Source organism: Malania oleifera, chromosome 8, assembly GCF_029873635.1.
Source record: "Malania oleifera isolate guangnan ecotype guangnan chromosome 8, ASM2987363v1, whole genome shotgun sequence".
Lineage (NCBI taxonomy): Eukaryota > Viridiplantae > Streptophyta > Magnoliopsida > Santalales > Ximeniaceae > Malania > Malania oleifera.
In genome coordinates this window covers 102,846,140-102,918,228 of record NC_080424.1, presented here as the reverse complement: position 1 = coordinate 102,918,228, position 72,089 = coordinate 102,846,140, and the positions used below count along the sequence as shown (strand labels likewise).

The window sequence follows — 72,089 nt, the reverse complement described above, 5'->3', positions numbered from 1 at the left end:
CTCCTTTTCATCAATTCCTTAAAAAAAATAAAAAATAAAAAAAACCACAAGAGGCCAAACTAAGCCTTCATCACTTTTTGAGGACATTACCATCATCTTCTTCTTCTTCTCTTTCTAGTAGCCATGAATTGGTTAGGATAAAGTGCATTCAATATCCAAATTATAGAATCTACTAGCAATTATGTCGTTCTCTTGTCTTCTTGCTTCAAATCAAAGACTGCAAATGAACAAATTGCTAGTAATCAGAAGGAAGAAATTATTCCTGCATGGCTTGCTTCATCTCATCCTTCTCTCCTATTATTTAATCCACTAAATTTATTAGTTCCCTTCAATTTTAATTCAGTCAAATACAACTTTCGGAAAATATTACTCCAAAAAATACACCCAATCATCAAATTCATAGGGAGAAATATATATCATCATATATATTACAGAAAAGCATCTCCCATCAACGCACACCCCAACTCCCAAAGGCCAAAATCCAACTCATCCAGAACACAGGTCACCACCCAACCCATGCCTGAATTCATCATGCCACCACTGGCAGTGCCACCCTCGGCTTCTGCCACAACCCACCACCCACCAACTAGAACACTGGCCGGAGTCCACGACACAGGACCCTCATCAACGACGGAAACAACGAAATTCATCTCTTTTCTCTAATCAACGCTGGAAACAATATGTGGGTTGTAGATTGGCTGGAAAATATGGGGTTTAGGGCTCTTGCTGCTCGCCGGAAATAATGAAAAGGTGGATTTTGGGTGTGGATTGTTGATTAATGGCCAGAAAATATAGGGTTAGGGATCTCGTTGCTTGCTGGAATGATGGAAAGGCAGATTTTCGGTGTGGGTTATAAATTGGCCAGAAAATATGGAGTCCCGCTGTTCACCAGGAATGATGAGAAGGTAGATTTTGAGTGTGGGTTGTAGATTGGCCAGAAAATATGGACTTTAGGGCTCTTGCTGTTCGCCGGAAATGATGAAAAAGAGGATTTTGGGTGTTAATGGCTGAAAAATATGAGGTTGGGGGTCTTACTGCTAGCTGGAATGATGGAAAGCAGATTTTGGGTGTGGGTTATAAATTGGCTGGAAAATATGGAGTTTAAGGAGTCTCGCTGTTCACGGGGAATGATGAGAAGGTAGATTTTGAGCGTGGGTTGTAGATTGACCAGAAAATATGGACTTTAGGGCTCTCACTGTTTGCTGGAAACAATAGAAAGATGGATTTAATTTGGAGTGGGTGCTGTGCTGATGGGAGATGTGTTTTGTGGGAAGATAAGAAGCAGTGGCATGGTTGGATGGCTTGTGTGTCCGTGGCTGATAGGAGCATGCAGGAAATTCTATAGCGTGCCGTGTGCAGAGGAAAGCTGCTGTACACACACACACACAAACATATATATATATATCACCAACCATTAATCAATGCAACTATATAGACACACACTACAACTGTTTATCACCAACGACCATCAACACAATTGACCAACAATTCTCAATCTATTTATGCAAAACCTTCAAGAACTGATCACACTCCCATTTCTCAATAACTTTCTTCAATTCACCTTTAATCCTATGTATCATGCAGAAATTAAACAAATTTACTTAGAAAATTCACAGGATGCAGCAATGGAATCTAATTTTTTATGTTGAGTGATAAGTGACGCTGCAAAGTGCAAATGGTATACTAGCAGTCCAATTTCTAATTTTTCATATCAAATACTGTGCTTGCTTGCAAAATATCATGTTCAGAATCAAAATGTCACACTATACATAAAAATCTTTAGGAAAAAACCCAAAATCTCGAGGATAGAACCACTTTCTTGCGAGTCTAGAAGTTATAGGAAGGTTTGGTAGTTTTCCAAACTCGCGCTACTAGCACATGGGGCACATGCACTGCCATTGAGTCCTCCAACAATGAAATTTATGCCAGTGGTAGATCAAGAGGTGATGAGTCCAGTGATGATGGAGGGAGGCAGTGTGAAAAAATAATGCCCAGCAAGTTGGGGATTTTGGAAGGGCCACGGTTGGGAAATCTTTCTCAGGTATGTGGAGCCACTCTTATTACTCATTGTCAAAGGGCGAAGAATTCTGGGGATTGGGGGTAACAAAAAATCTCTATTTCCAGTGGCAGGGGTGGTGGCATTGTGAAAATCTACCAGCAAAGTGATGAGGGAAAATCGGTGGCACCACTATATTTTTGGCCAGAAGTTGCAGGATTATGAATACTGTTGGCAATGAGCAGAATAATTGTAGACTCAAATAGGGAAAGGTGAGGGGAGAGAGGTAAAGAAGATAAAAATTGAGAAATAAGTTGCTCTAAGGATTGTTATATCAAAAAAGAGAGCGAGGAAGAATAAGAATAAGAATAAAAGGTTGAGAGCAAAAACTAGATAATGAAAATGGAAGAATGGAGATTATGGTTGAGATCTAATACCAAATGACGCACAACAGCAATAAGAAGTATAGCCAAGAGAGAAATTTGAAAGGAAATATAGGAGAGGAGAGGGGAAGAAGAAGAGAGAAGGAAAAGTGGATGGAGATACGATGGGGGGTAATCACAAGTTCACTTTTAATTCAAAATTCATCAAAAACTTACTTCCACGTTACTTCCACACCCTACACATAAGAAAACCTAAATTATAGGAAATTACACCTAAACCCTTAAAGATGCATGAAATTACAAACAAGCCCCCTAAAACACACATATATCACAAACAAGCCCCATATACACATAAGCTTACCACAAATAATAAACCAAAAAAATCTGGGTGCAGTACCCGACGCACCCGTCCAAACACCCACATCCCATTCTACATCAAATTACCTCTAATGGGTCAATCCAAAGGAATACAGAAAACATGAAAGAAAACATAAAAGAGCAAGAAAAAATGTCCAGCTACTCTAATGTGACTATATTCTAGGTTAAGACTGAAGTTTTTTTTGGACCCCCGGGGGGGGGGGGGGGGAGTCTGCATCAGGAAGCATGGAGTTTGAGCTTGGGATTTTCCATTGTGCTGATTTTAATAAAATTCAATCCAATTTGCAGTACATTTTCACCCAAATCCAAACAATTTTGAATCTCCAAGATTCAAAATGCAAAGCAAGTGAATTTAAGAGTGTCTAATGCGAAGGACCAAGCTAGAAATAGAATGCAGCAGTAGTGCATTGAAGTTACTAATAACTCTGCCTTGAGGAACTTTAATTACAATCAAGCTAATATTTCAATTTGATGATTGCAGCCCAACCTCATGGTGACATCAGAAGTGAATGGATTTAACCTTGATGAATGAAGGAAATTTTACATATTAACTGCAAGCGATGCAATAAACGTACTATACTTGTGAGTAATTACTCATTGACAAATTGAAATTCAATAGCTCAACAAACAACACAGTGTCACTCATAATCTGTAAAAGACACAACTCATTTTGTTTCCTAGCAAAATCTTCAAATTTCTAAAAAGATGGAAGGGCCAGGGTGGGGATCGCTGATGATAAGTCAAGCTTCCAGCACAAGAGACTAAGACCCAATTACCTTGCAAGATATCCACGACTAATAATGTTTCATTGTCACATTCCACTGCCATATTGCATGCATAGTGTGTTGCATCATGAGTTCATAACACATGACTCGCTTTTATTAAAAAATGCATTGAATGGATATGTGTCAAGATCCTAGACAATGCGGCAATAAAGGGTGGAAATATATAATAATAGCAATGACTAATTAGGTTACATTTATAAATTTTTTTAAGATAACAACATTTATAAAATTGTTAAGTCTCCTTCCAATGATTCAGTCCTTTTAAGAAATCTCTGATTCCCCGACCATACCCTTAAATCCTTGGTTACCAATTGTCCAACAGTGTGTGTGTGTGTGCACATGCGCACTTGTGAACTTGCTAATCAAGATTCAATATGGTTTGCCTGAATTGCCTTCAAACTAGTCATTTTTCTGCTGAGTATTTTTGGTAAACTAAAAACATTGTACCTTCACAGTGAGAAAATATGATCACAGCCGTGCACTTGCACGGAGAAGATAACACAGTTAGCGGGGATAAATTGCATACCAGAATGCGGCCATTTCACTGTTGAGCACTTGCTTGTGCAGCGTTTCATAGAAAATTCTCAATGGGTCCCTCTGATAATCAAGAACACGTGATCGATAACTACTTCTGCATTCTCAAATTAAACCAAGATAGGGTAATATAATGAAGAGCATAAAAAAGAACAAAGCATGGCGTACTTCCTCTGGAGGGTCTCGCTTGTGACCAGGCAAATCATACACCTTCCTCTCCCTCTTCTTCTTCGTCTCCTCCAAGTCTTCCTTCTTTTTTTTCTTCTTCTGCAGCTGCTGCTGCACCCGCAAACACGCCCACAGAAATCAAAACCAACACACAGCCATTAATCCACAACGCCGTGCTTATTTCTAAAAAAATCGTAACAAATCCAAACTGCTCATCAATCATCATTTGAAGGCCTAGAGCAGAGCCCAACGCAACAATCGGACTTAATTCACTTCACATCACTCCGCCTAAATTAATTTGCTAAAAAAATAAAATTAAATACTCGTTTTTCTTTCCTGAATTTTCTCGACAACCAAATTAAAGAAGAGAAAAAAAACAACAACAACAAGAAGATAAATTAGACAACCTCATCGGCCTTGTTGATGTTCTTTTTAGCAAGGGGCTTATCAAGATCATAGTCGTCGTCGTCATTGCAATCATCCTGTTTTTCTTCCTTCTTCACCTTAGCTTGCTTAAAGCGAGACTTGGGGGCAGCATTGGCAGGTGCCTTCTTGCGATCTTCTTGGTCTTCGACGACCTTCTCTTTCTTGACGGGCTTAGCATCCTTCTTCTCCTTGCGGCCCTCGACGAGAATAGAACCGAGGCTTTGGTTTTAGTCTTCGTCTTCGTCTTCTTCTTTGAAATCCTCCTCCTCCTCCTTCTTCACTGCCTTTGCATCTTCCGAAGGCATCTTTCCCGCGGGTAAGGGAACGGAGAAGAGAATCGGTGAGGATCAGAAGAAAAATGGTGAGGATGAAACTAAAGCCCTCATTCTGGCTTGGGTTCGGGGTTTTGCCCATCAGGCTTGAGAACTTCAAAATTTGGGAAGAGGGAACCAGCGCTCCGTTTTAACGGATATGCTAACGGGGAGTGAGAGTTGTGAGTGCGAACTACGAAGTGTGGAAAATTGAAATTCAACAATGGCCTCGGGGTTTTGGGCCCAAGGCCCATCAGGCAGCGCTGGCATGACAAACGGGCCGCCGCCTGATCCTTTGGCCTATTTGTTCTCTCGGAGGCCCATTCAATTGGAAGTACTAGTGTTTTGCAGCTTAGTAGATTTGCAAGAAATTCATGTAGTATTTAAGAATATTGATTTTGAAATTTAGATTTAGATTTATGTGAATTTTGGAAAAAATTTAATATATAATTTTATATTGTATTTTATCCAAATTCTTATAAATTCAAACCTAGGACTCTAATTTTATACTCTAAATATGTAGGATCAATATAATTTTATGTTATACTTTGTCTAAATTTGCACAAATTAAAATTTAAAATCTGAAATTTATATTATCAAATGTAAAATTAGACTATTAATTCGTCTCTTTTTCAAAGGTTCCAAGATGTAGGATTTATATTGAATCACCATTTAGCAGGGCTACTAGGACTTGGCTCTCTTTCATGGGCGAGACATCAAGTACATGCATCTTTACCAATTAACCAATTTCTAAAGGCTAGAGTGTGTCCTACAGAAATACCACTTCCTCGTGAATTTATTTTAAATCAAAATCTTTTGACTCAACTTTCTCCTATTTTTTCTAAGGGAACAATCCCATTTTTTACCTTGAATTGGTCCAAATATGCAGAAATTCTTGCTTTCGTGGAGGATTAGATCCAATAAGCTTGAAACTTCCGACATAGAAATCATTGAAATATAACAATGGACTCATGGGTATTACAACGAAGGCCCATCAAGTCATATTGGCAAGATAATTGAACCACACTTTACCTTCTCGAATTCTAACCAAAGATCACCTATGTTTGGGGTTGCAAATGAGTTAAGTTGCTCATGACCTACTCAGTACTCATGTAACGACTCAAGAATAATGTTATTTAAATAATAAAGAGAGAGAGAAATGAAAACAGTGACAAAAGGAGGCAGTTGACTTCATCGACGACATCGCACTTTGAAAAAATACCCAATAAATTTATCAAGGTCTTGTCGACGAATACAGGGGATTTGTCAACGAGGGTACAGCAGGACCTCGTCGACGAGGGCAAGCTTCGTCAATGAGAAAATACCGAGAGGGGTTTTAGGTCGTCTGAAATTCGTGGATGAGGAAGTAAGATTTGTTGACGAAATTACTTAAGGACTCGTCGACGAAGATGACGTGGCTCGTCAACGAAGGCCAAGTATAAATAATGTTTAACTCAGATTTTCACGCAAAAATTTCAATCGAAACCCTCTCTCTCTCTCCTCTACAGTTCCCCCTCCATCTCTCTTTGATTCGGCCCCGTCAGCCACCAGATCGACGATCTAAGGCCACCACAATGCTCCTGGCAGAGTTCTCTTCAAGTCTGCCGGAGCGGATCGTCGGTGAAACGAAGTTGGAACTCATCCCAAATCCAGGGTAAGGTCTTTTATTCAAAATTTGACTTTCCAATAGTTGTAGGAAATGTTGTGGACGTAGAAATAGTAATGTTTTGTTCTGAGATATTTGATTTTCAGGGTGTTAAGTGGAGAACCTTGCGGATGTAGGACCTACTACAGTAGAGGGGGGTTTTTAGCAACAAAAAAAAAAAAAAAAAGGTAAGGGAAATATGCTATGTTAGGTAGTTCTAAAATGATTTCTAATATGAAATGTATATTTTTACTAGTTTATTATTCACAGCAGGACATTATACAGATTATTAATTATGAACATTATGTATTAAATCATTGTGTGGCTTGAGAATATAAATATAGTACAGAAGCATGTTTTACAGTATTTTTAGGGTATATTTTATAGAATATACAGCCAGTGGATATGTTTTATAGTAATTACAGAATATCATGATTATATAGTTTTCAATATCATGATTATACAGTTTTCAGTACCATGACTTACAGATTACAGTTCAGTTCAGAAATACAATTGACACAGTTTTAGTTTATTTCATTGTCATGGTTAATACAGTTATTTTAAAATCATGGAAAATCAAATAGTTATATATAGAGATGTATTATATAGTATCAGACCCTGTTGGACCATACAATTTACAGAGCACGGTACCGTAGCTATAGATATTTCAGTTCAGAGTGCAACCACATATTTAGATAATACGTGATAGTAGGTCAATTGTGCCCAGACGTGAACAAACTCCCCATCGGATATGGGTTGAGGAGTGGCCAATCTGACTGAGGGAGTATAATGGTTTACCCTGGTCGGCCAGCCAGGGTAGATCCTGTCTACAGGTCGCACAACCCTATCATGAGGGGTTAAATCATGGCACACAGTTATCCACGGGGAAGTTTTTAGTTATTATTATGTATATACAGATTTACCGAGACAGAAAATATACTTATCTATATTAAAAGTATTTTGAGTAGAAACCTAAAATACAAATATGTTAAGCAACATGGAAATGGTGATGGTTTCTATTACTTGTACTGTATTTACAATTTCAGTTATACATGATTATATAGCAACATATTTTCATAATATTGTAACTCATTTGTCACACACTAGCAATAGCATATTTCGTCTTACTGAGCGTTGGTTCATCCCATTACTTTAACATTTTTTTCAAGGGATCCAGTTAGGCGAGCAGACTAGGCTCGCAGATAGATGGGCCTTAGTGTTGCCCTGACAATAGAGTGAGTATTTTTGTATAGCCCTACCTAGCCAGTTGAGGGTTATTTGGGGAAACAGTCATATTTGTACATTTTGAGAAACGTTCTAGCACTCTGGTATTGTATATAATTACATATGATTATGTTTATTTGATTTCTACTTCTCGCTGCTTAGGTTGATGGTTGGGTTTAATTCAGTTGGTATCAGGGCATTATAAATTTCATAGTATATATATATAAAAAAAAAAACCTCCAGTTAAATAACAGGTCGTTACAACTCAACTCAATAATGATTTGCTTGAACTTTTTAATTAAGTTAAATAAGTCAAGCTTGAGTTCAAATTTTGAGTTTGTCAACTAAATGATTCAAACTCAAGTTGTCACACTCGACTTGCTAGATTTGTGAATTGTCTTGTTTAGCAGCTTATTGAGCTAATTTGTAAGTCTAATCATTTACAAGCTCGTTTATTAGTTCATTAGTAGTTCATGAACTAACTCAATATTAATTTTATTAAATACTGATTTTAACTTTAAAATATATTTTTTTCTTCACTTATCTTTATTAATTATCATATAATTTAATTTATTTAGTGACTTGACTTGTTTATTAATGTGAAACAAACTTTAGTAAAGTCAAGCTCAAGCCAGATTCATGTCATATTTGATTCAAGTTCAAATAGAAAACTGTAAGTTTGAGCCAAGTTCGAGCTTTCTTCCAAATAAACAAGGGTTTGACTTGTTTGTAGCCCTACCCACGTCTTTCTCAAACTAAAACTATTAGAGTGTTTGATATTTTTCAAGACACTACAAAAAATGCCCCTTTTAGTGATGAATATATTAGTGACGCATCAAAAACCGTCAGTAATAATGCACTATTAGTGACAAAACAAAAATTCGTTACTAATACATAAGTTATTAGTGACGAAATTTACATATGCCACTAATAATGCATTATTAGTGATGGTTTTTGTATTGCGTCACGAATAAGTTCGTCACTAAACTTACATTTTCCCGCTCTAATCATGGCGCCAATATATTAGTAACAATTTTTCAATTATTAGTAACGAAAATCATGGGTAATAATCTACTTTTAGTAACGATTTTGAAACTATCTGCAAAATATATTAGTGATGGATTAAATTCCATCACTACTGTTTATTTTAAGAGATGGATCTATTCTGTCACGATTAGCTAACGTTTTTTTGAATAAAATTTTTATATGAAAATTGCATTAGTGATGGTTTTTAAACCGTCACTAAAAAGCTTCCCAAATATTCCATTCTTCCCCTCCCTCAAAATCCCGTGAGCATGTCCCAAACCCTATTTCATCTCGTACTACAACTTCCTCTCTTTTTGCTCGCTACCGCTCACCATTGCTCGTCGTCATTGCCGCTCCCCTTCACTATCGCTCACCTTCACTGCCACTTGTCGTCACTGTTGCTCATGCTCGCTGCGGCTTGTCGCCACTACCGCTCACCTTCGCTGAATTCCATACATTGTTTAGTATTGATTATGATTTTTTCCAGGTTTGAATGAATTTTATATTTTCCGTTTATCACCATGCATAAACATGAAACACACACACACACACACACATATATATATATAAAACATATATGTATATATAAATTTTCATTTAAGAGTAGAAAACAACTTAAAGAAAAAGCTGAATTCTTTTCCATCGAACCAACTAAATCCAGATCAGGGATGTTATATTAATATTATGAGATTTAGATGAATCTTGAATCATATCTCTTGATTGGAAATTATCGGAGAATTTTGATAATTGGTACATCATATAATTATAGGTTTAGGTCTTGTTTAGTAAAATGTTAGAATATAGTATGTTAAAATACGATCTTACTAATAAGGAATTTTCGATGTATATGTAGAGCCCCGAACCCGGTGGGCCCGAAGTGCTATTCTCCAAACATATATATTTGATACCATAATAATAACGACCCGAACCCAAAGTGGGGTATCGGGTACACCTATCCATAACTCAATTTAAAACATGCAACGGAAAATATATTAAACCTTAAAAACTATACCAGAGTTCTAAACTTTCTCATTTACATAAGTATCTCCCCAAAAACAATAATACAGCCCAAGGTATTTAAAAACATATCTATATACATAACAATGTCTCACAAGTACTTACTCTAAACTATAGTATCTAAGCCCCCTCTCCCGAAGCTCGCTAAGCTCGACTCCTTGGATTTCCTGAAATGTTAAAATTATTGGGATGAGACACTTCTCAATAAGATGGAATAGATTATTATCAGTGTGTGGCTAACATGAGTTTTAGTTTAAACAAAATAGAACCATTAATTTAACTTTTAATGAAATAGCATTTGAAATCTGTATTCACACCTATATATTTGAAAATACATACTTTTCTTCTCAAAAGATACTTCGGCTCAATAAATAGCCCTTTTACATAAATCTACGTATATGCATAGAAGAACCTCCCTAACTGGACAATCATATAACATCATGTATAAACCCTCATGATCGAGTTGTGCGTCCAAAGACTAGACTTAGCCATGATTGGCCTACCACCAGGCTGAGTCAACATGCTCGTCTGTAAGTCCGATTTGTCTACCTAGCCTGGTCCGGACTCCAAGGGGTAACACAACCCTTCTCTAACCAAATCGACTATCCAATTACCAACACTCTCAGAATAGTGTGGCTGCACTGACATATCTCATTTGTAGCTACGGTACCGAGCTTCCTTTACATATCTGGTCCATCAGGGCTTCTTAACCATATAATGCAAATTATATAATAAAAACAGTTAAAAGATCTCATTTTCTCAACATATAAAACATATTAGTATTTCCCCATATCGGTATAAAACTGTCATATCATCACTCGATATCAAACCATCATTTCATAATTCATCATTTCACATACCAGTATAAAACTATCATATCATAACTCGGTATCAAACCACCATTTCATAATTTCACAATATTCTCAACATTTTCTGAGATCAGTATAAAACCATAACTTTTATATCATACCATACCATAAAAACCAATAGGTTTAATTATGCAATAATAATCATTCTCATGCCACACGATTTGAGTGATATATCATAATATACGTTACCAGGGGAAAATATATTTTGCTAAAAATAAGGGTATAATCATCTCTAGGGTTTACCTTAACTCAAAATACATGTTTATAGGAAAAAGAGATTATTACCCTACTCACTTTAGTTTTTCCCAAATACGTATATAATAAGCAAAACCATCATTTTCATACCCTGATTCATTTAGAAAATCATATACAGTATTCCTGTAATCACATACTTCATTTTAATCGGTTAAATTTTCAAAATTAACTGACATAATCTATTCCCCTTATCTGTTCCTGAAAATCTTCCTACAAAGTTCTCTAAAATATTCCTGCCTTTTATGATATTATATTGCACCCGCAATGTAACGACCTACTTAATTTCCATATTATTATTATTATTATTATTATTTTACTATTACATATAACATGCTCTGGTACCATTATGGGAGTAAACTCAATCATTAGCCTAAGCAGCGAGAAGCAGAAATCACATAGACATAACCATATGAAAATATATATACAATACCAATACTAGAGTACTAACATGTTTCCCCAAAATATACACAGATATCTGTTTCCCAAAATACCCTCAACTATATTGGGATATACAAAAATCCTCCACAATACTCACTTCACTGACAGGGCACTATTGAAGTCTCTCTATCTGCGAGCTTGGTCTGCTCGCCTACCTCGATCACCTAAATAATGATTCAACACTGGGTGAGTCAACGCTCAGTAAGACGAAATATGTTATTACTAGTGTGTGGCAAATGAGCTACAGTATTATGAAATTTTTTTTTCGTATAATCATGTATAACTGGATATGTAAGTACAGTACAAGTAATAAAATACACCATCCTTTCCATGTTGCTTAACATAACAGTATTGTAGGTTACTATTCAAAATACTTCTAGTGTACATAAGTATGTTCCCTGTTTCTGTAAATCTGTACATACGTAATAGTAACTGAAAACTTTCCCTATGGATAACTATGTGTCATGATTTAACCCCTCATGACAGGGTTGTGCGGCCCATAGGCGGGATCTACACTGGCTGGCCGACTAGGGTAAATCACTATACTCCATCAGTCTAATCTGCCCACCTCAACCCATATCTGATGGGGAGCCTGTCCACGTCAAGGGCCTAGGTGATCGACCTACTACCACATATTATCTAAATAAGTGGTTGCACTCATAACATAACATAATATCTGTAGCAACGGTACCGTGCTCTGTAACTACATAGTCCAACAGGGTCTGATACTATATAATATATTTCTATATACAGCTATCTGATTTACCATGATTCTGAAATAACCGTAATTACCATGATACTAAATAAACTGTAACTGTAATCCATATGTCATAGTACTGAGAACTGTATATTCATAACACTGAGAACTGCATAATCATAATACTGAAATTCGTATAATTATGGTACTAAGATTCCTATAATCATGATACTATAATTCGTATAATCATGGTACTGAAATTCATTAAATCATGATACTGAAATTCATAAAACATATCTCCGTACTATACTTATATTCTCAAGCCACACCATACTTTAATACATAATATTCATAATTTAATAAACTGTATAATATTTTAAAAATACCCAGCATAGCGTATTTTCCTTACCTGACTACTGGAAAGCCCCTATGGTATATTGGCCTAACACCCGTAGGGCCTCCTATATAACACCTTGAAAACAACATTTGCTAGAATAGAATATCAGTATTTCTTGGCTTACATCATCTCCTATAATTGTCAGAATGCCAAAAATGAGCTAAAAGACCTCACCCTAAATTTGGGATAAAATCCAACTTCGTTTTACCAACGATCCGCTCTAGCAAACTTGCAGAGAACTTTACCAGGAGCGTCGTGGTGGCTTCAGATTGTCGATTCGGCAACCAACGGGGCCAGAATCGAAGAGAGAAGAGGGAGCAGCCGTAGGAGAGAGAGAGAGAGAGAGAAGAAGAAGAAGAAAAACGGCACTGAAATTATGTGAAAAATGGGTTTTAGCACTATTTATACTGCAGGATTCGTCAACGAGCCACGTCACTTCATCGACGAGTCCTTTATTAAATTCGTCGACGAACCTTACCCTTCGTCGACGAGATTCAGAGTAGCCCAAATCCTGCACTTGGTATTTTCTCATCGACGAAATCTTGCCTTCATCGACGAGGTCCTGAAGACATTCGTCGACGAAACCCTGTATTCGTTGATGAATTTCCTTATGCACTCGTCGAGGAACCCCTGTATTCATCGACGAGTCCTGGCAATTCCTTGAAATTATTATTATTATTATTATCTCCAAAATGCGGTGTCGTCGATAAAGTCTACTGCCTCCTTCCGTTCCTATTTCCATTTTTCTCCCTCTTTATTATTAAAATAATATTATTCTTCGGGTCACTACATTCTCCCCTCCTTTTAAAATTTCGTCCTCGAAATTTACTGTCAGTATTCCCTTCTATCATCTCATAAGGCAAAATGGTCTACTTATTTTATTACCTGCCCTCACTTATGGCGGAGGAATACCGTGGTTACATGGGTAGTTCTGGGAGATTACAACCATAAAAGAAAATTTCCCCCAAAACCAAAATATTACTTAACATATACTCTATATTATAATTACACTAGACTCAATAAAATAAAATTACCATCTTAGTATATACATCAATACTATGATTCATCAAATAAATAGGGATATTTCTGTCTGATTTCATCTTCAAGCTCCCATGAGGCTTCTTCAATCGTGTGGTTTCTCCATAGAACTTTTACTAGTGGTATCTTCTTATTGCGCAATTCTTGTTCTTTCCTATCTAGGATCTGTACTGGAGCTTCTTCATACGCTAAAGCCTCACTGACTTCCAGTTTTGCATGGCTGATGATATAGGAAGGATCTAGAACGTATTTCCTTAACATAGAACATGAAATATGTCATGAACTCGAAATAAAGATGGCGGTAAAGCTAGCCGATAGGCTACTGACCCAATCTTCTCAAGTATCTCAAAAGGGCCAATAAACCTAGGGCCAATAAACCTAGGGCTCAACTTACCCTTCTTCCCAAATCTCAAGATCCCCATCAGTGGAGTTATTCTCAGATACATGATCACCTACTTCAAATTGCAGTTCTCAGCGGTGAGTATCTGCGTAGCTTTTCTGCCGACTCTGCGCTGCACTGATCCTATCACGAATAAGTCAGACATTATCACATGCTTGTTGAATTATCTCTGGACTCAAAACTCGCCTTTCACCTACTTTATCCCAGAAAAGAGGAGATCTACATCTCCTACCATATAATGCCTCGTAGGGTGCAATGTCGATACTAGTTTGATAACTGTTATTATAAGCAAATTCAACTAGCAGCAAAAACTGAATCCAGCTACCTCCAAAGTCTAACACACAGGCACGAAGCATATCTTCTAATACCTGGATTGTTCTCTCAGTCTGACCATCGGTCTGAGAGTGGAAAGTTGTGCTGAATGTTAGGTGAGTCCCTAGTGCCTCCTGTAAACTCCTCCAGAACTGTGATGTAAAACATGGATCACAATCTGAGACTATGGATAGTGGCACTCCATGGGGTCGAACAATCTCCTGTATGTAAATCTCTGCTAACCTGTTCATAGGGTAGCTAATCTTTATAGGTAGGAAGTGTGTTGTCTTCGTCAATCTATCAACCACCACCCAAATAGCATTTTGACCATGCAACGCTGGTGGCAGCCCAGTAACAAAATCCATAGATACATGGTCCCACTTCCACTCAGGAATGAATAATGGCTGCAACTGACCAGCCGGTCTCTGGTGCTCAGCCTTACCCTGCTGGCACGTCAAACACTGCTGCACAAACACTGCTATTTCTCTCTTCATGCCACTCCACCAGAAATAATATCGTAGATCCCTATACATTTTCATACTGGCAGGATGAACAGTGTATAGATATCTGTGTGCCTCCTCTAAAATCGCCCTCCTGATACTATCATCTGCAGGCACACACAATCTGGCACGAAATCTCAGAGCCCCATCATTAGAAATGCTGAACTCCTCTCCCTGACCATCCTGTACTCTGGCAACCACCTCCACTAACTCTGGATCATTTCTCCAAGCAACTTTAATCTTTTCATATAATATGGTTTGTACAACCAAACTGGCAATAAGCGCCTGGGGATCATCCTCCACTAATTCCACACCGAGTCTCTCTAAGTCCATTAGAATCGGATGCTGAACTACTATTGCTGCTAGCTGTGCTGTGTCTCCTGATTTACGGCTCATTGCATCGACTACCACATTTGCTTTACCTGGGTGGTAACTGATGGTACAATCCTAATCCTTGATAAGTTCCAACCACCTCCTTTGCCGCATATTCGACTCTTTCTATGTAAAGAAGTACTTTAGGCTCTTATGATCAGAGAATATCTCACACCTCTCTCCATAAGGTAATGTCTCTAGATCTTCAGTGCATGTACAACCACAGCCAATTCTAGATCGTGAGTAAGGTAGTTCTTTTCATATTCTTTCAACTGCCTGGACACATATGCCACCACCCTACCATGCTACATCAACACACAACCGAGCCCTTTCGAAGACGCGTCACTGTAGATAACATAACCATCACCTCCTGATGAAATCGTCAATACTGGTGCAGTGACGAGCCGCTGCTTTAATTCCTGGAAGCTTTACTCGCATTCTTTATCCCACACAAATCTAGCATTTTTCCTAGTCAACAGCGTGAGAGGACCTGACAAAGCTGAAAACCCCTCAACAAAACGATGGTAATAACTTGCCATTCCTAAGAAACTCCTGACTTCCTGCACATTCCTTGGCCTGGCCCAACTCACCACTGCATCAATCTTGCTAGGATCCACTGTTATATCGTCTCCCGAGATCACATAGCCTAAAAATGCCACCTTCTCAAGTCAGAACTCACACTTGCTAAACTTAGCATAAAGCTTCTCCTCTCTGAGTGTCTACAGCACCTGCCTCAAATGCACCTCATGATCCTCAAAACTCCTTGAGTACACCAGTATATCATCAATGAAAACTACCACAAACTGATCTAGATACTGGTGGAAAACTCTGTTCATCAAGTCCATGAACACGATTGGGGCATTCCTCAAACCAAACGGCATAACGAGAAATTCATAGTGCCCATACCTGGTCCTGAAGGCTGTCTTCGCGACGTCCTCCGCTTTTACTCTCACTTGATGATACCCGGATTTGAGGTCAATCTTGGAATATACCTGTGTACCTTGGAGCTAATCAAACAAATCGTCTATACGGGGTAGAGGATATTTATTCTTAATAGTAACTTTATTTATCTCCTTGTAATCAATGCACATCCTCATGGACCCATCTTTCTTCTTTACGAACAACACTGGAGCTCCCCATGGCGATACACTGGGTCGTATAAACCCCTTGTTCAATAAGTCTTGCAACTGCTCCTTTAATTTTCCCAATTCGACTAGAGCCATACAATACGGGACCTTAGAGATCAGTGTAGTCCCTGGAGGTAAATCTATAGGAAAATCTACCTCGCGCACAGAAGGCAACCCTTGTAGCTCCTCTGGAAAAACATCTAGAAATTCTCGTACTACTAGAGTGCTGTCAATTTTCAATTCATTTTTGGATACTTCTTTCACAAATGCTATAAACCCCTGATCTCCATCCAAGAGTAATCTGTTCGCCTACACGACGGATACTAACTGCGTTGGAGCACGTACCCATGAACCAACGAATCTGAATTCCTGCTCTCTAGGAGGTCTGAAAATTACTTCTTTCTAGACACAATCGATGCTGGCATGATTGATAGCCAACCAATCCATACCCAGTATTATATCGAACCCACACATGTCAAACACAATAAGATCTGCTGGCAGTACTTTCCCCTGAATTTCTATCGGATAACCCCTAAGTACCCTCGGACATCTGATCACTGATCCTGATGGTGTAGCTACCAACAACGCTATATCTAATGACTGGGTCTCACTCTTAGATAATTTAACATAAGATGCAAAAATGAAAGAATGAGTAGCACCCGAGTAAAAAAAAACAGTAACTAGGTATGATAGAATAGTAAATGTACCTGTCACCACATCCTTAGCAGCCTCTGCATCACTTGGTGTTAAAGTGTATACTCGTGTTGGGGCCACATTCCTCTGCTGGCCACCATGAGGCGCCTGGTATCCTCCCCGAGCTTCCTGATGTCCTCCCTGATATGGTCTGGGAGCTGGGACCTGGTCCTGCTGACCTGGGCATTCACGTATCACGTGGCCGGGTCTCCCACAACGATAACATACACCTCTGCTTACCCGGCACTCTCCCAAATGATGTCTCCCGCATGTCTAACACACTGGGTACGTCGGTGCACCTTGGTTCCCACGAGGTCCTGCCATCTGCCTCTGGTCTCCCCTATCGCGACCTCCTCTCCATGGATCCCTATTGGTGCTAGTATGAAAACCCTGAGGCGCAGACCTCAGAATCTGAGCTGCTACACCCCTCTGAATGCCACTTTTAATAATCGCAGCTCTATCTACAACCTCTATGAATGTCTGAGCCTTAAAACCAATTACCTGCTAAAACAGATTCTGCCTCGGTCCCTCTTCAAACTTCCTCACGTTTTTCTCTTCATCAGGTGCCAGATGTGGAGCAAAACGTGACAACTCGACAAACCGAGCCGCGTATTGGGATACAATCATCTGCTCTCGTACCAAATGCAGAAACTCTGCTGCCTTCTCACTCCGAATGATAGTCGGGAAGTACCACTCAAAGAACAGATCCTTGAATCAGTCCCACGTCACTGGAATTGGAACCGGCCTCTGCTCCTCTATCAAACGCACTGCTCTCCACCAGCGCTTCGCCTCCCCTGTCAACTTGAATGTGGCAAATTCTACCTTCTGCTCATCCGTACTGGGAAGCACCGCCAATGTTTCTTTAGTATTCTTGACCCAATTCTTAGCTATAATCGGGTCATCACCTCTAGTAAAGGATGGGGACTTCATGCGCGTAAACTGCTCAATCGAACAGCCACGCTCCCTAGAGCTCCTGGCCATCTCAGCCATCACCTGCTGAGTGACGCTACGCAGTATGACATCTGTATCTCCTCCACCTATGTTGGAAGGTCCTGGCCTATCCTCCCCAGCATTCATGCCACTGCTTCAAAAAATCCATCCCAAAAATAAGAAACACACTTAAGCACTTTATCTCCTATACGGACCTATCCTATACCAACTCAAAATTAATTACTATTGGCCTTACAAGGCTTAAAAACTTGTTATCTTGTTTTGATGCTAACAAACAAATGAAATTTAATGTATTTAAGTGAGTAATGATATTTCAGGGTTCATATATGTGAAAGTAAGGTCAAAGTGCTCACAATGATCAAATGAAGCTTAAATGAGCCAAGACATGAATTACTTGTTGAAGAACATGAGGATATGAATAAGTTGTTGAAAGCCAAGGCATATTAAAGTCAAAAGATCCAAAGAAAGGCAAAGTAAGAAAGCTTAAAGAATATGGAAGCTTAAAGAAAAGATGGATTCAATCCAAGGACAAATCATGAAGACTCAAGAACTTAGAATGTTAATATTTTAGAAGTCTCATGTAAGTGCTTTAATGTTTAAAATATCGTTCGAAATATTTTGAAGCTCTTAGGTTAACTTCTTAGACCTAGATACTTTTTAAAATACTTGAATAATATTTTTATAAGGTCAAAAATTATTTTAAAAAAGTTAGAATCATTTTTGGAATAAAGAGCACCAAAAAGAGTTTTTCCCAAATGCTGTCAGTTTTTATACAGTCGCATTGAGGTGAATTTTTCCTCTATCAAAGACTCCTTATTTTAAAGAGTGGTAAACATGAAAGTTGTAGGGTTTTCTCTTAACTTTATTTTGACACCAATAAAATCTAATTTAAAGTTATAAAAAAAAATTATGGCCAAAACACTGAAGCGGGGTCACTGCTGTCAGACATTTAAACACGTTCAACGGGCAGATTTTTAAAATTCTAATGTTTTAAATTATAGTCGTTTGAACCTTAAATATTCTAATAAATAGGGAAACTCTTTAAGGAAACTTTTGCAAGTTTGAAAGTCTATAAATACATGGTTTTGCAAAACAAAAAAAAATTCAAAGAATTGAAAAATCTGTTTTGAGGAACTGAAAGTACTCTTGTTCTTCCTAAGTTCTCTTGCTCACTCATTGAAAAATTCTTTTGCTGAGAATTTTGAAGTGCTGATCCTTTTTCCTTTGAATTCCTACTGCTAATCCTCTTCTAAGAAGGATATTAGTGAATTCTACACTTGAGCTTCATTCTATTTCCTATTGATATTTTACATTAAAGTATATAGTACTAAAATTGTACTAACTTGCTCTTTGAGAGAGTATACTTGTACGCAGATTTTATCTTGTGTTTCTTATAGTTCATTGACGTTCCAAGGTGTTTGGATCGTTGGCTAAGTAAGGGGATATTGCTTAGAGAGGCGAACTCTAGCCTATGTAAGGAGTGACCGAACGAGGGAATATCGTTTGGAGAAGGCGGGCTCTAGCCTTAACCAAGGAATGTTGTAATCGGTTTTGTTCCACCCATCAATGGAACAGGTTTAGTGAATCCTTTGGTGGTTTGCCAAAGGCGAGGACGTAGGCTGGGTATAAGCCGAACCTCGTAAAAATCTCTGTCTCACTCTCTCTTTCCCTATTCTTTATTTTCAGTTCATATACAACTACGTGGATGATTTAAATATCTAAATTATACATACTACGCATATTTGGAAATCAAGTAAACTTAAAGTCCAATTTTGATTTGGGTTGCGGAAACCGAAAGGAAGTACGTTGGTTACACCATATCTTGCAGAAACCATACGGGAGTACGTTACTTGGTTAACACCCCAAAGATAAATTTACCAAGAGTTTATTTGAATTCTAAATATTTGGAAAGAGTGATTGGATTTATTTATACAGGGTTTTACTTCAGCAAGCATAAGTTATAATTCATAATCACAGGGCTTATTTAAACAAACAAACTATCTCAAGATCTTATATTACCAAAGTGTTGAATACTTTATATCTTGATTTGATTGTTTGTTGTTTAACTTGTACTTGGCAAATAAATTGATTGTTTGGTTTGAAGATTATGTTTAATTGATTGGATAAAAGAACTAAGTTCTTGATTGATTAAAGAATTAAAAAAAAAAACAAGTCAAGAATTGGTTAAAAGAAATAAAAGAAGTTTAAAAATATTTCCAAATGAATTAAAAGAAATTTTTAGAATCCAATTTACCCCTCCTCTTGGGAAGCTATTCCTAATTTCAATTACCTTCTCTAACCTTAACTCAATATCCAGTTCTGTCACCTAGACACACGACCCGACAATAGTTTACTATGGTTTTCCTGAAATCGTCACCCAGGAAACACACAGAAACCATCACGATAATCCTGTACCCAGACATATAACAAACCTCAAATCATTTTCCTATACTTTGGTATTGCTTCTACTGCACTCTAAAGTCTATAGAACCTAGCAACCTAGGCTCTGATACCAAACTGTAACGACCTACTTAATTTCCATATTATTATTACTCTTTTTTTATTATGACATATAACATGCTCTAATACCATTCTGGGAGTAAACCTAATCATTAGCCTAAGCAGCGAGAAGCAGAAATCACATAGACATAACCATATGAAAATATATATACAATACCAATACCAGAGTACTAACATGTTTCCCCAAAATATACATATATCTGTTTCCCAAAATACCCTCAACTATACTAGGATATACAAAAATCCTCCACAATACTCACTTCAGTGACAGGGCACTACTGAAGCCCCTCTATCTGCGAGCATGGTCTGCTCGCCTACCTGGATCACTTGAAAAATGATTCAACACTGGGATGAGCCAACGCTCAGTAAGATGAAATATGTTATTACTAGTGTGTGGCAAATGAGCTACAGTATTATGAAAATCTATTTTCGTATAATCATGTATAATTGGATACGTAAGTACAGTACAAGTAATAAAATACACCACCCTTTCCATGTTGCTTAACATAACAGTATTGTAGGTTACTATTCAAAATACTTCTAGTGTACATAAGTATGTTCCCTGTTTCTATAATCTGTACATACGTAATAGTAACTAAAAACTTTCCCTGTGGATAACTGTGTGTCATGATTTAACCCCTCATGACAGGGTTGTGCGGCCCATAGGTGAGATCTACATTGGCTAGCCGACTAGGGTAAATCACTATACTCCATCGGTCTGATCTGCCCACCTCAACCCATATCTGATGGGGAGCCTGTCCACGTCAAGGGCCTAGGTGATCGACCTACTACCACGTATTATCTAAATAGGTGGTTGCACTTAAAACATAACATAATATCTGTAGCAATGATACCGTGCTCTGTAACTGCATAGTCTAATAAGGTCTAATACTATATAATATATTTCTATATACAACTATCTGATTTACCATGGATCTGAAATAACCGTAATTACCATGATACTGAATAAACTGTAACTGTAATCCATATGTCATAGTACTAAGAACTGTATATTCATAACACTGAGAACTGCATACTTATAATACTGAAATTCGTATAATCATGGTACTGAGATTCGTATAATCATGGTACTATAATTCGTATAATCATGGTACTGAAATTCATTAAATCATGATACTAAAATTTGTAAAACATATCTCCGTCCTATACTCATATTTTCAAGTCACACCATACTTTAATACATAATATTCATAATTTAATAAACTGTATAATATTTTAAAAATACCTAGCATAGCATATTTCCCTTACTTGACTACTGGAAACCTCCTATGGTATACTGGCCTAACACCCGTAGGGCCTCCTACATAACATCCTGAAAACAACATTTACTAGAATAGAATATCAGTATTTCTTGGCTTACATCATTTCCTATAACTGTCAGAAGGCCAAAAATGGGCTAAAAGGCCTTATCCTAAATTTGGGATGAAATCCAACTTCGTTTCACCAACGATCCGCTCCGACAGACTTGTAGAGAACTTCGCCAAGAGCGTCATGGTGGCTTCAGATCGTCAATCCAGTGACTAACGGGGTTATAATTGAAGAGAGAAGAGAGAGGGGTCATAGGAGAGAGAGAGAGAGAGAGAAGAAAAATGGCGCTGAAATTATGTGAAAATTGAGTTTTAGCACTATTTATACTGCAAGATTCGTCGACGAGGCACGTCACTTCGTCTACAAATCCTTTAGTAAATTCATCGACGAACCTTACCCTTCATCGACGAAATTCAGAGTAGCCCAAATCTTGCGCTCGGTATTTTCTCGTTGACGAAATCTTGCCTTCGTCGACGAAGTCTACTGCCTCCTTCTGTTCCTGTTTCTATTTTCTCCCCTCTTTATTATTAAAATAATATTATTCTTCGGGTCACTACACGCAACATGTCATCCTTCTTACTAAACTTAGAGATAATCCAACTACTGTTATGGTTGCGCACCTCAACCTTAGCAAACCAAGCCTTAACAAGAGCATTTAGAGCTGCTTTGACGTGTTTGGGTCAAACACGAATTCATGGATTCATGGTTGTTTCAAAGATACAATATATTAAATTAAGTGGATGTGTCTACGAATTGTTGGAGCAACAAAATTAATTTACATAAATCAATAAAATGAAATTCTCGAAGATTTTTTTTTTAACCAAATGAATCTAAAAAAAATTTCTTCAATCATTAATTGGAAATGTGAATTAAAATTCTTAACTAGATGCAAAAAAAAAAAAAAAAAAAAACGAAGTGACAAATTAGGTTATATTTCACGCTTACAAAACAAAGGAACCGAAGTCTACTCATTATTCTCCTTTGGTTAACAGACTTGCTAATTTGTTTAAAGGCTGGCTTGGGCACACATTGTCATATGCAGGGAAGCTGGAACTCATTAATTATGTCATTTAAGGGGTGGAATGTTTTTGTTTTTGGCTTGCAATTTTCCCAATTCCAAAGAATGTCCTGGATCAAATTGTGAAGCTGTGTAGGGTGTTCCTTTGGAGTGGGAGAAAAAAACCATTGGTGTTTTGGAGGGAGTATGCCGTGGGTTGGTTGTCTTTGACCTAAATGCTTGGAATATGACTCTCCTTACAAAAACTTTGTGGAATACACATGCAAAGGACTCCCTTTGGGCAAAGTGGATTCACCAAACTTACTTGACAGATTTTGATATATGGGGAGCAACTTCTAAACATGGTGACTCCCCCCTTTCCAAGAAGTAGATAGATATTAAAATTCAAATTTTACATTATTGTGGAAGTATAGCAGCAGCCAATTATTTGCTTAATGAGTGGGATCTGAATCTAAACAGATCCCACACTTGCTATGATTTTTGGAGAAGTAGGGGTAATAAAGTTCCCTGGATCAAACAGGTATGGAAAAGTGGGTGCACTCCCAAGCATGCTTTCATTTTATGGCTGGGTTTAAAAGGGAAATTATGTACAAATGACAAGTTGATTGGAGGGGATGTAGACCATCACTGTGTGTTTTGTAAAGATAAGATTGAGACTATTGACAACCTCTTCTTTTAGACGTAGGTTTTTTACTCTTATATGAGGTCGTATTAGAGGTTGGCTTGGGTTGAACAGAGCCATGTCCACATTGAAAGCTGCGGTAAAATGGCTACACAAAGAGGCTAGGGGCATTGGAATCCAAAATCTATGGGAAAGAGGATAGGTCTAGCAACTACTATGTATTTCCTGTGGCACTTTAGGAATAGAAGGAAATTGATATTTGTCTTGTGGATTTGATCAAGGTGATCCAAAGGCACACCTATAGAGTTGTGTTTGACAGATTTGTCTTACACTCTATTGACTAGGGGTTTTTCTTTGAGTCTACTTTGACCCTCTTGAGTTTGAAATTTTGGCCTTATTTCATATATTTAATTGTTTGTCTTGGCCGGTTTTGGCCCTTGGGTATGTCTAGGTTGTCATGTAGCTTGCTTGAATTTTGATTGTATTTGTGATGAGGTTCATGTCCCCGTTTCCTAGGTATGATTAGAATATTTTGTACATACAATTTTGATCAATACATTTACCCTTATGATCAAAGAGAGAGAGGGAGAAAATTTCATTATTGTGTTACTAAATTCGATAATGTGTCAAAACTTACACTTGTAGTTTACAAAAATAAAACTATACGCCCGACCTTAAACTAAACAAAACTTCATAGTCACAAGAAAACAAAAAAAACAAAAGGGCCAAAAAAAAAAAAAAAAATAGAGTAAACAATCACCCCTCGGGAGACAAAGAATAAAAAAATAGATTGTCAGCATAATCAGAACCAAAAAAAAAAAAAAAAACTCAGATGCACACGTCTTCATGCGCGGCGGTTTTTCGACCTCATCCTCAGGAAGTCGATCCTTCTTCTTCTAGCTTGGGCAGCAAGAGCCCTCCTGAATGCGGGGTTGGCCGCGCTTCAATTTCATAAGGCCCTGTGAAAAAGAAAAGAAAAGGAAATTAACAAGAAAAACAGAGACCCTGAAACAGAGAGGCAGAGACCTGCCCCACCTCATAAAAGTTATATAAAGAAAAACAGTGGTGATTGAATATTGATTTCTGAGGACCAAAAAGTGGGGGAAATATAAAATTGAATACCTGTTCTTTTCCTTTTCGTTCCGGAACGAAGCCTCTCATCTGGCTCACATTATCTGCCTTCTGTTCCACAAGAAATAATAAGAGGAAAATCAATAACTCGTGTGACACAAACAGAGTCTCTGTTCTGGGTCAATTTTCCTTTTTTTTTTTATTATTTATTCGATAAAAGAGGGATATACTCTCTGATGATCAAGAAGAAAAAACCAAGAAATTGACATACCCTTTTGAGTGAGACTCTTATCTTGGAGTGACTAGGATGGTGTTCAGACTCTTTGGGGGGCAACAAGAGCGGCGAATCAGGGCTGGTACACGTGGACTCGGCGGCCGTCGACGGAGACGATAAAGTGTTGCCACCGGCACGTAAGGCGGATCTCGGCTTCTTGCCGCCCCACGAGAAGGGTACGGCGTCGTCAGATTCCAAGATTAGGCGAGGGAGTTCCAGCAGTATGCCGGCGACTTCCTTCTCGCTGTCGTCGAAGAATTGGGAATGATCGCAACAGGGAGAGCGTGTCTTCCCCATTCTCCCGAGGAGGCGCCGGCCGCGGTGGAGAGAGAGAGAGGCAGAGAGTGGGAGAAGGAGAGTGAGAATGGCGGTGAAGAGATTATGCGCTGTGTGTTGACCATTTACCGCGGCGGTAAAAGACCTTCAACAGTCCCTTGGATTTTTTTTTTACCCCTTGCTTGGCAACTGTGATTGGAGAATGAATTTAGATTTGTGTCATTTTACATAAAATATAATCTCCAATTATCTAATATTTCTTTTAAACTTAAATCAACTTTATTTTGAAATTTAAAATTTATGATTATCAGATAAAATTTAATTTTAGGCTTGACTTGGTAGTTACAAAATTATAGTGGGTTGAGTTTATTCTTATTCATACTATTTTTTTTTTTTTTGTGTTTCGTCAATCCAATTTATAACAAACTTTTAATTAATAATTTATTCAAATTTAGCTAATTTTATTGGCATTTTTTGGAATTCAAATTATCTAGGAGTAGAGATCAAATTTTATTATATTATTTATAGTTTTTTAAAATTTTATCATACTTTTTATATTATATAAGTGTCACACTTATATTAATGTTATTAATTTTTTTTATAAAATTCTTCAAACTTTTCTATTATTTTGTAATTGAATTAATTGAGTTGAGTATAGTCTTAATAGCTTATAATTGGACTGAACTTGAGTTCAATAATTATTAAATTGATAAAGTTCAACTCACATTTTGAGCATAATTTTCAAGCCGAGTTTAAGTTAGTAGTACATTGTGTTAGTCCAGTTTAACTAGTATATTGTGTTAGCCCAGTTTAACTTGAATACAACCCTAACTAAGATAGAATTAAAAAATAATCATAAAATCAACTTAACGTGATGGGGATGAGAGTGACCCCAGTCATTAAGGGACTCGAATGTTAAGTTAGATCCACTTTTAAACTGCTCAAGAAGGTAAAAGATAAGTCTCTTTTTTTGATAAGATTATCCGATTCAATAATAAGAAAGATATTTGGTTGACAATATTTTAAACTTTTAAAAAATATAATGTTGATAATGCATTACAAGTTTGTTTAGAGTTTGAAATTAGAGGTGGTAGAAATATTTTGAAGAAAGATTTGATAAAACATAATAATCTCATTTGTACCTCTAAAATATAAGAATTTCATTGGTATGATTTTTTGAAGGGTTACAAAATGAATTAAGTCTAGCAAAGCTGAATTTTACCATACTTAATTATTTTTTTGTTAAAAATTATTTCAATTTGAGTTAGAATCGAGCTTAAACCAAACTTAAATATATTTGTTTAAACTTGTTTATTTATGATAATAAACAAGCTGATGAGTCCTTCTTGAATTGAGCTGCTGAGATGCTCACGAACGATTTGATTCTTTCAAATTTCCTTACTATGAGAAGCAAGTTAGACTGCAAATGAGTTGAGCCATTCGTAGGCAGCTCAGTAGTTGACTCGATAATAGATCGCTCGAACTTGTTTATAAAGTTAAACAAGTCGAACTTGAACTCAAATTTCGAATTTATCAATTAAATGAGTCAAGTTCGATGTGAGTCATACTCGACTAGTTAGACTTGCAAACGAACTCGTTTAGACTCGTCTTCAAGTTCATTTACTAGTTCGTTAGTGGCTTGTGAACTAACTCGATATTAATCTCATTAAACATTTGAGTTTAAATTTAAAATATATTTTTCTTTAATTATATTTATTAATTATTAGATATTTTGATTAGTTTAGCATTTTGGTTCATTTATTAGTGTAAAATGAGTTTCAGTTGAGTCAAGCTTGAGCTTGAGCTTTTGAGCTACACTTGAGTTTGACTTATTTATTAATATGAAACGAGCTTTAGTCGAATCGAACTCAAGTCAAATTTGAGTTGTATGTAGGCTAAATGAGCTGAACTTGAACAAAAAACTTCAAACTCTAGTGAGCTCAAGCCGAACTTGAGTTGGCCACAACTAAACTTGACATGCCTCGACTTTACTCAACTCGTTCACAGCCCTAGAAGCGAGAGGTTCTTGATGTTTTGTTGTTCTAGTATATATTTTATATTGTAACTTTGATTGTTGATGTATTTATGTATATGATGATTTTGTGTGAAAAAATTTGGTTATTTTTCTTTCCTATTGGAGACGGAAAGAGGACCATAAATTCTAATTAGCTCAATTATGTTTTTACTATTATGTTTTATTTTCACTATACTTAGAATCGTACTTAAATAAATTTAAATTCGGTTTATTTATTTAGAAACCCAAGAATGTTACTTGGAACAAATAGATTATTTTGTTTGGCTGAAATATATATATATATATATATATATATATATATATATATATATATATATATATACTTACTATTTTATTTATTTATTTATTTAAGGTAACATTCAAATGATGATTTATTTTCAATTTCACATTTAATTTATTATTTTTTTAATAGCAAATCACAGTCTTGAATTCAAAACATTTCTAATTTCATCAAGTTTTATTTCCTTAAATCTTTGAATTGACGGCTTTCACCGATATTTAGATCATGAGATTCAAATTCAAATTTCATAAAAATTCAAATTTTAAATGTATTTTAAATCAAAATCTGAAAATCAATACAAAATTTAAATATAAAAATCAACATAAATTTAAACTTAGAATCCTTCCTCCAGTTTCAAATAGGAAGATAGTGATTTACAAGAATTCGGAAAAATAGTACTGTGAAAAATAAAACAAGTGCGGAGATGAAAACAGTGGGCAAAACCAAGCTGTTCGTACACAAATTAGAAATGAGGATAAAAAAATTAAAAAGCAAAAATATAAGAAAAGGAAAAAAATCTTAATTTTGAGGTGTAGGTAAATATGGATCATGACTCATAGTAAAGATTGGAAGGAAAAATAAAATAAAAATATTAAAAGGATAAAAATTTTAATTCTAAGGTATAGGTAGATACGAATGAGGCGATTCAGACGTAAAGAACGTAAAAAAATAAAAGAAAAAATAAAAAAATAGGGAGGATTGCAAATGCGAATGCATTAGAGTTATGGAAGTAATTGATGAACAAAACCGCTCGGGCACAAGCTTCATCATCTGCAATCTGCTAAGCAACTCCCCACACAAAGAGAGAGAAAGAGAGAGGGAGAGCGTCTGATTTGTGATTGGAAGCCGAAGTATTTTCTATGACCACGGTGGAGGTCTGGACTCTGGAGTGCCTTATATAGACGCGTGCCATGGAGTTAGGGTTTAGGCCTTTGGGCCTGTGGAACCTTCGGGCCCAACCATTTCACATGGGCCACACTTATTTATTTATTTTCTTTCCTACATTTTACGAGGTCCATGAAAGGGGTGCATCACAATAGTTCCATCATGAAGGGGCTTAATTTGCATTTTTAAATCAATAATTTATATTATATTTTTTAACCTTTTTAATTTTTTTAAAAAAATGTCAATGAAATCATTTGTCATTTTTGCTTTTTTGATTTTTTTTGTGTTTTTTTTTTTTGGTTTTTTGGGCTTTTATTTTTGTTTTTATATTGTTGGCAACAATATAAAATATATTAAATTAAATGGATGTGTCTATGAATTCTTAGAGCCACAAAATTAAATTATATAAATCAATAAAATGAAAATTTCAAAGATATATTTTAATTTACTGCAAATGCTCACATTGAACCAAATGAATCTCAAAAAAATTTCTTCAATCATTAATTGGAAATGTGAATTAAAATTCTTAACCAGATGCAAATTGGGTTATATCTCATGCTTTCGAAAAACAGGAACTGCATTGAAATTTCAATAAACAGCTACATACAAGAGAGAGAGAAAATTTTATTATTGCATTACTAAATCCGATAAATGTGTCAAAAATTAGACCCTGTGGTTTACAAAATTAAAACTATACGGCCGACCTTAAACTAAACAAAACTTCATGGTTACAAAAAAACAAAAGGGCAAAAAAAAAAAAAAAAACAGAGAAAGAATCAACACTCAGGAGACCAAAAAGAAATTAGATTGTCAGCATAATCAGAACCAAAAAAATAAAAAATAAAAACTCAGACGCACACGTCTTCATGCGCGGCGGCTTTTCGACCTCATCCTCAGGAAGTCAATCCTTCTTCTTCTAGCTTGGGCAGCGAGAGCCCTCCTGATAGCCCAGTGACCGTAATCGGCGCCGGCGACAGGCGTCTCTTCCACGACGCGGCCCAGATCACTGCATAACGGGTTTTGACTGCTCTCCTCCGCCATTATCACGGGAGCGTGGTGATTCAGAACAGTGGGGAGTTTCTCGCTGGGTTGGCCGCGCTTCAGTTTCACAAGGCCCTGTGAAAAAGAAAAAAAAAAAGGAAATTAACGAGAAAAAAAGAGACCCCGAAACAGAGAGGCAGAGACCTACCCCACCTCATAAAAGTTATATAAAGAAAAACAGAGGTGATTGAATATTGATTTCTGAGGACAAAAAATTGGGGGAAATATAAAATTGAATACCTGTTCTTTTCCTTTTCGTTCCGGAACGAAGCCTCTCATCTGGCTCACATTATCTGCCTTCTGTTCCACAAGAAATAATAAGAGGAAAATCAATAACTCATGTGACACAAGGGTGACAGAGTCTCTGTTCTGGGTCAATTTTCCTTTTTATTTAATTAATTATTTATTTTTATGAAACAAAGAAGTCACTTAAAAGGGGCCGCACATTGCACAGTCTCAGAGAATGAATTATTCATTGGATAAAACAGGGATATGCTCTCTAATGATCAAGAAGAAAAAACCAAGAAATTGACATACCCTTTTGAGCGAGATTCTTATCTTGGAGTGACTAGGATGGTGTTCAGACTCTTTGGGGGGGAACAAGAGCGGCGAATTAGGGCTGGTACAGGTGGACTCGGCGGCCGTCGACGGAGACGATGAATTGATGGCACCGGGACGCGAGGCGGATCTCGGTTTCTTGCAGCCCCACGAGAAGGGTACGGCGTCGTCAGATTCCAAGATTAGGCGAGGGAGTTCCAGCAGTATGCCGGCGACCTCCTTCTCGCTTTCGTCGAAAAATTGGGAATGATCGCAACAGGGAGAGCGTGTCTGCCCCATTCTCCCGATGAGCCGCCGGCCACGGTGGAGAGAGAGAGAGAGAGAGAGAGAGGCGGAGAGTGGGAGAAGGAGAGTGAGAATGGCGGTGAAGAGACTATGCGCTCCGTGTGTTGACCCTTTACCGCTGTGGTAACTGGTAAGGACCTTCAACAGCCCAAGATTAGCCCAAAGGGCTCCCATTACCCCTTGCTTGGCAAACTGCGATTGGAGATTTGTGTTATTTTACAGAAAATATAATCTCCAATTATACATAAATTTTATTTTGAAATTTAAAATTTATGATAATTACATATACAAAATTATATGGGGTGAGCTTATTCTTATTTTTTTTCTTTTGTCAATCCAATTTAATAAACTTTTAATTAATAATATTCAAATTTAGCTAATTTTATTGGCATTTGTTGGAACTCAAATTATCGAGTAGTAGAGATCAAATTTTATTATATTATTTATAATATTTTAAAATTTTATCATATTATTAATATTATATAAGTGTCACACATATATTAATGTTATTAATATTTTTATAAAATTCTCTATACTTTGTTATTATTTTGTAATTGAATTATTTGAGTTGAGTAGAGTCTTGAGGGCTTGTAATTGGAGTGAACTTGAGTTGAATAATTATTAAACTGATCAAGATCAACTCACATTTTGAGCTTAATTTTTAGGTCAAGTTTAAGTTAGTATATTGTGTTAGCTTGATTTAACTTGAATACAACCGTAATTAAGATAGAAATAATAAAAATAATAAAATCAACTTGTATAAGAGTGACACCAAGTGGATGGATGCTAAATGGATCATTAAGGGACTCGAATGCTAAGTTAGATCCATTTTTAAAATGTTCAAGAAGGTAAAGCATGTTTTGAATAACTAGAACGTGGAGGTGATCATACCCTAGTTTTCATTATACAAACTAAATATATACTATGAGGTATTTCCTGGTTGTGTATCTGATTATGTTTTAATACTAAAATCAAGTGACATAAGAATAATCCATTCGGTTTTGTTTCATAATTGAATCTGAGTATTTTATGGTATCGTACTATGGAAATATGATTCATATTATTTGACAGAAATACTGGAATTGTTTGTGGAAAATATTGGAGATGTGATATGATGGTTGTATGTTGGGTTTTGATATGAAGGTCGTACGCCAGGTTTTGATATGATTGCAGGTTTTATATGAAATGACAACAGTGAGATTTATATTATAGTTTTTATTACTTAAATTGCATGATATGGTTTAAAAACCCTGAGGACCGGTTGTATTGAGAGCACAGTATCGTTGCTCGTGAGTTATTTGGCCAGGTGCAACCATACTGTAGTGGAAGTGTAGGTGGTCTCAGCCGGTTGACTTGCAGAGTGTTATGGTACCTTCCTTAGAGTCCGAAGTAGGAAGTGGTAAGACAATCGGACCTGCAGCTGAGCTTGCAGATGCCTGTAGAAGTACTTGCAAAGGGTCATTTTGACTTCCTTTGGGTTGATCACCTAAGCTAAGTCCAGTCCCGCACAATCCATCATAGGGTTTAATCATGTCGTTTGTCTGAGGGGGTGTCTTCTACGCATATATACGAGTTTATGTAAGCGGTGTTATCTATTCATTGGAGTGGTTTATTGTGACACCCCGATTTTATACCATTTCTTTTCTCCTATAAATAATAAATATTAATCAAACATCGGCCACGTCAAAAACTCTGATACCATTAAAACATAACCTGACTCGAAGTAGGTGTCGGGTAAACAATCATACAAACAACCCTAACAGCGGAAGTCAATATGTATAAACCATTCAGAATACAAATAACCAGAGTTTTAACCATCCATATGTATATATTTACATATATAACACATCCCCAAAAATCAACCAAAAACTTTAGGGGAATCATACATCCTTAGCTCAAAATACTCACTCTGTCTATTAGGGTACTGACTCCCTACTATCTCGGAGCTCTATCTCCTAGTCTGTCACAATTCCCTGAAATATTTAGATATTTGGGTGAGACACATTTTAGTAAGACGGAATAAATTATTTACAGTGTGTGGCAGTATGAATTTCGTTATATCATAATATACTCATTTCAGTGATAATACCATCTGAAAAATATACCAATTTTACTTATAATCATATAGATATAAAACATAAGTTTTTAAAAGCTTTAATTCCATTTTTCAAACTCATTCACATGCAACCTATATTTATCAGTGAAAGTTCCCAAGGATAGGGGAGATACATGTAACGGCCTCAAAATTCTTATCATTTTTTTTTTTTAACATATAGAATAAACATTCCTACGCAGCAGAAATACAAATCATAAAATCATTTATACATCAACTGTACAATACCAAATTCCAGAATATACAGACTATACAAAATGCCCCTCTAGTATCATCTACTCAAAAAGATATACAACTCTGACAAAAACTCACCCTATAACCAGGGTGATCTGAGCTACACTCTGCTTGCGAGCCTGATCTGCTCGCCTCATTGGCTCATCTGAAAAATGTTAGAGTAATGGGGTGAGTCGACGCTCAGTAAGTGGAAATATGCTATTACTAGTGTGTGACAACTAAGTTAAGAATACTTAAAAATAACAACTAAGCTGTAATGTAATAAATAATCTGTAAAACATATTCTTTCAAACATTTTTTTCTTTCTCAATTAGAATATACTGTGTAAAAACACCAAAAAAAAAAAAAAAAAGTGATATAAAAGATTAGTGGATTGATTTAAAATTTTTCTTTTTTTAAATTATTATTATTATTATTATTATTAATTAATTAATTAATTAATCGGATTTTAAAAGAAAAAGAAAAAAAATTAATTAAAATTTATTTTTATTTTATTAATAAAATATATATTATTATTAATATTAATTAAATATATTATTATTATTATTATTATTATTATTATTATTATCCTCCTGAAGCTTCAGCAAGATTCAGGAGATTAAAAAGTTATTCTTCTTCTTCTTCTTCTTCTTCTTCTTCTTCTTCTTCTTTACTTTTCTTTTCTTTTCTTTATTTGCTGCAACGCAGCTTTCTCTCTCTCTCCTCACGTTCTCTCTCCCTCTCTCCTCGATTTCATGACGGATTTTCGTCCGATCGAAAATCCGAAGATACCACTGGACTCCATTCGCCGCTGCCGTCATTTCTACCGGAGCGGATCGGTGGTAGGAGTGGCGTAGGCGTATTCTCTGGGGTAAGCCATTTTTCCATTTTTCTTTAATTTCTTGCAAAATATAAGTCCAATTGACGAACGGACACCACCACGAGAATCTAGGGATGATTCTATACAAGTCTAGTGGGACGGAATTTTCGTGGGGGTTTCGGGTCAAAACCCCAAATTTGGGGTGCGGCGATTATTAAGGGGCTTATTTTTAATTAATTAGTATTAATTTAGAAATACTAAAATATTAAGCATCTGGGATTGAAATAGGATTTCTAAAATTTAAGGTTCGGGTGAGCGCCGCGGGTGTAATTTTGGGATCCGCAGGTAAAATTTGAAAAATTAAGTAGGGATGTTAAATAATAGTTTAAATATTAATTTGAGGTATATAGAGCCTAGAGAAGGCTAGATGAGTATTATTTTGGAGAAATAGATTAATTAATCTGGGGAAATGTAAATTTCAGGAGTTGAATTTCAGGCGCTAAGGGTGTAAGATTTGGATCCTAAGGAATTTCTCAATAGTCAGGTAAGGGAATAAACTAAAGCAGATGTTTTCTATGCAAGTTATTATTATTTATGAGCACATTTATTTTCGAAAAAGCCTATGTTATATTTGTTTATCATATATGAAACGTATGTTTGGAAAATACTGCTATTATGAGTAAAATGTATATGTACGTATGAGATGTTAGAAAATCATGATTTTAGTACGACTTTTAATAGAGCATGTGTGGCATGAATATTATTTTACGTGAAATGAGATAAGATATGAAAGTTTTTATGAGTAAAACACATTTTCAGGTATTATGAAACGATGAGTTATATTGTGATGATTTTGACAATTGTATGATGAACGATGTATTTTCAGAATGTATATACCTGAAACAATTTTGGTGCGAGGCCATATTTATGTTATCGGCACAAGGCCGTATTTTATGCTATCGGCACGAGGCCGTATTTATATTATTGGCGCAAGGCCATATTTACTATGATTTTGGCGCGAGGCCGTATCTATGTTTTCGGCACGAGGCTGTAATGATGTTACGTATGATCATGTATTATATGTTTTCACAACCAGGATGTTAGTTTATTTCAGACCAGGAGCTCGGTACCGTAGCTATGGGTTAATTTTGGCACGAGGCCTTATTAGTGCTACCGTCCCACGAGGGGATGGGAGATGGATAGTCGATGTGGCTTTCAGTATAGTGTGAACGTCCACCTGGCAGTCCGGACCAGGGTGTGGCGGGCCCATCGTACTTACAAACATATTTGATTCGGCAGTGGTCGGCCAGCCATTGTCGAATCCCGCCTTCGGGCTGCACAACCCGTCATGGGGGGTAATACATGACACCAGCTAGCTATTCATCCTGGGTTTGTTTTCAGTACTACAGTTATAACAGATGATTTTATGTATGTTATGATTTATTAACAGATGTGAAAATATATGTTTACTCAGTACGATATGATGATGTTTATAGAATTATGAAATGTACTGTATACGTATAAATGCTTTAAATATTCATGTTGCCACACAACTGTATTTAGTTTATTTTCCCTTACTGAGAAGTGTCTCACCCCCAAACTTAATTAATTTTTCAGGAGCCTCTGAGAGACCGGCGGGTCAGGGCCGCCGTTGAGCTAGTGAGATTACCTTGTGAGAAGGGTAAGATTTTGTAATAGGGTCAGAGTTATTTTGTATTTGACCCTAGAGATATTTTGATGTATGTGAGGATGTATAGAATGCTCTGATATTATGTTTTATGATTGGATGTTTGAGATTTTATGTTTACTGCTGCGAGGTTTTCCGCTGTGTTTAACAAGTGTCCCCGCTACCCACGGGTTCGGGTTGACCATTTTATTTATTATATGATATTTTATGTTAAGAAATTGAGGATCGTTACATACTATATCATATGTTTTCTACTTTTCATACTAATATTATATCATACTATTCTCATCATATGCTGTAAAACTATTCACACACATATAACTATTCTGTATCCCTGGAACTCTGTACGTCATGATTTGACTCTTCATGACAGGGTTGTGCGACCCGTAGGTGAGACTCTATCTGGTCGGCCCTCCAGATAAGTCATCATACTCTACACTACCTCAGCCCGGCCAAACTGCATCCTCTCCTAAGCTCGGGACTGGATACTACCTCGTCAAACCGGCCCCCTCAACCTAGTGTACTGGGGAGCTGCATACTCTCTGAGCACGGTTGACGGTACCCACATACTATCTGAGATATGTGGTTGCACTCTATCTGTATCTAGCAACGGTACGTAATCTGTATCTGTTTGTGTGTCTCTCCTCAGGGATCTGATACTATATACATATATACATATATACTCTTTTACTGTTTTTATTTTGTTTCCAAAATTACCATAACTCTATTTTTCTGTACTGTAAATATTGTATCTCTGTGTACTGTATCTATAGCATCTTGATGCTACCTATGTATATCTATCTGTGCATTCTATATATATACTTTGTCTGTATATTCTGTATGTTATGGTAATAAGAAAACATGGTATGTTATAACCCTGTGTGTATATACTGTTCTGAGTATCTGTATACATGTATATGGATATATGTATATATTTGTTTCATGAAACCATTCATATAAAAGCTGTATAAGCATGTACAATTCTCTGTGAATATAAATCTATATCTATATATTCTGTGTAGACCCATATATTGGAAATACTATGTAAATTATATGTACTATCAATAACTGTGTATTCAGTATAGTATGATACATCACAAGACTATATAAATTCTTTATCTCATGAAAATCTACTCAGGCCACACAAGCATTTAACTCATATTCTGTATAAATTATATAATAAACTGATATGAATATATGTTCATAAATTTTCTAATAATTTTATAAAAATTCCTAGCATAGCATATTTCCCTTACCTCAACTTTGAAAAGTCCTATAAAAATCTGGCTTTATACCCGCAGGGTTCCTAACCCAACATCCTGAAAACGCAATCTCTCAGAACAAAATATCAGTATTTCCTAGTTTACATCATTTTCTATAACCGTCAGGAAGTCAAAAACTCAATAAAAGATCTTACCTAGAATTTGGGATAAAATCCAACTTCGTTTTCTGGACGATCTGCTCTGGCAAACTTGTAAAAAACTCCGCTGGGAACGTCGTGGTAGCTTCAGATCATCGATTCAGCGACCGGTGAGGCCGAAAATGAAAAGAGAAGGGAGAGAGAGTCGTAGAGAATGAAAGAGAGAAGAGAGAGAGAGAGAGAGAGACTTCTTAAAAATGAATTTATTCCCAGATTCTCGTATATATATAACAGGGGATTTCGTCGACGAGACCCTGTATTCGTCGATGAAATTCAGGCTACCTCAGAACCCTTCTCAGTATTTTCTCGTCGACGAAGCCCTGTGTTCATCGACGAAATTCTGAAGACCTTCGTCGACGAGACCCTGTGTTCGTCGATGAAGTTTGGCAATTTTTCTGAAATTATTTTTATTTAATATTATCTCCAAAATGCAATGTCATCGATGAACGCTCTGCGTTCGTCAACGAAGTCTACGGCCTCCTTCTATTTCTGTATTTATTTTCTCTCCCTCTTATTATTAAAATTTTATTATTATTCGGGTCACTACATTACACACCCACACATGTAGCTCCCCTATGCTCTAATATCGTTTGTAACCTTACTTGATTAACTCAGGTGAGGCTGCAACTAATAGTTATCAGGGCACTCACCTTACTCAGTAAGCCCTTAGGCAGAGAGTTTCATTTCATCTTAATTATTTATGTTATTAAACTCACGGTCTTTCATTTCTCATTTCCATTTCACATCTAACTCATGAGTGTTCTCGGTAACCAATCCATGTGCCGTCTGTAACTCATGGTTGCCCTGAGGATATTCTCCATGTCATACTCCCCCCCATGGTCAAGGTTGTGCGGATCGAAGGCTGAATCTAAATCGTGGTTGGCCGACCCGGTCAGATCAAAATAAGAACTTTACTTGTCTGTCTGTAGTACGATTGGCCCACCACAACTTGGTCCGGACCCAGGGGCAGTCAACATCTCTCCGAAGGACTAATCGAATGTCACACCACACTCTCCACGGGATCGTGTGGTTGCACTAATACCTCGCTAGCAATGGTACCGTGCTCTATATCAACAATCGTCCATTAGGGTTCTCATTTCCATATTTCATCATTCACATTACGTATTCACATTTCAGTATTTACATTGCAGTATTCTCATTGCAATATTCACATTCCAGTATTTACATTTCAACATTCACATTGCAGTATTCACATTTCAGTATTCACATTGCAGTATTCTCATTGTAATATTCACATTTTCAGTATTCATATCTCATCTCATAATGGTATATATCACATTTCAATATTCTCAAAATTTCCTATTTCTTTCTCATATTTTCAATACACATTCCATTCTCATAATAGTATATATCTCATTTTACGTATTTCAACATTTCTCAATAAAGCATATCATCATTTCATATTTTCCCATTTATCATAGAAAACATTTCTATATTCATGTTTCATATTCCAAAACATCACAATTCAGTAAGACTCTTATGCCACACAATTTTATCTGATAATCGTATCATAATAATTTCAGGGAAAATATCATATTCTCATTTTCACATATTAATTTAACTAGTAGTTCACAAAATAACTGTTATAATTTATTCCCTTTACCTAACTTACTAAAAGACCCGTAAAAACCCAAATCCTACGCCTGTGCGTTCGAACTCCAAACCCTAAAATTCATATTTTTCCCAGATCAATCAACTTGTCTCCCAGAATAATTCTCCTTTAACACTTCCTAGGCCCTATATACTCCAAATAAACACTTAGACCCTAAAATACCCTACTTACCTTGATTTTGAAGTGGTGCCTAAGAACGCCAAATCAACAATCCGCTCCGGTTAAGTTGTAGAGAATCTCCACACGAATCCCGTGGTAGCTTATGATCATCAAAACGAGTTTAGACGGAGCAAAAATCGAAGAGAGAGAGAGTGTGTGAAAACCATAGGGTAGAGAGAGAAAATGAGAGGAGAGAGAGATTTTCGTTGGAAAATGACGGTTTGCCTATTTATAGGCCATGCCTCGTTGACGAGTTAAAGTGATTCATCAACGAGCCAATAAAGACACTTCGTCGACGAACCTAAAATTCTCTTAATTTCCCTAACTCTCGGTATCTTCTCGTCAATGAGACACGTGTACTTCGTCGACGAGACCTATAGGGACATTCGTCGATGAAGACTTTGGGTTCGTCGATGAACCCTTGCTGATACCCCTTTTCCCTTTTCCCTTTTTCCTTCTTTTTTCCTTTATTATTTTTCATAAATAAATTTTTCGGGTCTCTATATTCTCCCTTCCTTATAAAATTTCGTCCTCGAAATTGCTCTTCATCACCTTTTCATCCTTAAAGAAAACATCATAATTTTATTAATTACCCTCATTTATGGCGGAGGAATACCGTGGTTACAGAAAAAGAGTTCTAGGAGATTACAATCATATACATCAAAAGAAAACTCCCCCAAAACCATTCATAATCAAAACCAAAATATTACATATCTTATACTATACAAATCAAAATACATACCTTGCTAATCGCTTTCTTTTTCCCAGTTCAACCCTGGGTCCCATTGAACACGTATGAGTATCTTTGGCTCATCTGCTCCTTTAATTCCCAAGAAGCTTCCTCTACTGCATGATTGCGCCATAACACTTTTACAAGTGGAATCCCCTTTGTATGTAGCTCTTGTTCTTTCCAGTCTAAAATCTAGACTGACGTCTCTTCATAAGATAAGATATCATTGAGTTCTAGTGCCTTATAACTGATCACATGGGAGGGATCTGAGACATATTTTCTTAATATGGAAACATGAAATATGTCGTGGATTCTAGACAAAACCGGTGGTAATGCTAACATGTAGGCAACTAGACCCACTCTTTCAAGAATTTCGAATGGTCCAATATACCTAGGGCTCAATTTACCCTTCCTCCCAAATCTCATAACTCATTTTTTTGGTGCCACTTTCAGAAATACATAATCTTCTGCATCAAACTCCAACTCTCGCCAATGAGTGCATAACTCTTCTACTAACTCTATGCTGTTCTGATCCTGTCTATAATAAGTCTAACTTTATCTAGTAAATGACTCTATGGTTTCTTGAAGGTCTTGAAAATTTTGTATATTTAGTGGAGTAAGACACTTCTCAATAAGACGAAATAAATTATTGTCAGTGTGTGGTTAACATGAGTTTTAGTGAAATCAAACACCTCATGTAATTTACGGTAACTGGAAAATATGGCATTTGTGTAATACAACTCACATTTATACAATTGGAAATACACATTTTCTTCACAATATAACATGTTCAGTAAATAATAACATTTATATAAATTTACATATATGTATAGAAGAAACCCTCTTTTGGACATACAACATCATCATATATAAACCCTCATAATCGGATTGTGCAATCCGAAGATTAGACCTAGCCCCGACTAGCCTACCACCAAACTAAGTCAAATCTCATGTCGATAATTCCAATTTGCCTACCCAGTCTAGTCTAATCTCTAAGGGTGTACACAACCCTTCTATGGCCAAATCGACTTTTCATTACCAACACTTTAATCCAGAACAGTGTGGTTGCACTATCTCAAATACTAGCTACGGTACCGTGCTCTCATCACAACTGGTCCTCAGGATTTTTAAACCATATAATGCAATTTAGTTAATAAAATTATAATAAAATTTTCATTTTCGTATTTCAGTATAACTGTCAAATCAAACCCGGCACTTGGACGTCATGTCAAACCCGGCTCTCAACCGTCATATCTCATTTCACAAATTCCACCACATTTCCAATATTTCCATCAAATAGTCCAAATCACATTTTTACGATAATACCACAAAAATACTCAAATTTAATTATGTAATAAAATATAATTAAATCTTATGTCACATGAGTTATTCAATAATTATAATTTCACCAATTGTCTACAGAATTTTCAAAATATATAATTGGTAAATTTAATTATAACACAGGTGTGATCAATTCCCTATTTTAAAATTTAATCCCCAATATATATTAAAAACTCGAATATGATCAAATCCCCGCTGTATTTTCTCTTAGGTTTAACGTCCAACAATAGTATAACACAACATAGGATCGTCTATGCAATTAAAAACACAATCATTCACAATATTAAATTATAAACATTCAAGTCTTGAAATTTAAATTCCGAAAATTAAAAGCAGACACAAGAAATGTTGTCAAGGTTCATCCAATACTGCCTATGTCTCCACCTCAACTCGCAAGTCCGAGAATTACTACTATTGCTCACTTAACGGGTGGAGTGACACCATTTACAACCAAGTCAAATGTCTAGGACTGACCTCAACCTTTACACACTCTCCTTATGGGGCGGAGAAGACCTTACTGACCCTTATGGGTTAGATCAATATAGATCAATACGCCCCTTAGGCCACGCCTAGAATACAACAATGAGTATCAAATTTTTGCTTAGAATTCTAATGCTTCTAAACACAAGCAGATTTGTACCAATAAACACAAGCAATAATCAATGCACCTCGAGTAGATAGGAACTATAAGCTCAGTGCAAACAATGTGTAATAGCACTCTAGGTAATGTTAGAAATCAATCAAGCACAGGAGTGTTTCTCAATCTAACTTTGAAACACTTTATCAATATATATCAATCAAAAGTAGAGTTTTAATGTTTTCCAAATAGTGTAACCAAAATCTCTTCAAATGATTTTTTCAAAAGTTCTAGGACAAGAAATATTTGACCACAAGCTGGTCAAAAAGATTTTTGAAAAAACACAATAAAAGACAAGCTTAATAAGTCTTGCAATAATGGTGCAAGGTGTAGTGACCCAAAGAATAATAGCATTTTAAGTATTAAAGAGGGAGAGAAAATAGAAACAGAAACAAAAGGAGGCCGTAGACTTCGCGTTCGTCGACGACATTGCATTTTGGAGATAATATTAAATAATTATAAATTCAGGAAATTGCCCAACTTCATCGACGAACACAGGGTCTTGTCGACGAAGGTCTTCAGAATTTCGTCTACGAACACAGGGTTTCGTCGACGAGAAAATACCGAGAGACGGTTTAGGCTACTCTGAATTTCGTCGACAAACACAGGGCCTTGTCGACGAAATTTGTGAAGGGCTCGTCGACGAGGTGACGTGTCTCGTCGACGAACTTGGCCCTATAAAAGGAGGAAAATCGGGATTTTTTATCAGTTCTCTCGCCGCTCTCTCTCTCTCCTACGACTCTCTCTCCCTTCTCTCTTCATTTTCGGCCCCACCAGTTGCCGGATCGACGATCCGAAGCTACCACAACGCTCTTGGCGGAGTTCTTTACGCATTTACCGAAGCGGATCATCGGGAAATCAGAGTTGAAAATCATCCCAAATTCAGGGTAAGGCCTTTTAGTCTCCTTTTGGCCTTGTGGTAGTTATAGGAAATGATACAGGTAGAAAAATACTGATGTTTAGTTCTAGCAAATATTGATTACAGGGTGTTTTGTAGGAGGCCCTGCGAGTATCGGGTTAGTACAGTAGGGGTTTTTCAGAGATAAGGTAAGGGATATATGCTATGTTAGAAAATTTCTAAATATTATGTAGTGTATTTATTTATGAAAATTATGTACTCAAGTATGGTGTGGCTTGAGAATATGTATGTATATAGGAGTATGTTTTATGAATTGTAGTTTCATAATTTTATATATTTCAGTGCTATGATTATGTGAATTACAGTACCATGATTTTACGAATTTTAACACCATGATTATACGAATTACAGATACAGTATTATGATTACGTAGTTCCAGTATTATGATTTACAGAGTTTAAAGCATGTCATGTTTTCTATTACCATAACATTCAAAGTATACAGACAGAGCATTTACAGAATATATAGATAGTTATACAGAAATAGCATCGAGATGCTACAGTTATAGTATGTACAGAACAGAAAGATAGCGTTATGGTAATTTTGAAAACATGATGAAAACAGTGAAAGAGTATATATATGAATATGTATATAGTATCAGACCCTGTTGGACCATACAGTTTACAGAGCACGGTACTGTAGCTACATGAAGTATACAATTTACGGAGTGCAACCGCCTATTCAGATAATAGGCTGTAGGTCGATCGTATAGTGCCCTTGACGTGGACAGACTCCCCATCAGATATAGGTAGAGGTGGGCAGATCGACCGATGGAGTATAGTGATTTACCTGATCAGCCAGCCAGTATAGATCCCGCCTACGGGTCGCACAACCCTATCATGAAGGGTTAAATCATGACATACAAATATTCACAGGGGGAAGTTTACAGTTATTATTATCTATATTCTGATTTACAGAGACAAGAGAATTACTTATGTATGTTAGAAGTATTTTGAATAGTAACTTAAATACAGATGTGTTAAATGACATGAAAATGGTAATGAGTATTATGATTTGTACTGTATTTATAGATCCAGATATACATGATTATATGGAAACGGATTTTTGTAGTATGATGACTCATTTGCCACACACTAGTAATAGCATATATCATCTTACTGAGCGTTGGCTCATCCCAGTGTTGAAACCTTTTTCAGGTGATCTAGGTAGGCGAGCAGATCAGGCTCGCAGGTAAAGGAGCGTCTGTAGTGCCTTGACAGTAAAGTGAGTACAGTGAAGGGTTTTTGTATTTGCCCTAACTAGCTGAGGGCAATTTTGGGGATTTAGTAACACATGTATATATTCTTTTGGGAAACATGATAGCACTCTGGTATTGTACAGTATGGTATATCATTATGTATGAAAATGTTTATTTGTATTATACTTCTCGCTGCTTAGGATAATGTTATGGTATCAGAGTATGATAATTATTACAGTGGAGAAAAAATCATGTTAATTAAGCAGGTCATTACAGTTTGGTATTAGAGCCTAGGTTTGCTAGGTTCTGTAGACTTAAGAGGGCAGCAGAAGCAATACCAGAGTATAGGAAAAAGGATTTGGGGTTTGTTCTGTGTCTAGGTACAGGATTTCTGTAGTGGTTTCTGTGTTTTTTTTTGGGTGACGATTTCAGGAAAACCATAGTAAACTATTGTCGGGTTGTGTGTTTAGGTGACAGAACTGGATATTGGGTAAGGTCAGGGAAGGTAGTTAATTTTGAGTTGATACGGGATAGGTCCTTATAGAGGATAAGTTGCTTAAGTATGTTTTTTTGTTTTCAGGATGGACCCAGGAAGTAGTGGCACGAATGCTGAGGAGGATAGGTCAGGACCTTCCAGCATAGGTGGAGGAGACACAGATGTTGTACTACGCAGTGTCACTCAGCAGGTGATGGCTGAGATGGCCAGGAGTTCCGGGGAGCGTGCCTGTTCAATTGAGCAGTTTATGCGTATGAAGCCCCCATCCTTTGCTGGAGGAGATGACCTGATTGTAACTGAGAATTGGGTCCAGGATATTGAGAAGACATTGGCAGTGCTTCCATGTACGGACGAGCAGAAGGTAGCATTCGCCACATTTAAGTTGAAGGGGGAGGCGAAGCGCTGGTGGAGAGTAGCGCGTCTGATAGAGGAGTAGAGGCCGGTTCCAGTACCAGTGAAGTGGGACCGATTCAAGGAGTTGTTCTTTGAACGGTATTTCCCTGTTATTGTTCAGAGTGCGAAGGCAGCAGAGTTTCTGCATTTGGTATAAGGGCAGATATTGGTATCCTAGTACGCGGCTCGGTTTGTCGAGTTATCGCGTTTTGCTCCACATTTAGTGCTTGATGAAGAGAAGAAGGCGAGAAAGTTTGAAGAGGGGCTGAGGCAGAATCTGTTTAAGCAGGTGATTGGTTTCAGGGCTCAGACATTACAGAGGTTGTAGACAGAGCTGCGATCATTGAAAGTGGTATACGGAGGGGTGTAGCAGCTCAGAGTCAGGGGAAGAGGCCTGTGCCTTAAGGGTTTCGGGCTGGCTCCAGTAGGGGTCCATGGAGAGGAGGTCATGATAGGGGGGATCAGATACAGATGGCAGGACCTCGGGGGAATCAAAATATGCCGATGGTTTCTGTATGTCAAACGTACAAGAGACGTCATCCGGGGGAGTGCCGAGTGGGGAGTAATGTATGTTATCGTTGTGGGAGACCCGACCACAAGATACGTGAATGCCCAAGTCAGTAGGATCAGGTTCTAACACCCAGGCCTTATCAGGGAGGACATCAGGAAGCTCGGGGAGGATACCAGGTGCCTCGGGGTGGCCAGCAGAGGAATGTGGCCCCAGCATGAGTATATGCTCTGACGCCAGGAGATGCAGAGACTGCTACGGATGTGGTGACAGGTACATTTACTGTTTCATCATATCCAGTCATTGTTCTTTTTGGCTCGGGTGCTACTCATTCTTTTATTTCCGCATCTTATGTTAAATTATGTAAGAGTGAGACCCAGTCATTAGATATAGCACTGTCAGTAGCTACACCATCAGGGTTAATGATCCAATGTCAGAGGGTACTTAAAGGCTATCCGATAGAGATTTAGGAAAAAGTATTACCAGCAGAACTTATTGTACTTAATATGTGTGGATTCGATATAATATTGGGTATGGACTGGTTGGCTGCCAATCACGCTAACATTGATTGCTTCCAGAAGGAAGTAATTTTCATTCCTCCTAGCGAGTAGGAATTCAGATTCGTTGGTTCACGGGTACGTGCTCCAACACAGCTAGTATCTGCCGTGCAGGCAAGCAGATTACTCCTGAACGGAGGTCAGAGATTTATAGCATTTTTGAAAGAAGTGACTGAAAATGAAGATTGATAACACTCCAGTAGTACGAGAATTTTCAAATATTTTTCCAGAGGAGCTACCAGGGTTGCCTCCGGTACGCGAGGTAGATTTTCCTATAGATTTACCTCCAGGGATTGCGCCGATTTCTAAAGTTCCCTACCGTATGGCTCCAGAAGAACTGGGAGAATTAAAGGAGTAGTTGCAGGATTTGCTGAACAAAGGGTTTATACGACCCAATGTATCGCCATGGGGAGCTCCAATGTTGTTCGTAAAGAAGAAAGACGGGTCTATGAGGATGTGCATTGATTACAGGGAGATAAACAAAGTTACTATCAAGAATAAATATCCACTACCCTGTATAGACTATTTGTTTGATCAGCTCCAGGGTACGCGGGTATATTCCAAGATTGACCTCAGATTCGGGTATCATCAAGTGAGAGTAAAAGCGGAGGACGTCGTGAAGACGACCTTCAGGACCAGGTATGGACACTACGAGTTCCTCGTTATGCCGTTTGGGTTGACGAATGCCCCAACCGTGTTCATGGACTTGTTGAACAGAGTTTTTCACCAGTATCTAGATCAGTTTGTAGTAGTCTTCATTAATGATATACTGTTGTACTTGAGGAGTTTTGAGGATCATGAGGTACATTTAAGGTAGGTGCTGCAGACTCTCAGGGAGGAGAAGCTTTATGCTAAGTTTAGCAAGTGTGAATTCTGACTAGAAAAGGTGGCATTTTTAGGCCACGTGATCTCAGGGGACGGTATTGCAGTGGATCCCAGCAAGATTGATGCAGTGGTAAATTGGGCTAGGCCGAGAAATGTGCAAGAAGTCAGGAGTTTCTTAGGACTGGCAGGTTATTACCATCGTTTTGTTAAGGGTTTTTCAGCCGTGTCAGGTCCTCTTTACACGGTTGACTAGAAAAAATACCAGATTTGTGTGAGATGAAGAGTGCGAGCAGAGCTTCTAGGAATTAAAGCAGTGGCTAGTCACTGCACCAGTTCTTACGATTCTATCGGGAGGCGATGGTTATGTTATCTACAGTGATGCGTCCTTGAAAGGACTCGGTTGTGTGCGGATGCAACACAGTAGGGTGGTAGCATATGCGTCCCGATAGCTAAAAGAACATGAGAATAACTATCCTACACACGATCTAGAATTGGCTGCGGTGGTACATGCGCTGAAGATCTGGAGACATTATCTTTATGGTGAGAGGTGTGATATATTTTCTGATCATAAGAGCTTAAAATACATCTTTACACAAAGAGCTGAACATACGGCAGAGGAGGTGGTTGGAACTTATCAAGGATTACGACTGTACCATTAGTTACCACCTAGGTAAAACAAATGTGATGGTTGATGCTCTGAGCCATAAATCAGGAGACTCAGCATAGTTAACAGTAATAGTTCAGCATCAGATTAAGATGGACTTAGAGAGACTCAGTTTGGAGCTAGTGGAGAATGATCCTTAGGCACTTATGGCCAGTTTGGTTGTACAGCTCACGTTGTATGAGAAGATTAAAGCTGCTCAGAGAGATGATCTAGAGTTAGTGGAGATTATAGCCAGAGTTCAGGATGGTTAGGGGGATGAGTTCAGTATTTCTGACGATGGGGCTCTAAGATTTCATACCAGATTGTGTGTGTCTGCAGATGATAGCATTAGGAGGACGATTTTAGAGGAGGCACACAGGTCCCTATACACTGTTCATCCTAGTAGTTCGAAAATGTATAGGAATTTGCGAGATTCTTTCTGGTGGAGTGGCATGAAGAGGGAGATAGCAGAGTTTGTGCAGCAATGTTTGACGTGCTAGCAGGTTAAGGTTGAGCACCAGAGGCCGGCTGGTCAGTTGCAGCCACTTTTCATTCCCGAGTGGAAGTGGGACCACATATCTATGAATTTTGTTACTGGGCTGCCGCCGGCGTTGCATGGTCAGAATGCCATCTGGGTGATAGTTGATAGATTGACGAAGACAGCGCATTTTCTGCCTATTAAGGTCAGCTACCCTATGAACAGGTTAGTAGAGATTTACATACAGAAGATCGTTCGATCCTATGGAGTGTCGGTATTCATAGTCTCAGACCGTGATCCACGTTTTACATCACGGTTCTAGAGGAGTTTGCAGGAGGCACTAGAGACTCAGTTAGCATTCAGCACAACTTTCCACCCTCAGATCGATGGTCAGACTGAGAGAACCATCCAGGTATTGGAAGATATGCTTCATGCTTGTGTGCTAGACTTTGGAGGTAGTTGGATTCAGTTTTTGCTACTAGTTGAATTTGCTTATAATAACAGTTATCAGGCTAGCATCGGCATGACGCCTTACGAGGCATTGTATGGTAGGAGATGTAGATCTCCTCTTTTCTGGGATGAAGTGGGCGAAAGGCGAGTTTTGGGTCCAAAGATAATTCAGCAGGCATGTGATAAGGTCTGACTTATTCGTGATAGGATCAATGTAGCGTAGAGTCGGCAAAAAAGTTATGCAGATACTTGCCGTCGGGAACTGGGAATTTGGAGTAGGTGATCATGTTTTTCTGAAGATAGCTTCTCTGAAAGGAGTTATGAGATTTGGAAAGAAGGGCAAGTTGAGCCCTAGGTATATTGGCCCTTTTGAGATACTTGAGAGAATAGGGTCAGTTGCCTACAGGCTAACTTTACTGCTAGCTTTGGCTCGTATTCATGACGTATTTCATGTTGTCATGTTACGGAAATACGTTCCAGACCCATCCCATGTCATTAGCTATACAGAGATAGAGCTCAAGGATTCATTGGCATACGAAGAAGCTCCAATACAGATTTTAGATAGAAAGGTTCAGATTTTACGCACCAAAGAGATACCATTAGTTAAAGTTTTATGGAGGAATCATGCCATAGAGGAAGCTTCTTGGGAGCTTGAGGAGCAAATTAGACAGAGATACCAACAGCTGTTCCATGAGGTATAGAGGTACTCAGGTAAAGTATAGTAGTTAGAAGAGTTTCTTTTGCAGGTACATGTATTGATTATGGTTAGTAGATAGTATTTTGTTTTGGGAGAGATTTTCTTTTATGGTTGTATTCTCCTAGAACCACCCATGTAACTACGGTATTCCTCCACCATAAGTGAGGATAAGTAATAAAATAAGTAGACCTTTTTCTTTATTGGATGATAGAGAATATAGATAGAAATTCAAATAGTAAATTTCGAGGACGAAATTTTATAAGGATTTTATAAGGAGGGAAGAATGTAGTGACCCGAATAATAATAGCATTTTAAGTATTAAAGAGAGAGAGAAAATAGAAATAGAAACAGAAGGAGGCTGCAAACTTCGTGTTCGTACGACATTGCATTTTAGAGATAATATTAAATAATCATAAATTCAGGAAATTGCTCAGCTTCGTCGACGAACACAGGGTCTCGTCAACGAAGGTCTTCAAAATTTCGTCGACGAACACAGGGTTTTGTCGACGAGAAAATACCGAGAAACGGTTCGGGCTGCTCTGAATTTTGTTGAGGAACACAGGGCCTCGTTGACAAAATTTGTGAAGGGCTCTTCGACGAGGTGACGTGTCTCGTCGACGAACCTGACCCTATAAAAGGAGGAAAACCGGGATTTTTTATCAGTTCTCTCGCCGCTCTCTCTCTTTTACGACTCTCTCTCCCTTCTCTCTTCATTTTCAGCCCCACTAGTCGCCAGATCGACGATCCAAAGCTACCACGACGCTCCTGGCTGAGTTCTCTACGCATCTACCAAAGCGGATCGTCAGGAAATCGGAGTTGGAAATCATCCCAAATTCAGGGTAAGACCTTTTAGTCTCCTTTCGGCCTTATGGTAGTTATAGGAAATGATACAAGTAGAAAAATACTGATGTTTAGTTCTGGCAAATATTGATTTTAGGGTTTTTTGTATGAGGCCCTGCGGGTATCGGGCTAGAGTACAGTAGGGGTTTTTCAGAGATAAGGTAAGAGATATATGCTATGTTAGGAAATTTCTAAATATTATGCAGTGTATTTATTTATGAAAATTATGTACTCAAGTATGGTGTGGCTTGAGAATATGTATGTAGTATGGGAGTATGCTTTATGAATTGTAGTTTCATGATTTTACGTATTTCAGTGCTATGATTATGTGAATTACAGTACTATGATTTTACGGATTTTAACACCATGATTATACGAATTACGGATACAGTATTATGATTACGTAGTTCCAGTATTATGATTTACAGAGTTTAAAGCATGTCATGTTTTCTATTACCATAACATTCAAAGTATACAGACAGAGCATTTACAGAATATATAGACAGTTATATAGAGATAGCATCGAGATGCTACAGTTATACTATGTACAGAACAGAAAAATAGCGTTATGATAATTTTGAAACATGATAAAAACAGTGAAAGAGTATATATATGAATATGTATATAGTATCAGACCCTGTTGGACCATACAGTTTACAGAGTACGGTACCATAGCTACATGCAGTATACAGTTTACGGAGTGCAACAGCCTATTCAGATAATAGGCTATAGGTCAATCATATAGTGCCCTTGACGTGGATAGGCTCCCCATCAGATATGGGTAGAGGTGGGCAGATCGGCCGATGGAGTATAGTGATTTACCCGGTCGGCCAACCAGTATAGATCCCGCCTACGAGTCGCACAACCCTATCATGAAGGGTTAAATCATGACATACAGATATCCACAGGAGAAAGTTTACAGTTATTATTATCTATATTCTGATTTACAGAGACAAGAGAATTACTTATGTATGTTAGAAGTATTTTGAATAGTAACTTAAATACAGATGTGTTAAATGACATGAAAATGGTAATGAGTATTATGATTTGTACTGTATTTATAGATCCAGATATACATGATTATATGGAAACGGATTTTTGTGATATGATGACTCATTTGCCACACACTAGTAATAGCATATATCATCTTACTGAGCGTTGGCTCATCCCAGTGTTGAAACCTTTTTCAGGTGATCCAGGTAGGCAAGCAGATCAGGCTCGCAGGTAAAGGGGCGTCTGTAGTGCCTTGACAGTAAAGTGAGTATAGTGAAGGGTTTTTGTATTTGCCCTAACTAGCTGAGGGCAATTTTGGGGATTTAATAACACATGTATATATTCTTTTGGGAAACATGATAGTACTTTGGTATTATACAGTATGGTATATCATTATGTATGAAAATGTTTATTTGTATTATACTTCTCGCTGCTTAGGATAATGTTATGGTATCAAAGTATGATAATTAGTACAGTGGAAAAAAAAATCATGTTAATTAAGAAGGTCGTTACACAAGGACCTAGAGTCTTTTCTAAGGTTTAGTCATTTTAACTTGGCCTAAAAAACCTAGCGTCGGTCGTTCGAAAAGGTTTCTTGATTTCCAAATGATGTGTAGGGACCTAGGGCTGTTCTAAGGCCTTTGAATTTGTAGATCCTACCATTTATTACATGCATCAATTATTACAAACCTTTTGATTAAAATTACAGATCTGAATGAATCAAATATAAAATACAAATGTAAACAATTTGTCTTCAAATTCTTCGAGTCACCGTATGCTTTTGTCAATTCATGTAAAACTGATCCTGTACACAAACTCGAAAAACATTAAATACCAAAGTATTTGTCATAATCAAAACGTGATATAACCTATGAGGTCAACACCCGCAATTTAATTTAATTCCAAAATATTCCCAAAAAAATCTGATTTTATCAAATCCATGGAATTTAACTTAATTAGAATATATTTCCAAAAATACCGATATCATCTAAACCCTATAATTTAATTTAATTAAAATTTATTCCCCAAAACATACGTATAATAATTCAAAATTACCATTCCTATAAGCTTAAATACTCAGAAAATCATGTATGTTATTCTTGAAACCAATTACTACAATTTAATCGGAAATATTTTCAAAATAAATTGACATAATCTATTACTCTTATCTCACCCCAGGAGTGGTGCCTACAACGCTCCTACGACAAATCCACTACAGTTAAAATGTTGGTAGCCGAGATATGAACCTAGTGGTATTTTTTATTTTTCAATCGGCGCACTTATCACCGAGAAATGAGGAGAGAGAGAGAGAGAGAGAGAGAGAGTTGGTGAGAGAGAGAAGGGGAGTGTCAAATTTTATTTCGAACTTATATATATAATTATATTATATTATTTAATTAATAAATAATTAATTTTTTTTTTTTTTGGAATCACTACATAATTAATGAAGAAAGTATAGATTCACAAATTTCTTGATTTATACAAAAAGAAATACACACTAAACAATGCCAAAAAGATACATTTTAAGGAATAACTATCATGCAAACTAAAAGTTCTACAAACCAAATAATTTGAAACTAAACCTCAATTTCTTGTGGTTTCGACCTAAACTGCAATTGCCAAAGCCTCCTTCAATTGCTGCAAAAAGAGAAGGGCAGGATTAGAACAGCCAAGCAAGAGAATATCTTCAAAAATAAAAATAAAAATAAAAATAAAAAAATCAATGAGCACTAAAAGAACTTTGAAATGCATACTCATATCTGGATCACATCACATAGGAAAGGCCAGAAAGGTTCAAGCGTTATTAATGACTATAAAATCATAAATAAGAGCAGCAGTTCTCCATTAGTAATAGTAATGCCAATAGACAAAATAACTCTCCTGCATTCAGGACATAGGTTTTTCAAGTGTTTCAAAGACCAAATGAATTAACGAAATTTAAGATTTTGAACCATGCAATTCTTTTCTTTCTTACGCGTAATTTACAACATATTAATTATACTTCTAAGAAAAAATAATTTACAAAAGTTTGTTCAAATAGATAAAACTAAATCAAGAGTTTGTTCGATGAACTAAAGATATTCAGAAGTTAGCTTAAACAGTTCTGAAATACGAAATTTTGAAGATTCAAAATTTCTTACCAAATACAGCAAATTGGAATCAAGCAGACCAGAATGCAAACTCCTGCTCTTCCAATTTGGTTTCAAATTCTATGAAAATCAATAATAATCAGGCAGACCATATAGGAAATCCTATGCAAAAAGGAAAATTCAAATCAAATTAAACTAAGCAAGATACTGGTTATTATTAGGCGCAACTTGGATGAGCAAAAAAATAAAAGAAAACTAAATCTAATCAGATCCTATTCATTCAACGAGAGAGAGAGAGAGAGAGAGAGAGAGAGAAGTGTCGAAGAGCCTTGAAAAAATTTTGTCCTTCTAGGCAGGATTCATTAAAAAAAAACACCCAGAAATTGAAGATCACAACCAGGTGAAGCGTGATTCTGGGGATAGAAAGAGAGAATGGGGGAGGATTGGAGCAAGAAAAGGAAAGAGAAGCGATTGTCATAGGAGCTAGAAGAAATTTTGGTCTTCTAGAACAGATTCATAAAGAAAAAATCTACACACATGAAATATTTACCAGATCCTTGGAAGACGAGAGAGAAGGTTGATCAGCTATAACCAGAGAGTATCTGCGTGTGTGTGTGTGTGTGTGTGAGAGAGAGAGAGAGAGAGAGAGAGAGATCCGCACGAAGAGACATTGAGGAGAAGAGGGTGGGCCGTGGGGGGTCGAGAATTAGGGGCAGATTTGATTTATATGGTTTTGGATTTCTTAATCCAAAAATATAAAAATACCTTGTGATTCATATATACTAATTTTAACATATGTTTTGCTTGCGAGTAAAATTGGCATAACTTACAAACAGTATCACTTATAAAAATTATCTTAAATTACTTCTTAAAATATACTTAAATAATTATCAAAAAAAAAAAAAAATAGTTCCGGAAAAAACACTTATTGCAGAAAGTGTGTTGTAGTGCAAGTCAAACACAATTTTTTTTAGTAAAATTATTTATTTTAAGTGATAAATATTATAAGCATTTTTTTAAGTGCTCTCAATGGAGGCTAAGCAAGTTAAATCAGCTCATGAAGCTTCTCAATTCCACCCAACTCAACTCTACAGAAATTTGAACTGAAATTGATGAGTCAAATATGAGTTTTCTAGTACTGCTTAAGAATCTAATCAATCTTAGTTGAAAAAATCTCAAGTTCAATAATTATAAAATTAATCAATTTTTTGTTGAATTTTGAAACTAAAGTCTATAAAAGTAGTTGAAAGAGAATGAAAGTTTGAAGTAATGAATGATCTCTGAGACTTCAAAGAGGAAAACCATATGATCCCCACGACGCTCAAGCCTGAATTATTGACAAAAGAATTCTAATGACTCCGACTAGTGGGGAATCTAAAAGATACAAAAAGTTTTGACTTCATGTTTGATTTATGAATGAAATGGATATACAAAAATATGGAATAAAAATTTGAATAAAAATTATGACAAAAATCAAGTTTATAAATTGGATTCCATCCTCCCCAAATTTCATTCCATTCTACATTCCAAATGTGCAGTCAAAGGAAGGGAGAGTGAGAATGAATCAAACAATTCCCATTACACCAATGCCTTGTAATTTTAATCACAAGAGAACTCTAGAAAGAGTAACACAAGGTGGTCCGGAACTGTTTAGTCAATTAGAGCTTTTAATTAAAAACCATGGTCCGTTCGCACAGCCCATCTTAGGGAGCTACACACAGCTTCACATCCCATTAATTCCCATACATTCAAGATCCCCAACCATTCCTTCCCCAACTGAGAATCAATCAACTAAGATGACAATACACATTAATAAGTCAAATGATTGTCGATAAAAAAATAAATCACAATGCTCTCTGTTTCTTCATCCTCTTGGACAACACAAAGTCGTCATCTGAATCATCTTCGGACTCATTCTTCCTCTTCTTGGACTTCATCGACACAGCATTAGGCTTTTCCATTGGCTTCTTCTTCTCTGAAGAAACCACAGAGGATGACGTTTTTCTCTTAATGGTAACCGACTGGGTGGTTTTCTTCACAGTAACAGTTTTCATAGGCGAACCCAGCTTTTGCTGCTGATTCCTCTTCTGTTTCTTCTCATAAACTTTCTTTGCCAGCTCCTTGGACAGCAAACCAGACTCCATCATCCTGCAATTCGCATGGGCATGTCATTTTATTCTTGCATATATACAATGCATTTAACATGCATACATGGTTCAATTCCAACAGTGCAAAACAGGTCATTCGGAGAAGCAGCATCAATACTTTTCTAACCAAAAAACTGAAGTAAAAGAAAAGAACATGCATGTCGTATGCTGTTCTGTCCAAAGCATCCAAAAAAATAACGTGATCGTTGACCCATATGGGGGGATTGCTCTAGAGGCTACTAGGGCTAAAGTGAGTAGACCAAGTTCATCAGGGTAGATGGGATCTAGCAATCACACAGGAAGTATAGTAGTTTAAAAAAAAAAAAAAACTGCCTTTTAAGACAGAAGTACAAGGAGAACACTTTATTTGGCAGAGTTAGACAACAATGACTAAATGTCCAATCAGGAATATTTTTGCCTAACATAAAGATGTAAGATTTTGGGTGTGGGTTGTAGATTGGCCAGAAAATATGGACTTTAGGGCTCTCACTGTTTGCTGGAAACGATAGAAAGATGGATTTAATTTGGAGGTGGCTTCTGTGCTGATGGGAGATGTGTTTTGTGGGAAGATAAGCAGTGGCATGGTTGGATGGCCTGTGTGTCCGTGGCTGATTGGAGCATGCAGGAAATTCTATAGCGTGCCGTGGGCAGAGGAAAGCTGCTGTAACACACACACACACATATATATCACCAAACATTTATCAATGCAACTATATAGACACGCACACCACAACTGTTTATCACCAACGTCCATCAACACAATTGACCAACAATCCTCAATCTATTTATGCAAAACCTTCAAGAACTAATCACACTTCCCAGTTTCTCAAGAACTTTCTTCAATTCACCTTTAATCCTAAGTATCATGCAGAAATTAAACAATTTCACTTAGAAAATTCACAGGATGCAGCAATGGAATCTAATTTTTGATGTTGAGTGATAAGAGACATTGCAAAGTGCAAATGGTACACTAGCAGTCCAATTTCTAATTTTTCATATCAAATATCCCGCTTGCTTACAAAATATCATGTCCAGAATCAAAATGTCACACTGTACATAAAAATTTCAAGGAAAAAAACCCAAAATCTTGAGGCTAGAACCACTTTCTTGCGAGTCTAGAAGTTGTAGGAAGGTTCAGTAGTTTTCCAAACTCACACTGCCAGCACGTGGGGCACATGCACTGCCATTGAGTCATCCAACAATGAAATTTATGCCAGAGGTAGATCAAGGGGTGATGAGTCCAGTGATGATGGAGGGAAACAGTGAGAAAATAATGCCCGGCAAGTTGGGGATTTGGAAGGGCCACGATTGGGGAATCTTTCTCAGGTATGTGGAGTCATACTCTTATTACTCATTGTCAAACAGCGAAGAATTCTGGGGATGGATGTAATAAAAAATCTCTATTTCCAGTGGCAGGGGTGGTGGCATTGTGAAAATCTTCCAGCAAATTTATGAGGGAAAATCGGTGGCACCACCATATTTTCGGCCAGAGCAGAATAATTGTAGACTCAAATAGGGAGAGGTGAGGGGAGAGAGTAGTAAAGAAGATAAAAATTGACAAAAGAAGTTGCTTTAAAAAGTATGCAGAAATTTGATTATGGACTTCATCAAAAAAGAGAGGAAGAATAAGAGTAAGAGGTTGAGAGCAAAAACTAGGAAATGAAAATGGAAGAATGGAGATTATGGTTGAGCTCTAATACCAAATGACGCACAACAGCAATAAGAAGTATTGCTAAGAGAGAAATTTGAAAAGAAACATAGGAGAGGATAGGGGAAGAAGAAGAAAGAAGGAAGAAGGAAAAAGCGGAAGGAGATACAATAGGGGTAATCACAAGTTAGCTTTTAGTTAAAAATTCATCAAAGACTAACTTCCACATTGCTTTCACACCCTACTTATAAGAAAACCTAAATTATAAGAAATTACATATAAACCCTTAAAGATACATGAAATTACAAAGGAACCCCTAAAACACAATATATCACAAACAAGCCCCATATACAAATAAGCTTACTACAAATAATAAACCAAAAAAATCTGGGTGCAGGACCCATCACACCCACCCAAACACACACATCCCATTCTATATCAAATTACCTCTGATGGGTCAATCCAAAGGTATCAAAAAACATGAAAGTAAAACATAAAAGAGCAAGAAAAGAATGTAAACCTACTCTAATGTGCCTATATTCTAGAGGCTGCATCAGGAAGCATGGAGTTTGAGCTTCGGATTTTCCATTGTGTTGATTTTAATAAGATTCAATCCAATTTGAAATACGTTTTGCCCAAATGCAAACAATTTTGAATCTCCATGATTCAAAATGCATAGCAAGTGAATTTAAGGGTGTCTAATGCACAGGGCCAAGCTAGAAATAGAATGAAGCAGTAGTGCATTGAAGTTACTAATAACTCTGCATTGAGGAACTTTAGTTACAGTCAAGCTAATATTTCAATTTGATGATTGCAGCCCAACCTCATGGAGACATTAGAAGTGAATGTATTAGCCTTGATGAAATTTTACATATTAACTGCAAGCAATGCAATAAACGTACTATACTTGCGAGTAATTACTCATTGACAAATTGGAATTCCAAACATTAAAAGATTTGACAAAAAACAAACTCATGCACAAAAGAGAACATGCAATAAATAATTAAGATTACAATCCATCTTATATAAAATAATAATAATAAATAAATTCAACAAACAACAGTGTCATTAATAATCTGTAAAAGTCACAATTTTGTTTCCTCGCAAAATCTTCAACTTTCTAAATAGATGGAAGGGCCAAAGTGGGGATCGCTGATGATAAGTCAAGCTTCCAGCGTAAGAGGCTAAAGATCCAATTACCTTGCAAGATATCCATGACTAATAGTAATGTTTCATTGTCACATTCCACTGCCATATTGCATGCATAGTGTGTTGGATCATGAATTCATGACACATGACTCGCTTTTATTTAAAAATGCATTGATAGGATATGCGTCAAGATCCTAGACAATGCGGCAATAAAGGGTGGAAATATATCATAATAGCAATGACTAATTAGGTTACGTTTATAATTTTTTTTTTAAGATAACAACGTTTATAAAATTTTCAAGTCTCCTCGAATGATTCAGTCCTTTTAAGACATCTCTAATTCCTAGACCATACCCTTAAATCCTTGGTTACCAATTGTCCAACAGTGTGTGTGTGTGCACATGTGCACTTGTGAACTTGCTAATCAAGATTCAATATGGTTTGCCTGAATTGCCTTCAAACTAGTCATTTTTCTGCTGAGTATTTTTGGTAAACTAAACACATGGACTTTCACAGTGAGAAAATATGATTACAGCCGTGCCCGTGCACAGAGAAGATAACACAGCTAGCGGGGATAAATTGCATACCAGAATGCGGCCATTTCACTGTTGGGCACTTGCTTGTGCAGCGTTTCATAGAAAATTCTCAATGGATCCCTCTGATAATCAAGAACACGTGATCGATAACTACTTCTGCATTCTCAAATTAAACCAAGATAGGGTAATATAATGAAGAGCATAAAAAAGAACAAAGCATGGCGTACTTCCTCTGGAGGGTCTCGCTTCTGACCAGGCAAATCATACACCTTCCTCTCCCTCTTCTTCTTCGTCTCCTCCAAGTCTTCCTTCTTTTTCTTCTTCTTCTTCTGCTGCTGCACCCGCATCAAAACCAACACACAGCCATTAATCCACAATGCCGTGTTTATTTCAAACAAAATCGTAACAAACCCAAACTGCTCATCAATCACCATTTGAAGGCCTAGAACAGAGCCCAGCACAGCAATCGGACTTAATTCACTTCACATCACTCCGCCTAAATTATTTTTCTAAAAAACATTAAATACTCGTTTTTCTTTCCTGAATTTTCTCGACAACCAACTTAAAGAAGAAGAAAAATAAAACAAAAATAAAAATAACAAAATAATAAAACAACAACAACAAGAAGATAAAATAAACAACCTTATCGGCCTTGTTGATGTTTTTTCTAGCCAGGGGCTTATCAAAATCATAGTCGTCGTCGTCGTCGTAATCATCCTGTTTTTCTTCCTTCTTCACTTTGGCTTGCTTAGGGCGAGACTTGGGGGCAGCATTGGCAGGTGCCTTCTTGCGATCTTCTTGGTCTTCGACGACCTTCTCTTTCTTGACGGGCTTCGCATCCTTCTTCTTCTTGCGGCCCTCGACGAGAATAGAACCGAGGCTTTGGTTTTCGTCTTCGTCTTTGTCTTTGACATCCTCCTCCTCCTTCTTCACTGTCTTTGCATCTTCCGAAGGCATCTTTCCCGCGGGGTAAGGGAGTGGAGGAGAGAATCGGAGAGGATCAAAAGAAAAATGGCGAGGATGAAACTAAAGCCCTCATTCTGGCATGGGTTCGGGGTTTTGGCCTTTTGGCCTGAGAACTTCAAAAATTTGGGAATCGGGAACCAGCGCTCCGTTTTAACGGATAGCTAACGGAGAGTGAGACATGTGAGTTCGAACTTCTAATAATGGAAAATTGGAATACAACAATGGGCTCGGGGTTTTGGGCCCAAGGCCCATCAGGCAGCGCTGGCATGATAAACGGGCCACCTGATCCTTTGGACTATTTGTTCTCTCCGAGGCCCATTGAATTGGAGTATTAGTGTTTTACTGTTTTGCAGTTTAGATTTAACTAAATGATTTGCAAGAAATTCACGTAGTATTTAACATTATAGATTTTAGAGTTTAGATTTGGACTTATTTGAATTTGAAATAAATTTAATATAATTTTATATTGTATTTTATCCAAATTCTTACAAATTCAAATCTAGGGCTCCAATTTCATACTCTAAATCTGTAGGATCAATATAATTTTATATTATATTTTGTCTAAATTTGTACAAATTTAAATTTAAAATCTCAAATTCACATTATCAAACGCAAAATTAGAGTATTAATTCGTCTTTTTTCCAAAAGTTTCAAGATATAGGATTCATATTGAATCATTGTTTCGCAAGGCTACTAAGACTTGGGTCTCTTTCGTGGGCGAGACATAAAGTACATGCATCTTTACCAATTAACCAATTTCTAAAGGTTGAAGTATATCCTATAGAGATACCACTTCCTCATGAATTTATTTTAAATTGAAATCTTTTGGCACAACTTTCTCCTAATTTTTCTAAGGGAACAATCCCATTTTTTTACCTTGAATTGGTCAAAATATGCGGAATTTCTTGCTTTCGTGGAAGATTAGATCCAATAAGTTTGAAACTACTAGTATAGAAATCTTTGAAATATAAAAAAGAACTCTCAGGTATTAGGACCAAGGCCCATCAAGTCATACTGGTGGGATAATTGAACCACACTTTACCTTCTCGAATTCAAACCAAAGATCACCCATGTTTGGGGTTGCAAATTTAATGAGTCATGTTACTCGTGAGCTACTCGATACTCAACTCAATAATGACTCGCTTGAACTCATTAATTAAGTTAAATAAGTCAAACTTTAGTTTAAATTTTGAGTTCTTTAACTAAATGATCCAAACTCAAGCTGTCATACTCGACCTGTTAGATTTGTGAGCTATCTTGTTTAGCACCTCATTAAGCTAATTCGTGAGCCTAATCATTTACAAGCTCGTTTATTTGTTCGTTAGAAATTTATGAACTAACTCAATATTAATCTCATTAAATATTGATTTTAACTTTAAAAATATATTTTTTTCTCTATTTATCTTTATTAATTATCAATTAATTTAACTTGTTTATAGTGACTTGACTCCTTCAGTAATGTGAAACAAACTTTAGTTGAGTCAAGCTCGAGCCAGATTCAAGTCATATTTGAGTCGAGTTCAAATAGAAAACTGTAAGTTTGAGCCAAGTTCAAGCTTTCTTCCAATAAACAAGGGTTTGGCCCATTTGTAGCCCTACCCACATATTTCTCAAACTCTAACTATTAGAATGTTTGATATTTTTCAAGTGAATTTTACGGTCCATTTGGATCAGAGAGTTTACTTAGGAAAAGAAAAGAAAACGAAAATAAGGGAGAAACTGATCATTTTCCATTATACTTTCCTTCTATATTAAATTCTATTAAAAATGAAAGTTTATTTTTATATGAATAAAAATTAAGTAAAACTAAATATTAATGATGTGTAAAATCAAAATTTTGTTCATGAATTTGGTATATTTTTTTCATTTTCTTTGACTCCTTTACTAATGTGAAACAAACTTTAGTTCAGTCAAGATCGAGCTAGATTCAAGTCATATTTGAGTCGAGTTCAAATAGAAAATTGTAACTTTAAGCCAAGTTCGAGCTTTCTTCCAATAAAAAAGGGTTTGGCTCGTTTGTAGCCCTACCCACTTATTTTTCAAACTCCAACTATTAGAATGTTTGATATTTTTCAAGTGAATTTTACGGTCCGTTTGGGTCAGAGATTTTACTTAGGAAAAGGAAAGAAAAATTAGGGAGAAACTGATCATTTTCCATTATACTTTCCTTCTATAGTAAATTCTATTAAAAATGAAAGTTTATTTTTATATGACTAAAAATTAAATAAAACTAAATTTAATAATGTGTAAAATCAAAATTTTGTTCATGAATTTGGTATATTTTTTATTTTATTTCTTATTTTTCTCGATAACCAAACATGAAAACATAGATTTTTTTTTATATGTTTCGTTCCCTTTCCTAATATTTTCTGAGTTCCGAACATAGTAAATTACTTTAAGTAGTAGGTCCACTAGACATGGGGGAGTAGCCACCAAACTTACCTTCTTCTAGTCTGTAATGTATATGAAAATGAACTTTTAGAAAAAAAACTTTGATAAACCTCTCTCGGTATTTTTTCGTCGACGAATCCCCTGTATTTATCGACGAATTCTCTTATACCCTTGTTGACGAGTCCCCTGTATTCGTCGAAGAATTTTCTTATACCTTCGTCAACAAATCCACTGTATTCGACGAAGTCGACTTCCTCCTTCTGTTACGATCTCCATTTCCCTTCCTCTTTATTATTTAAATTCCATTATTATTCTAGAGTATGCATGTCTCGTCGACGAGGGTTTATCGAGAGAGGTTCTCAAATATCTAAATTTTGTCAACGAGCTCCTGGTTTCGTCCACGAGCGGTGTTCTTAGGCTCATCGACGAGTCCAGATGTCTCGTCCACGAGGCCACGTGGCAAGTTGCTTATAAATAGGAAAAAATCAGAATTTCAGTAGAGGATTTCATTTTCCCTTTAGTTTGTCTCTCTAAAAACGGCCCCTTTACCTTCTCTCTTTGTATTCAGCCCGGATTTGGCCTGGTTCGACAATCAGAAGCTACCACGAGACTTTTGGAAAAATTCTCTACAATATAGGCGGAACAGAATTTCGATTTGAGAAGTTTGGGAATATCCCAAAACCAAGGTAAGTGAGGTATTTTAAGGTTTTATTATTATTTTGAGATATATGGAACCTAGGAAGTATTAAATGAGCGTTTTTTTGAGATTTGAGTAAGTTGGAATTTTTGGAATACAGGGTCTCATTTTGTTTGGTTTAGGCAGGAATCTCGAGGAGTAGGTAAGGGGAAATACTTTATAACAGATTTTTTATTAATTTTAAACTGGTTAATTTTTAGGTATAAAATTCTATATATTCAGGTATAAATTTTTTGAATAATGCAGATATTGAAAATACTGTTTTTGATATATATTATATTGGAAAAAATTGTATGGCATGAAAACAATTTTGACAATCAAATGGTTGCGAATACTGCAGAATTATGCTTTATTGTGTGACTGTGAATACTGTTTGGGCTGTGAATTCTTTTTGGTTGAAAATATTGATTAGTTGTGGATACTGTTTGATTGTGTATAATGTGGTAGATGTGTGGATGTGTTTGAGTGGTTGGTTTGATATTGATTTGTGTTGGGGTTCATGTAAATTGCGATATAGCGTTGGCAGTGGTATGAGGAGGTCGTTATATCGTACCTGATATAACCATCATATAACATTGGCAGTGGTAAGATGAGGTCGTTATATGGGTGTTTATATTGGAGGGTAAAACATTGCCAGTGGTATGAAGAGTTTGTTTTACCTATTTACCATGAACAGGGTGGTTTGTGTTGTAATCTGTGCAATGATTAGTCCTATGTGGACCATGTAACCTGTGTGGTTGATAGTCCTGTATGGACATGTATGTTGTATGTATGATAGTCTTGTGTGGACTAGTCCTATGTGGACGTGTACTTTATATGGATTAGAGTCCTGTGTGGACGTTGTATTCTGTGTGAATATGGACCATATGTGGGTGAGAATGTGGAATGTGTAAATTTTGTATGGATTGATTGTGATATGTGTGTACATGTGGAACTATCTGAAATGTTTATTATTGGTTGCGTGTGACTTTAATTACTTAACTGAGGGCTTGCTGAGGAAGGTGAGTACTCTAATAATTATTTGTGGATACCAGAGTAGAGGGAAACCACTTATATGGGCGGGTGACCTTCCCTATTTTGTGAGACTTTACCTAGATACATAACCCGAGAGCTTACTGAGAAAGGTGAGTGCCCTGGTGTTAGCACTGGAGTAGAGGGAATCTACTTGTATGAGCGAGTAGACTTCCCTATTCTCGAAAATTATCAGTAAAAATAATGATGTATGCGTGTATGTGATTAGGTGACAGAGAAATCGACAATGATGTGATTTAAGGGTGCATTTTCTCTCAACTGCTTTTGATGGTGAAATACGATTGTATGTGTATTTTGTAATTATATTAAACACTTTAGTTATACACTGTTGTAACTTATTTCTTCCTTACTAAGAGGTATCTCACCCCGTCGATTTATCAATTTTTTCAGTTCTTCCAAGTGATTGAGCTTAGATAGCTTCAGGGCGAGATTAGTTTTTGTGAGTTGGATATCAGAACGAATATGTATTTAGTTTTATGTTTTATATATTTTATTCTGATCTTGTAATATGAAGAATGAGATTGTATTTTATGGGTCTGCATATGTAAATATAGAACTCTGATATTTTATTTGAGGTTATATAATTAATTTTGCTGCGCGAATGGTATCAGAGACATATAGTTGGTCTCATAACACTTTGAGCCCCACGTGGCGGGTTCGGCACGTTACAATTTTTATATGAATAAAAATTAAGAAAAACTAAATATTAATGATATGTAAAATCAAAATTTTGTTCATGAATTTGATATATTTTTCATTTTCTTTCTTACTTTCCTTAATAACCAAACATGAAAATGTAAGTTTTTTGATATTCTCCTTTGCTTTTCCTAATATTTTTCGAGTTCCAAACAGATAGGTAGAGTGAATCACTTAAGTAGTAGGAACACTATGCTTCGAGGAGTAGCCACCAAACTTACCTTCTTCTATGTGTAATATATATATATATATATATGAAAATGAGCTTTTAGAAAAAAAAAATTGATAAAAAGGATAGTTCAACTCTCCATTAAAAAAAATTATTGAAAAATAAAAAACTTATTTCAGTATTTTGTCAAAAAAGTTATAATGTTTTAAAATGTTTAAAATAATCCAAATGAATATGTCATTTTTAGATACACTATTCACATGCAATAATTTTGTAATATTTGAGAAAACTGAAGGACACCCATAAAATATACTAAGTTGCTGAAAAAAAAAAAGAAAAAAAAACTAAGTAAAATGCTAAAAAATTGTTTAGCAAAAAAATCTAATAAAAATGATTAAAATGTTATTCTTCATGAGATGTTCATCACCTGCGGTCATATTGCATATGACATTAAAACAAATAGTAGTTTTGACAAGTATAACGAGAATAAAAAAAAAATTAAAAAAAAAAAAAACCTCTTTAGATGACATAATCCATTATGTGATTCGCCATGTCAATTACAAATTAGCTCTCCCATAAAAGTTTTGTGAAAAATAATGATTCCTTATGTTTTATATCTAACTTTTGTTATTTTAAATGGACTACTACTACTACTACTACTAATAATAATAATAATAATAATAAAAGTTACCAAGTACAATAAAAAATAAATCAAAATGCATTTATTTTATATAAATAATTTTTTATTCTTTAATAAATTTGAACAAATTTAACATAATGGGAGTGACAATTATGATACCTTCTAAACAAAATGTAACTTTAGGTGTTGATCATCACATACTAGAGGAATGATTACTCAAAAACTTTTATAATATCATAAATTCATATTCATTGCATAAAGAAATATAAATATGAAATCTTGAATTTAGATTTGGAGGATTTGAACGAGATTTAATATAAATTTTAATTGCATTTTGTCTAGTTATACATAAATTCAAATATCAGGCACGAAGATTAGATTGATCAAAACATTTTTTTGGGTGTAAAAATATAGAATTAATTAAAAAAAATGAACATCCATGAGAAGATTTAAAATCATAATTTATCAATACAATCCAAGCTGACCAAAAGAACATATTCTCTTTTCCCACAAGCAATCAACCCAAAATGAGTGGGCTGCTTGCACGAATATCTTTTAAAGCTTTATATGCTCACAAACAACTTAAACTTTTAGAAAAAATGTAAATCTAACAGCAGTCAACAAACAGAATCCACACCCCCAGCATTTCTTCCAAAGCAATCCCAACTCATCTTCTTCCCATTTATACCATAACTCTTCACAAACACGATCAGAGAGAGAGAGAGAGAGAGAGAGAGAGAGAGAGAGAAATGGGTTGGTTGATAAAGGAACGGAGGGGTCCGGAGTGGAAGCAAGGGTGGGCGGAAAAGGCCATCTCCGCCGTGTCTCCACCGCCGGCGCCTCTGCTGGGCGTCCTCGGCATATTGCTTCTTTTCCTGTGGCTCTCCTATTACGCAGACTACAGGGCGCAGGTGCAGCGCACGGTGGTGAATTCCAGGCTGCTCCTCTTCCTGCTGCCGGTGCTCCTGATCTTCCTCATGCGCTCCATCGGAAGTCTCAATCGCGAGAGGGTCGTGCTGGGGATTCCCGGAGCCGGCCACCGCGACTCGATTCACAGGGCGGGGAGCTCGCCGTGGGGGATGGCGCTTCTGGTGGCGGTTCTGCTGGTGATGGTCTCTTACCAGTCCTCCTTTCACAACAACTGGTTTCGACCACTTTGGAGGCACGATTAGATTAATTCGATATTTAATCACCAGCTAGCTTCGATCATCATCTGCTTGTATACGTACGATGAGTCTATTTTGGCATAGGGCATGTTGGATTAGCTTTAATCGTTGCTCATTTAGGAGATGGAAATTTCCGATTACTGTAGATGGGGGTAAAAAGGTAATATAAAATTGTGTTAAGTTTTATTTAATTATAAGATAATTTAAATTTAAGTTCGAAATTTATGATGAATTTGTATGTGCCATTTTCAATACTTATATTTATTACTTTAATTGCATTATTTTTATATAATAAAAATAAAAGAATCCAATCGTACAGATAGATTCTAAATGAACTTAAATATATGAGGAGCAAGATGTACTTATTGTTGTGTCCAGCCCACATAAAGTAATAAAAAAAAAGAGGGCGTCGGGGGGTGGGGAGCCCATGTGCCAAAAAATCTAGTAGGGCAAATTAAAGGAGGCGGCATTTGGGTGCCGCCACATATCAGAGAAGAAAAAAAGGTGAGCAACGCAACCATGAAGGTTTTTTGTGATCCAATTTTACTAAAGTGTGAAGAACATGTTCGAAGTTTGTTGACCTTCGATCTAGACGGTGGAGATCTGTTTTAGAGTTTTGGAGGATCTAATTTAATAGTACTAACAGTAACTGCTGATTTCTTTCCACTCATTCTTGTTTTGTCGCGATTCTTTTGGGAATCCTTTTTACTTTAAGTTTGTGAGCATTTTATTGTACTGCTGTAATTTTTGTTTCTATTATAGTGAAAGTTCTATTAGGTCTCATAGGCCCTGTGATTTTTACCCTTCACATTGGAGAGGTTTTTCACGTTAAAAATCATGGTGTTTCCATTATAATGTATGATTTATTATTATTGTTGGTTAATTATTTTTGCTCATCACAGATTTAATTTTTGGAAAAAATTTATCTGTTATATTAGTTGTCTTGTTACTTTCTCAACAAGTGGTATTGGAGTTTGGTTCATATAAAATATAAAAGACAACATAGGTACTTTGTGCAAGCTCACAACTTCAAATTATTCAATTTGGAAACAAAAAATGGAAGATATTCTTTATTGTAAGGATTTATTTGATCCAACTGAGTTGGGTAGCGATAAGTCAGAAAAACAAACTAAAACTGACTAGAAGAAAATGCATAGGAAAGTAGTTGGTAAAATCAGACAGTGGGTGGATAATAGTGTTTTTCATCATGTGGCTCAAGAGACAGATGTCCAGATACTTTGGAAGAAGTTAGAGAGTCTTTATGAGAGAAAGATTGCTCACAATAAAACTTTTGCAATTAAAAAACTTGTAAATTTGAAGTTTAAAGAAGGAAAATATATTACTGAGCATTTGAGCGATTTCCAGAATTTGGTAAACTAGTTAACCAACATGAAGATAATTTTAGATGATGAACTACAAGCTTTGTTGCTATTAAGTTCTTTGTCAGATAGTTGGGAGACTCTTGTAGTATCTCTTAGCAACTCAGCTCCAAATGGTGTGTTCACCCTGTCGTTTGTTAAAGATAGCTTGTTTAATGAAGAGACCAGAAGGAAAGAAATGGGTATAGATAATACCCAAGTACTTGTTACAAAAGATAGAGGGAGAAGCCGATACAAAAATGAAAGAGGTAGAAGTAAAAGTAGAAGCAAGTCAAAGTCCAGATTTAAAAATCTTGAGTATCATTATTGTGGTAAAAATGGTCATATCAAGAAATACTGTTACAAGTGGAAGAGAGAAAATAAAAATAACAGTGACAAACAAGAAAAGAAGGATCAAGATAATAATGATCGTGTTGCCACTACTGTTGGAGATGATTTGGTTCTTGCTTATGATGATAATGTAATTAGTTGTGCTAGTAATGAAATTAGTTGGGTGGTTGACAACGGTGCCTCTTTTCAGGTGACATCAAGGAAGGATTTCTTCAATTAATATACTTCCGGTGACTTTAGAGTTTTAAAGATGGAAAACGATGTTGTGGTACCAATAGTTGGCACTGGAATTGTTTGCTTAAAGACCAACAATGGAACAAAATTGGTACTCAATAATGTCAGGCATGCTCCTAGTGTTCGTCTGCATTTGATCTCTGTTGGAAGACTTGATGATGATGGATACTGCAACTTCTGTGGTAATGGAAAATGGAGACTTACCAGAGGAAATTTAATTGCAGCCCAAGGTAACAAATTTTATAATTTATATTTTTAGAATGCTTTTATATGCTTGAATTTTGTGAATGCAGTTGATAGAGATATTGTAACTGTAACGACCAGCTTATTAAATTGATTTTTTTTCCCCACTGTAATAATTATCATACTCTGATACCATAACATTATCTTAAGCAGCGAGAAGTATAATCATATAAACAAAACTTAAACCATTACATACAATACCAGAGTTCCGAAATGTTTTGTAATATATACAACATAACTATATCCCCAAAAATGCTCTCAACTAGCTAGGGCTACACAAAAATGCTCTAAAAAATGATACTCACTCTGCTGACAGGGCACTACAGACACCTCTCTATTTGCGAGCCTGATCTGCTCGCCTACCTGGATCACCTAAAAAATATTTCAACACTGGGATGAGCCAACGCTCAGTAAGAAGAAATATGTTATTACTAGTGTGTGACAAATGAGCTAACAATAATGTGCCAAATCTGATTTCATATAAACATGTATAACTGGATATGTTAAGTACAGTATCAGTACGTAAATGCATTCCCTATCCATGTTGCTTAACATAACGATATTGTAAGTTACAACTCAAAATACTTCTAATATACATAAGTAGGGTCCCCGAACCAGTAAATTCATATGTATGTAATAATAACTGAAATTGTTCCCTGTGACTATCTGTGTCATGACATGCCCCTCATGACGAGGTTGTGTGGCCCGTAGGCTGGATTTACCCTGGCTGGCCAATCAGGAATAAATCATTGAACTCCGTCAGTCGACCCGCCCATCTCAACCCATATCTGAATGGGGAGCCTAACATCTTCAAGGGCCTAGGTGGTCGACTTTACCACGTATATCTGGATAGGTGATTGCACTCGTAAAGTAACATAGTATCTGTAGCAACGATACCGTGCTCTAGAGCTGCAAGTCCAATAGGGTCTGATATCGTATAATATATTTCTATGCATAACTAACTGATTTACCATGATTCTGAAGTAATTATAATAACCATGATACTGCATAACGTACAGAAATCTGAATAATCATAACATGGAGCTGCATTTTCGTAATACTGGAATTCGTATAATCATGGTACTAAAATCTGTAAAATCATGGTACTGAAGTTCACATAATCATAGTATGTAAATCCGTAAAATCATGGTACTGATATTCATAAAAATTATGAAACTAACATTCGTAAAACATATCCACGTACTACATACATAATCACAAGTCACACTATACCAAAATACATAATTTTCGTAAATAAATATACTATATAATATTTAAAAATATCCTAACATAGCATATTTCCCTTACCTTAATTCTGAAAAGCCCCTACTGTACTCTAACCTGATACCCGCAAGGCCTCCTACAAAACACCCTGAAACCAACACATGTCAGAACTAAACATCAGTATTTTTCTTCCTGTATCATTTCTTATAACTGCCAGGAAGTCAAAAACTGGATAAAAGTTCTTACCCTAAATTTGGGATGAAATCCAACTTCGATTTCCTGATGATCCACTCGGGCAGATGCATTGAGAACTTCTCTAGGAGCGTCGTGGTAGCTTCGGATCATCGATCCGGCGACTGGTGGGGCCAAAAATGAAGAGAGAAGGGAGAGAGAGTCGTAGGAGAGAGAGAGAGAAGAGAGAGAGCGGCGAGAGAAATGAAATTATCTCGATTTTTCCTTCTTATATACTGCCGGATTCGTCGACGAGACACATCATCTCGTCGACGAGTCCTTCACAAAATTCGTCGACGAAGCCCTGTATTTGTCGACGAAATTCAGACCGCTCCAGACCCTCTCTTGGTATTTTCTCGTCGACGAAACTTTGTGTTTGTCGACAAAATTCTGAAGACCTTCGTCGACGAAACTCTGTGTTCGTTGACGAAGCTTGGAAAATTTATAAAATTTTGATTATTTAATATTATCTCCAAAATGCAATGTCGTCGACGAACGTGGAGTCTACGACCTCCTTCTGTTTTTGGTTCTATTTTCTCTCCCTCTTTATCATTAAAATACTCATTTTTCTTCTAGTCACTACAGTAACGACCCGAATAATAATGGTATTTAAATGATAAAAGGAAGGAAAATGGAAACCAGAAACTGAAGGAGGCAGTCGACCTCGTCGACGAAGGCTTAAGAGAATTTGTTGACAAAGACTGAATTTCGTCGACAAAGAAATACCAAGAGATGTTTGAGCCGATTGAATTTCGTCGACGAATGACGTGGCTCGTCGATGAAATTCCCTGTCTATAAATATGAAAAATTCGGATTTTGCTTCATTATTAAGCAAACATTTCTCTTCTCTCTCTCCCCTTCGGTTCTCTCTCTCTCTTTCTTTGATTTCGGGCTAGATATTTGTCGGATCGACAATCCGAAGTCACCACAACACTCCTGGGGAAGTTCTCTCCAAATCTGCCAGAGCAGATCGTTGGTGAAAGTAAGGTAGAAATCATCTCAAATCCAGGGTAAGACTTTCTACTCAATATTTGAATTTTTGAAAGTTGAGGAAAGTGTTATACACGTAGAAATACTGAAGTTTAATATTGGGAGTTTTCATTTTCAGAGTGTTAAGTAGGGAACCCTGCGGGTGTGGGATAGATTTTTTTAGGGGCTTTTCAAGAATCAGGTAAGGGGATAAACTATAGCGACATGCTTAATTAACATTATTATTATTTTTTTCACACTGTAACAATTAATATACTCTGATACCACAATATTAACCTAAGCAACAGGAAGCAGAAATCATACAAACCTAACCATAAACCATTATATACAATATAGAACCAATATCACTCAATACCAGAGTACTACATGTTTTCCCCATTTACACATATATCTGAATTTCCCAAAATACCCTCAACTAGTTAGGGTAATACAAAAAAATCCTCCCAAAACATACTCACTTTGCTGACAAGGCACTACAGGTGTCCCTCTATTTGTGAGCCTGATCTGCTCACCAACCTAAATCACCTGAAAAATGTTTCAACACTGGGATGAGCCAACGCTTAGTAAGAAGAAATATAATATTACTAGTGTGTGGAAAATGAGCTAACAATATTATGCAAAACCTGATTTCATATAAACATGTATAACTGGAGATGTTAAGTACAGTATAAGTAAGAAAATGCATCCTTTTTTCCTTGTTGCTTAACATAACAGTATTGTAGGTTATAATTCAAGATATTTCTAGTGTACATAAGTAAGGTCCCTGAATCTGTAAATCTATATGTATGTAATAGTAACTGAAACTGTTCCCTGTGGCTATCTGTGTCATGACATGCCCCTCATGACGAGGTTGTGCGGCCCGTAGGCTGGATATACCCTGGTTGACCAATTAGGAATAAATCACTGTACTCCGTCAGTCGACCTGCCCACCTCAACCCATATCTGGATGGGGAGCCTAATCTCTTCAAGGACCTAGGTGGTCGACTTTACCACGCATATCTGAATAGGTGGTTGCACTCATAAAGTAACATAGTATTTATAGCAACGGTACCATGCTTTGTAGCTGCAAGTCCAATAGGGTCTGATATCATATAATATATTTCTATACATAATTAACTGATTTACCATGATTCTGAAGTACTGAAATAACCATGATGCTGTATAACGTACTGAAATCTGAATAATCATAATATGGAACTGCATATTCGTAATACTGGAATTTGTATAATCATGGTACTGAGGTTCATAAAATCATGGTACTGAAATATCGTAAAATCATGGTACTGAAATCCATATAAGCATGATACTGAAGTTCATATAACCATAATAGTGAAATTCATAAAATCAGGAAACTAAATTCGTAAAACATATCCCCGTACCATATACATAATCACAAGCCACACCATACTAAAATACAAATAAACTGTATAATATTTAGAAATTTCCTAGCATAGCATATTTCCCTTACCTTAACTTTGAAAAGCCCCTAGGGAATACAAGCCTAATACCCGCAGGGCCTTCTACAAAATACCTTGAAACCAACATATGCCAGAACATAACATCAGTATTTTTCCGTCTATATCATTTCCTATAACTGCCAGGAAGTCAAAAACTGGATAAAAGTCCTTACCCTGAATTTGGGATGAATTTCAACTCTGTTTTCCAGATGATCCGCTCCGGCAGATTCGCAGAGAACTCCACCAAGAGCGTCGTGGTAGCTTCGAATGGTCGATCTGACCACTGGTGGGGCCGGAATCGAAGAGAGAAGGGAGAGGGAGTCATAGGGTTTCCACTATTTACAGGGCCAAGTTCGTCGACGAGATAGGTCACCTCGTCGACAAGCCCTTCAATAATTTCATCGATGAGGCCCTGTGTTCATCAACGAAATTCAGAGCAGCCCAAACCGTCTCTCAGTATTTTCTCGTCGACGAAGCCTTGTGTCCGTCGACGAAATTCTGAAGACCTTCATCGACGAGACCCTGTGTTCGTCGACGAAGCTTGGAAATTTTCTGAAATTTTGATTATTTAATATTTTCCCCAAAATGCAATGTTGTCGACAAACGCGAAGTCTACGGCCTCCTTCTGTTTTTGGTTTTATTTTTTCTCCCTCTTTAATATTTAAAATGCTGTTATTCTTCAGGTCACTACATAAACTAAGATAGTTCTTTTTAATATAATGTTTGTTTATATATATATTTATATATATATATATATATATATATATATATATATATATATATATAGC

The 72,089-nt window shown here is 36.6% G+C and overlaps 4 protein-coding genes and 2 long non-coding RNA genes across 7 annotated transcripts; 1 reads left to right on the top strand and 5 right to left on the bottom strand.

Annotated features, from left to right (window-relative positions):
- Positions 1 to 4,027: 4,027 nt before the first annotated feature.
- On the bottom strand, positions 4,028 to 5,046 carry LOC131161427 (uncharacterized). The gene is made up of 3 exons (XR_009138456.1): positions 4,652 to 5,046; positions 4,245 to 4,355; positions 4,028 to 4,139 (listed from the first exon to the last, which is right to left on the bottom strand). It is a non-coding gene; the product is annotated as an uncharacterized LOC131161427 (long non-coding RNA).
- Positions 5,047 to 24,016: 18,970 nt separating this feature from the next.
- Positions 24,017 to 25,158, bottom strand: LOC131161426 (uncharacterized). The gene is made up of 3 exons (XM_058117175.1): positions 24,774 to 25,158; positions 24,554 to 24,613; positions 24,017 to 24,390 (listed from the first exon to the last, which is right to left on the bottom strand). The coding sequence occupies exons 1-3, from the start codon at positions 25,071 to 25,073 to the stop codon at positions 24,328 to 24,330; spliced, it is 423 nt and encodes a 140-aa protein (XP_057973158.1). The 5' UTR covers positions 25,074 to 25,158; the 3' UTR covers positions 24,017 to 24,327.
- A 3,707-nt stretch (positions 25,159 to 28,865) lies between these two features.
- On the bottom strand, positions 28,866 to 30,280 carry LOC131161425 (uncharacterized). Its single transcript, XM_058117174.1, has 3 exons — positions 29,831 to 30,280; positions 29,534 to 29,593; positions 28,866 to 29,368 (listed from the first exon to the last, which is right to left on the bottom strand). Exons 1-3 carry the CDS (start codon positions 30,128 to 30,130, stop codon positions 29,117 to 29,119), a joined length of 612 nt encoding a protein of 203 aa, XP_057973157.1. The 5' UTR covers positions 30,131 to 30,280; the 3' UTR covers positions 28,866 to 29,116.
- Positions 30,281 to 51,327: 21,047 nt separating this feature from the next.
- On the bottom strand, positions 51,328 to 52,687 carry LOC131161424 (uncharacterized). Its single transcript, XR_009138455.1, has 3 exons — positions 52,527 to 52,687; positions 52,028 to 52,096; positions 51,328 to 51,524 (listed from the first exon to the last, which is right to left on the bottom strand). It is a non-coding gene; the product is annotated as an uncharacterized LOC131161424 (long non-coding RNA).
- A 938-nt stretch (positions 52,688 to 53,625) lies between these two features.
- On the bottom strand, positions 53,626 to 58,595 carry LOC131161423 (protein PXR1). 2 transcript variants are annotated; one of them, XM_058117172.1, is made up of 4 exons: positions 58,099 to 58,595; positions 57,684 to 57,791; positions 57,508 to 57,578; positions 53,626 to 54,124 (listed from the first exon to the last, which is right to left on the bottom strand). In XM_058117172.1, the coding sequence occupies exons 1-4, from the start codon at positions 58,411 to 58,413 to the stop codon at positions 53,821 to 53,823; spliced, it is 798 nt and encodes a 265-aa protein (XP_057973155.1). In that variant the 5' UTR covers positions 58,414 to 58,595; the 3' UTR covers positions 53,626 to 53,820. The 2 variants fall into 2 exon arrangements, with proteins under 2 accessions (XP_057973155.1, XP_057973156.1); XM_058117173.1 differs by having other exon boundaries at positions 57,684 to 57,788; positions 58,099 to 58,592.
- A 6,050-nt stretch (positions 58,596 to 64,645) lies between these two features.
- LOC131161422 (uncharacterized) lies at positions 64,646 to 65,434 on the top strand. Its single transcript, XM_058117170.1, has one exon. It carries the CDS (start codon positions 64,797 to 64,799, stop codon positions 65,217 to 65,219), a length of 423 nt encoding a protein of 140 aa, XP_057973153.1. The 5' UTR covers positions 64,646 to 64,796; the 3' UTR covers positions 65,220 to 65,434.
- Positions 65,435 to 72,089: the final 6,655 nt, after the last annotated feature.

Excerpts from the sequence above, each read along its gene's own strand:
- LOC131161423 (XM_058117172.1), bottom strand. The coding sequence starts at position 58,413 with ATGCCTTCGGAAGATGCAAAGACAGTGAAGAAGGAGGAGGAGGATGTC. Across the intron at positions 57,579-57,683 it reads AGCGAGACCCTCCAGAGGAA|AGGGATCCATTGAGAATTTT; the intron begins GTACGCCATGCT and ends CTTGATTATCAG. Across the intron at positions 54,125-57,507 it reads AGTGAAATGGCCGCATTCTG|GATGATGGAGTCTGGTTTGC; the intron begins GTATGCAATTTA and ends TGCGAATTGCAG.
- LOC131161422 (XM_058117170.1), top strand. The coding sequence starts at position 64,797 with ATGGGTTGGTTGATAAAGGAACGGAGGGGTCCGGAGTGGAAGCAAGGG.
- LOC131161426 (XM_058117175.1), bottom strand. The coding sequence starts at position 25,073 with ATGGGGAAGACACGCTCTCCCTGTTGCGATCATTCCCAATTCTTCGAC. Across the intron at positions 24,614-24,773 it reads TAAGAGTCTCACTCAAAAGG|AAGGCAGATAATGTGAGCCA; the intron begins GTATGTCAATTT and ends CTTGTGGAACAG. Across the intron at positions 24,391-24,553 it reads AACGAAAAGGAAAAGAACAG|GGCCTTATGAAATTGAAGCG; the intron begins GTATTCAATTTT and ends TCTTTTTCACAG.
- LOC131161425 (XM_058117174.1), bottom strand. The coding sequence starts at position 30,130 with ATGGGGCAGACACGCTCTCCCTGTTGCGATCATTCCCAATTTTTCGAC. Across the intron at positions 29,594-29,830 it reads TAAGAATCTCGCTCAAAAGG|AAGGCAGATAATGTGAGCCA; the intron begins GTATGTCAATTT and ends CTTGTGGAACAG. Across the intron at positions 29,369-29,533 it reads AACGAAAAGGAAAAGAACAG|GGCCTTGTGAAACTGAAGCG; the intron begins GTATTCAATTTT and ends TCTTTTTCACAG.